The sequence below is a fragment of the Kryptolebias marmoratus genome, linkage group LG15 (genome assembly GCF_001649575.2).
Source record: "Kryptolebias marmoratus isolate JLee-2015 linkage group LG15, ASM164957v2, whole genome shotgun sequence".
Taxonomy (NCBI): domain Eukaryota; kingdom Metazoa; phylum Chordata; class Actinopteri; order Cyprinodontiformes; family Rivulidae; genus Kryptolebias; species Kryptolebias marmoratus.
In genome coordinates this window covers 19550102-19611887 of record NC_051444.1, presented here as the reverse complement: position 1 = coordinate 19611887, position 61786 = coordinate 19550102, and the positions used below count along the sequence as shown (strand labels likewise).

The 61786-nt window shown below is 37.2% G+C and overlaps 1 protein-coding gene across 2 annotated transcripts; it reads left to right on the top strand.

Annotated features, from left to right (window-relative positions):
- The first annotated feature begins 6662 nt into the window (after positions 1–6662).
- On the top strand, positions 6663–35098 carry cdh8 (cadherin 8). Of its 2 annotated transcripts, none has more exons than XM_017425882.3 (8): positions 6663–7336; positions 7591–7778; positions 15464–15711; positions 23839–23975; positions 27236–27357; positions 28089–28206; positions 32489–32740; positions 32935–35098. In XM_017425882.3, exons 1-8 carry the CDS (start codon positions 7141–7143, stop codon positions 33420–33422), a joined length of 1749 nt encoding a protein of 582 aa, XP_017281371.1. In that variant the 5' UTR covers positions 6663–7140; the 3' UTR covers positions 33423–35098. The 2 variants fall into 2 exon arrangements, with proteins under 2 accessions (XP_017281371.1, XP_017281370.1); XM_017425881.3 differs by having other exon boundaries at positions 6868–7336; positions 32929–35098.
- Positions 35099–61786: the final 26688 nt, after the last annotated feature.

Here is a 61786-nt window from a genome sequence, read left to right as displayed (position 1 = left end):
CTATCTATCTATCTATCTATCTATCTATCTATCTATCTATCTATCTATCTATCTATCTATCTATCTATCTATCTATCTATCTATCTATCTATCTATCTATCTATATGTATATATATAATATACATGCCTTTCATGATGGCAGATGTAACTGCCTGTGTCTGCGTGTGTGTATATGTATGTATAGGTTCATTTGTCTGATCTGTCTAGATATCTACTGAACAGACTCTCTCAGAAATCAATAATTCGATGTACATCTACAACTGATTAACTTTTGGAGGCAATCTGATTCAAGATGGCTTGACCTTACAAACACAAAAATGGGTATAACTCTGACACCTTTAGACATATATGGCTAAAATTGGCTGTGGTACTAGCTGAGAAACACCTCCAACACACACCCTGATCATTAATAAATTACACAACACCATTATTTCAAACTTTGCAAAGCAATGTTGCAAGTGATGGGCATTCCTTCAAGGAATGCTCGTTATATTTATTACCCCTCCCGTGGCCTTCAGATCAAGTTAACCCAAACAAGGGCATCTCTTCATCTCTTCAGTTACAAGGGTTTCATGAGGGTTACGACATTACAAACTAATGTCGTATTCAGAATAACTTCAAAATTGTATTTTATTGATCAGTTACAACCTGGATAGAGGTTATGTGCAGGGCAAACTGGATCTCAAAGTGAAAACAAGATTAGGAGAAAATGAAAACAAAGACATGTCTTACAGTACCTATGGCTACTTTTAGACAGATATTTACATTATTATGATTTTTTGTTTTTAGTTCAACTGAAAAAAAAAGAAAATAAATATTACTAGAGACAGATGTTGCAGTATAAAACACCACTGTACAAGTGCTGACCAGATGTTTACAAGCCACCCACCTTTACCAAATTTCAAAATTCTGTGTAATTAATTTGTTTTTCATTGAAAACATGAGTAGGTTTGGCAATAATACTGAAGCATGCAGTTTTATTTGTGTAAACTGAGCTTAAAAGCCAACAGTAGTGATTAAATACTCTTTTTATGGCTGTTAAGTCTCTGCTCTCTGATATTTAAACATCAGATCAAGCACTAAGAAAGCATGTTTGCAATTATTTTTTTATTTAACATGCATTTTGAACAGAAAATTCTAAAGGATTACAGTCTGCTCTTGGTAGCTTTAAAATACAAACAATTTTAAAATAATGAGCTGGCAATTTGAAATGTTCCGTTCTCTTTTTCTACTCGACGTTGCGCAGCATCTGTTTCTGAGCTGCTAATACCAGGACTTTGGGTCTGAGGGGATTAGCAGGGACGGAGCGCCTGCTGAAACTGAAACTACGTGTGTGCTGCCTGCTGGTGCCACAGGTTGCAGAGGTTCCAGCAGGTGGAGATGCAACAGCTCCTTCACCTTCTGGCCCACCTCAGAACGATGTACTCTGTTGCTGCACGTTACCCTCAAAGTGTGTACAGTTCCTGACAGGATGTCTGGGAAAAAAAAGAAGGAAAAAAAAGAAAGAAAGCCACAGTTAAGCATTTACCTGATGTACTGTATGTTGGTTAATACGTTGTTCACCACTGTGTCTACATGATTGTTTAACCTCAGCTGCATTGAGCGAGCACATTGGGGACGACATTATCAAATGCCTGCTAAAGGGGGTGCTGACAGTGTTGGTTTATTGCTTGAAAAGTTGTGTAACAACAACAGTACTGCAGGTAACTCAGCCCATCTGTTTTTTGAAACGCTTATAGATTATCGCTGCGTGAGGCTGCTGCTAACTCAGGCTGCCATGCTCAGGCCCCCTTCCTCCCCCCTTTCCTCTATTGCTTCCCGCTCCAGCTGCTCACTCACTCACACACACACACACACACACACACACACACACACACACACACACACACACACACACACACACACTTCCAAACATAAACTCCTTACACTGGGACAAATATGACCAATACTGGAGCAGAACAGAACAGAGGGGTGCACATGTTTAATTGATACATAAAATATGAATATGATGTGGCAACCTGGTAATACAAAAAACAAATATTTTGATTAAAAAAAAAAAAAAATCCAATTAATTTGCTGGGTGTAGAATTTACTTTTTATGTTTACAGAACATTTTTAGGTAATAATCTTATGCCAACAAGGTTAGATGATCATCTCTTTAGATTAGTAACACTCAGGACAAATCTAACTTAACCTGCATACCCAACACCAGTATTTCATTTTAAAGCATTTATCGGCCAATGTTGTTAGACTATTAATATAAGTTGCTGGGGACTAAATGATTTTTCTCATCAGTGAATACATCAAATCACAATCTCTGTTTGAATTATTTATGTTAGGTTCAAGTAATGATCATCAGTGACATGGAATTGAACAATGAGCTGTGAAAAATGCAGTGATGAAACCCCAAAGTGTAATGTTTGAATCAGTAGCCACTGATCATCTTAAATACTAAATGAGCCAGTCCTCCTATGTGTACTGCAACATCACTGAGTTATGAAAACCAAATAAATAATAATAATTGCTTCTTCCGTTCGCAAACCCAAAGTCGGCAGCATCACGATGCATGAACTTAACTCAAAACAGATTCCAGATTGAATCTTTAATTGCTTTTTCAGTGAACTTTTTAACACGTGTCTGTAAGCAATGTGATTAAATAATGGTGGAATTACATTAATAAGGAATGAGATGGAAATTGACGGCTCATAATTTGGAAAACAGCCCACAACAAACAACTTCCAAGGAAGGAGGCTCCGAGTTGATGTGCATAATTAGAATGAGCACTCGCTTCGACGCATAGAAATGGAGCCCTGGCTTACAGTAGGTGTCACAATCCCAAAGCATCTGCAGCCGGAGCGTGGAGAGGGAACGTGAGCCGAACGGACATTTTTAAGGATTAGCATTCATGTTTTGTGTGATCGTGGAGCACTCGCAGATGGCTCATTCATGTGAGCCAGATGTTTTAATGAATGTTAATGGAAAATAAAAGGTAAGAAGAAAACAACCATTAGAATGCATTTGACACTTGCAGCACCACATTGGAAATGAAAAGCGTTCAATAAATAAATAAACATCATGCCCCAATTCATCACTTGGTTAATGGTCGGTGAAAAAAAAAAAAAAAATGAAAGTTGAGGCAAATATCTATGGAAATGAGTGTTTGTCTATCTTCCCTTTTCAGTGATTAGGAATTAATTTGAATAATTAACGATGATCAACAGAGATGAGAGTGTTGCTGCTTGCAGGAAGTCTGAAGTGTGTGTGCGTGTGGGAGTGCAAGCACCTTGTTTGTGTTGCTCTTTTTACTTACTGATTCATCTGTGTTCATGACTGAAGGGGGAAGAAGGCGCACCTTGTTGTTACGAGTCAGCAAACTCAAATCAGAACTGCACGTTGTTTTGCATATTTCAGTGTGCGATGTACATATGTTTATTTTACATTGTTAGCATAAATCTTTATGTCAAAAAACAAAAACTGTGGAATAAATATATTGTGTGCATACTCCTTTTGTATAAAGCAAACTAATCACACACCACCACGAGAGGCCAGGGATCATGCAATTGTCTTTGCATGTGTGTGTTTGTTTGTCTGTCCGTCGGTCAGATTTAATGAAACTCCCAGTAATTATTAGATATGCTTCTAAAATTGATTAAGTTTTACAGTCAACCTGGTTCAAGATGGCCGCCATAGCTAATCTGTCTAAGTGAACATAAAATTGACAATATCTCAGTCAATTTTACAGATATTGAGTTAAAATGATAGTAGCTGAGAGTCGTCCCCAATACAAGCGTTGAGCACTAATTGATTGTGCATCATCTTTGTTTAGGACTGTAGCATGCAAGGCAGCAGAAGTACTTTTAAATCTATTCATGAGCTCCCTGAAACCTCCAGCCAGTGGACATGAAATAAAATAATAAAGAGAGGAATGACCTTAAAAAAGCCTGGAAAAGGTTGAAATCAACACATGTATAGCATCATCTTCAAAGAAAAACAAACAAAACAAACAAAAAAAAAACAAGTTGGAATAAAATTTAAAAAGACAGCTGTTTGAAACCAGTCTCTGCTTGTCTCTGTTTTTTAGAAATAAAACATTCTGCTTTAGCTGCATTGAGAATCATCTTGATAAAAATAAACAAACAAACAAACAAAAAAACAACAACAAAAGAAAACTAATCACCAAATGTTTTGCAAACCTGGAACAGAAGCTGATTAGACTCATTCCAAAGTTTGTTCCGGTTAACTGTTAAAGATTGAAAACAAATGTAAATTAGTTTATTTCCTTACTGAAGTCATCACTGAAGTGTGAATCATTTCTCTGTGATTTACTCTTGATGAATACTGCCAAGTAATTTAAGAATTCATTACATGCCATAAACTACATCAAATTGTGCCTTTATGTTCACATTACTCCAATCCCATAAATGTTTTAATGACGAAAATTATTGCAGTTTTCATTAAAACTTTTCATTAAACTTTATAGATATCTGATGACAGGAAAGACATTCAAAGCCCCCACACCGAACTGAGTCATTTAGTTGTTTGTGTCTTATTTAGTGTAAAGAGAAATTAAAGCAGCTTTGAAAGTATTCAAAATAATGAAGAGAAAGCTCATTACTTAAAAAAAGATATAAACATTAATTGCCTGATCTATTTGTGCCTTAACAGTTTAGAAGTTGGATTGATTAGCTTAACAAAGAACACATTCACATAGAATACTTTTATGTCAGTTTTTTTTCATCCTTATTTGACTGCAATAGTTGTTTTGCCACTGGTTTTATATATATATATATATATATATATATATATATATATATATATATATATATATATATAATATAATATAAAAATAATAATAAAATATAATAATAATAATATAATAATAATAATAATAAAAATATAATATATTTAAATATATATGTTTTGTCTTTTCATTTTGAGAAAAAAAAAAGTTCTGCTTCAGTGTTATGATTGTGATTACTCATCTTATGCCAACTCCACCCATTTATTATTATGAATGAACTCATATCCAGAATCAGAAAATCTGTGTTGAATTATCAAGTCAATAACTTGCTTTTTAGCAGCGCTCCATTCAGTAATGATTGTGATGGGTTGTTAAACCAAATCACTTAAAGACACCCTGGATACTCTGAACCTTCTTAATGTTATGTGTAGCTGTGGCCCAGAAGATAGATTGGTCATCCAACAATGGTTATTCTCAGTGCATGTTGAAATCTCTGCAGGCATAATGCTGAACTATGTACAGGCCAATTCTTTTACTGGTTTACTCACATAGTGTCATGTTTTGGTAAATAGTATAAAGAATGTTTAAAAAATAGAAAAACCTGGGTAGGAGTAGAGTAGAAATTAAATAAAGTAGTTTTGGGGATCACATCACTGAGTGCTCCTTATTTTTCAACTTTTCTCTTTAGAGCATTTTGATATATATATATATATATATATATATATATATATATATATATATATATATATATATATATATATATATGTGTGACCATTTTCAAAATGCTCTAACGAGAAAAGTTGAAAAATAAGGAATGGCTTTTGGTCCAGAGCACAACTAATCATATTTAAAACACAGTGAAGAAGTGTTAAGTCACAGTCTAAAGTAAGACTGACAATGGAAACTCAGTTTCCATTGACTCTCATGTTTTGTTAAGTGTTGATAGAAATGACAGAGCAGAATCTTAAATAAACAGTTCCTTTTTATTTCATTTAGGTGTTTAGAAAAATGCTGTGTAAGAAAAGAAAAATCCCTACAGATGCTTAAAGAATGACAAATTTACAACAAAAACAACCCAAGTAAAAAAACAAAGTGGAAAGTATGACATTATTTTTCAATAATTTGCTTCACATTAGTTTTTAAAGAAACCCAAGAATAGTGTGAGTGAAAATGTATCCATCTTCTTTACTCGCTTCTCCTTTCTGGGTATGGGGAGCCAGTGCCTGTCTCCAGCAGTCACTGTGCAAGAGACAGGGGACAAGTTAATGGCAGGGCCACAGAGAGACAAACAAGTCAAACAACCATTCACACTCTCACTCATACCTAGAGACAGTTTAGAGTTACCAATTAACCTAACCTAACATTACTTTTATTGGTCTGTGGGAGGAAACCCAGGTGAGCACAGGGAGAACATGCAAACTCCACCCAGAAACGCCCCAGGTCAGGAAGCGATCCTGCAACCTTCGTGCTGGGAGGCGACGGCTCTAACCACTTGCTGCTGTGCTACCATGATTAATTTAAAAATGTTAAATTGCACATGCTGTACTGTATATAGCAGAGACATGGAAACCAAAGGAAACAGATTGTCAAACAGGAACAAAGCAAAAGATTTATTAAGACATCACACTTTTGTAGTCAGTGGCACTAAATGTGACCCAACTGGACCAGATCCTTTGTGGTGCTGTTACTTCCCAAAACAACAAAAAAAATGACCTTGAACTGTGCTACATCTCAGAGGGGCAAAAAAGTATCTCCAAGGGGAAAAGAAGAAAAAAAATGCTGGCACAGACAACAGGCTAACCCCTCTCATGTTTTCCATCATAGCCAAGCATATTATCATTGTCTGAGGGAGCTCAAGACCGAGGCAGGGTGTCATGCCAAAGCCTGGCTTTTATGAGGGGTTTTATATTCATTTGATGATCTTGCGGGCCTCTGTTTCCTGAGTGGATTATCCATATATGCCAGTGCTGAGCCCTTTTTATATTCAGCACTGCGGCAGAGTCAATAAGGTCCGTTCTGCATACAATATTCAAGATTATACAAGACAGACAGCATAATTCACACCCAATCAGAATACAAATGACTGCAGACGGCAGAACAACTCATTGGAAAACAAACAGCTGATTCTCAGGGCTGGTACTGGTTCAGTCAAAACTGCCTCACTGTGCTTTGAGACAAAGCTTTTTTAAAGAGTAAACCTGTGGATTATTTTTTATTTTTTTTATCCCTGGGTAATATGGCTTCCTTGTTTGTTTAGTCCTGATCATGATAATGTGGGGCGTAAGGGGGTGGTGAAGGTCACTGTACAACTTTTTTCCGTGTATTTGCTTTGAGCATACTCACATGAGCTTCATTAATTTGATGTGCGAAGTATAACAGCCGTGTATTTAATCACATTTATGGGTTATGAACTGTTTGCACCTGCAGCAACCATAAAAATCGCCCTTCATGGGATGGATCGGGAGGTGAAAGCGGAGTACCTGTTGGTCATACAGGCTAAAGACATGGGAGGACATATGGGTGGCTTGTCAGGAACGACAACTGTGACCGTCACGCTAACGGACATTAACGACAACCCACCAAAGTTTTCCAAAAGTAAGTAACTTCACAACCTCAAATGTCCCAAACCTTATTAAATGATGAAGAATAAATGACTAGAGGTTCATATGAGAGTGTCTCGTAATTGGGAAAAATAAATGTTAGGTTGTAAATTTCATTTACTCAACTCCTTGGAAGCTAATTTTGCTAAATGCAGTAATACATCACCATGATTCAGGGCTGTATAATTTTGCTAACTAGATTATCATTTCTAGAACCCGAAGAGCTACAGTGTGTTTGTTCCTCCCAAGGTTTGTATGAGTTTGTGATCCCTGAAGACCTACCGGTCGGGAAAATGGGTGGCAAAGTGAAGGCAGATGATCGAGACATTGGTGAGAACGCCAAGTCGACATACAACATCATAGAGGGAGACAACCAAGGCACATTTGAGATTATTACAGACAAACAAACGCAAGAGGGGATACTCAGGCTAAAAAAGGTAAGCCCTAAAATTTAAAAGGTAACCTTATAGGAGGATGAAGGAGTTACTATAATATGGAAGACATTGCCACAGGCTGTGAGACATCTCTGGTTTCATACAGTGTCATCTTTTTTCATGAAGTTAATAGATTTTCTCCACCAGTCATTAGGGTGTCAGTGGCTAAATTAAATCATTCTAATTAGTGTCCTTGTGATCTTTCTGAAAATAATTCCTTATGTAGATAAAAATCAGACCTCACCAACTGGCATTATTTCAAATGAAACATGACTCAACACCCTCTTATCCAACACCGGTCACTTACAGAAAGAATAAGTACAATAAAAATTTCATATATATAGATAGATAGATAGATAGATGACCAAAGAGAGAGAGAGATATGTACATATAAATAAAAGCAATACATGATACAATAATAATAATATTCAAATATTGCTTTCTATGTGTTCTTGCTTGAAGCATAATGTGGTCCTTTAGTGCATGGAAAATATGCAGCAGATATGTGGGAGGTAAAACATCTGATTAGGTTATTATTTCTTTCAGATTCTCCTATTAGGGTATTTAAATCTGTCCTAGTGAGCTGTAACTGTCTTAACACACAGTAAACTGTTGCACATTGTACAGAAGTTCAGCCTACGCTTTTGGTTAGATTTTGTTTGGCTGATGCTCTGTTTACGATGAAGAGCAGATTGATTAAACTGCAAGTTGTAGCTTTAACATATTGACAAGTGAGAGCTAGTTCGAATTCAGAGCAACTTTAAGGGCACAATTGTGTCTTAATTGCCTGTCTGAAGGGTACATTAGCTGCAGTTCAAAGAAGAAAAAAGACAGCGATCGTGGTCTGAAAGAAACCAAGCAGGTGACATTTCTGTTAAAGAACTTTTTTTTCTACCCAGAGGCAAACACACTGGGACATGTCATAGTATATTGCTAATTTTAAAGACTGTTTTGAAGTATGACATATAAAACTTCCTTATTGCTGCATGCTTCGCTGAGTCCAAGTAGTATAACCAGAATCACACTTTTTACACAGTATCATCAATGTGATAAGTCCATATAAAAGCTGTAACAGTATTTCCTCTGGGCCAGAAGATTCTGAGCTTTGAGTCTGGATGTCATTGTTTGCCTGTGGCCATATAGAGTACTCAATCTCACATTGAGCATAGTAGAAAAGATTTAGAAATTTAAATGTGAAAACCACATGTTACTGTGGTAATACCAAAAGTCGCAAACATGTTTGAACACACCTGTACTTCTGTGGAAAGTCCAATCCCAACTAGAACAGAGAGCAACTAATACATGACATGCTGTTTTAATATATGTTAACCAACTAGTATCTTATTGGTTATAGTAGATGTTTGCATATCGAACAAAATAAAATAAAATAAAAAAGTTGATGGATGGGGGATCTTAAGCCTTTAGTCATGGTGGGTTCAGAGTCTGCCAAGAGCAGCAAAACATCACTCAAATCTGCAGTGGCATTGTGCTGTGATGTAAAATGACATTACCCCAAGGACGTGTTGAGTGACTTTGTCAAAGTGTGAACAATGAACTGCGTGGGAGGTGGAATGTACAAGAGGTAAGGCAATCTGCTGGGACTCCAGCACAATGCCACCAAAGAAAACATCAGCGTTGAAAAACAAACTTGACACTAAATCATAAAATCTCTAACTGTTGACAAAGCAAATGTCACACGTGTTAGCCGTTCAGTAAATCTTGTCTTCCATGATCCACATGGGAGACTCACTGTTCCCATGTCTGCTCAGCGATCTCTTTGTAGCCCACGGTTTGCACCCTACATTGCTGAAGGATGCTAGATAATGTGCTGGGGAAGTAGCAAGGCATTCAACACACTTCCGGTTTTTGAATGCTTCAAAATGAGTTTGAGGAGTCAGTTTGATTCCCCTCACTAGGACAGAAGAAAACACCGACTGTAACTCTTTCATCAACTCATCCTGTGCCTGTCAACAGCTGGACGGGTTCATAAACTTTCATCTTATGTGGAATTGAAATTATTTAAGAGCCTTTGTGGTGAGATTAAAACATATTGATCTGCGGCCGGAGAGGTACAAACAGGGGGGAAAAACTCTTTGCTTTTTGACTTTTAAGCTTTTTATCTGTTAGCCCCCAGGCCTGTCGAGGGATGTTAGTGGGATGCTGAGCTTTCACCCCTGCAGCCAGTGGTGAACTTTTAAGTCTCTAAATGGCCTGCGTGTTCATGCTGATTTAATGCTAACGCTTGACTGAGACCACAGAAAGACACAGCAGGATTCGGGGGTTCTGAACATGTGGGGCGTTAACTCAGTAGAATCCAGAATGTGTCTTTTGTCACCGCATGTAAATCTGTCTTCACTTTTGAAGTTAAGACTGAACTAGTTATTTCACGTTGTTTACTGGGAATGTACACTCTGAGGATCTAGTATGAGCCATGCAATTTTTTTTTTTTTTTTTTTTACAGCATTACATTTGATAGCTCTGCAGTGTTCCTTTTGCTCTCACAAATCTCCTAATAATCAGAAGTAGCTGTACAACAGCACCGCTATGCATACTAATCAAAATCTAATCTCCCTGGATTATTCAGTCCAAGCACTGTGTTTGTTTAATGAATTAATAATTTCAAAGGGTCAAAATATGGCTTGGATTCTGATTCTGTGCTCAGGATATTATGCAGTGCAATACAGGGAACAGCTTGCATAGATGCTTTATTTGATTTTGTAATTGATACTAAAAATTATTTTAATTAAATTTAGCCATGGTAATTAAAGTAGCTGTTTACCAGCATGTTTTTCTTAAAGTGAGTATGGTATAATTAAATTTGCCAGCTACAGCTACAGTGAAAGCCCCCACCACCTTTTTTTTTTTTTTTGCTCTCCGTTAGGCCAATGGAAACAAACATAATGAGTTGGTTCTTCACGTCGTCATGTGAGATTATTAGTTAACTGTTTTCATATTAGAGACGCAAAGCACAGTAAGCAAGTTGTACTGAGTGTTTTGCTTTGATGATTAGTAGCTCGCAAAGATGCTCCACTGCTAGAGTCCACAATTCTTAAACATTAAACATATATACCTAAATCCTTAGTAAGATAATTATAAACTATTTGCTTTATTTTTTATTGAATAAAACTGATAGTAGATTAAAGACCTAGCTTTCTTTAAAGGACTGCATATTGCCTGTCACCTTCCATGCCAGAGTTTCAAGCTCAGACCATCTCATGTTTATGCTGGTGTAGATTCTCAGTCATCCAGGCCATGGTAAATCCAAAAAAAGTTAAAAAACAAAAACAACAGAATAGAAATCCAGTTGTTTTTGTTTTTTAACTTTTTTTGAATATCTCATGTTTAGAAATAACATTTGTAGCTGTTCTGGTTCAACTTTCAACATAACATTAAGCACAGTTCTGTGAGATATTGTGAGATCTTGCATAATCTATTTGGTTAAATTTAAAAAGTTAATCAGACGATAAAATTCAGTAAATAAATCCCCTAGGTTTTAAGCGAAGAGCCACATTAAATCAACACTGACATTTTAAAAATATTTTAACACAATGATACCAAACATAGATTAGCACTGTGAATAAACACACTTAGAACATTTAACTAGATGTAGTGGACTCCTCTGTCCAGCTAAGGGTGAGTTGGTTTCACTAACTAACTGCTGTTTCCACACACCTTCACGTTATTGTTGACCGTAAAGCTGCATGTTGCTGTATGGTTGTTGACATCTTGTCAAAGAGTTAAAAACTTGGAATGTGGCTGTACATTGCTGTATCCCTCCAGTCTCTACAGTACGGCACATTTCCTTTACACCAAGTACAACAGCATACATAATGCACAGCAGTGGTGCAAGTTTTAAAAAAAAAAAAAACTTTAAGCCAAATCTTTAAGGCAAAAACACAAAACCTAGGTACAGTGACTTCTCGAAGAGTAACTCTTGATACATTTGGTTATCAACAACATCTACCTTAAGTCCATGTGGACCAGAAAGTGGGAGGCTCATTCAGGCTAGGTTGTAGCAGATGTTTCCTGAAAACAGATTATGTTTCAGCTGTATTTGTGCAGTTTTCTGCGATAATACTTGATATTTGTTTTGGGATAACAACCTCTCTAAGAGCAAATTAAGACTTTGTGTGAATGAGATATAGAAAGTGTGAACACAGATGGTGTCTCCGTTTATAGGTTATCTTATGGTCTTGTGAATATATAATATGTGCATTTTTTTTAAATGAATGCTATTCAACCAACAATACCCTGTGAGATTCGGCATAAGATGTGTGATTTCAGAAATCATAAAAGGCTTGTACATGTCACACTGTGCAAGCTCAATATTATAAAATCTTGGTAATAGCATTTGTCATACTGTAAAATGTTAGATTTGTTAGATGTCAGACTGTACAATTTCTTGCTGCTGTAGTGTCCGAGACATGACAAAATATCCAGCAGAGATACTGTGTAAGTCCAACAATAAATGGATAGTGATAACTGGTGTTAACACTCTTATTAGAGTTGGAGACAAATATTTGCCAAAATATTTCCCACTACACAAAATAATTTAGCTGAAATGAACACAAATGTTTGCTTCATGCTTACAATCTGTAATATCACCACCATTGGTACTTAAAGGACAGATTTTTTTTCTACCAAAAACATTTAACATTTCTTTATTTTCACCTAATGTTCTTGCATTTAGAACCATTAAACAAGTACCTACTCTTTCAAATTGTTTGTTATCCAAAGGCTTCAGTTCAAGCTTCTTGCTCCACTTTCTCAGCACAGACGGCAGGATCTGAGGGAGAGAAAAGGAAGGGCTGAGGAGGGGGCTGGGTGTCAAGTAAAGAGGAAGATGAGGAGCGGAGTAAGGGGAGGTTAATAATGAGACTGTTCCAAAGAGCTTCTCTGACCGTAGAGGAGTGGGGCTTGGAGAGGCTTTGGGGGCTTTGGTCTCTTTACGATAGCCCTGATGTCAGAACTGTAGGAGTGTTGAAGTCAAAGCCCCAGGTTGCCGTCTACATCCCCTCGACTGCTGCTGCGATCTCAGAGCTGGACCCCCAGACACCCATCCACCCACCTGCCCTCTCTGTCGCAGAGCTCTCAGCGCTGGCCTGGTCAGACCAGAGGGACAATTCTTCTTTTTTCTCTAACTGAATACATTTTCCGTTTTGTTCATCTCTCTCCTTTTAGTCCACTTCTCTCTCTCCCCCCCCCCCCAAGCCAGCTACTGTCCCCTCAAGCGGCAAGGCCCACTTTTGATTTCCCTATAAATCCTGGTTATGGAGTGTGGAAGTGACTTGATCCCATTATTCTAGTAGTGTGAGAGTGACCAGAGGTGATTCAGAATGAAATTGTAACAGTCCTCAAATATGACAAGAGTAAAATTCCAACTCTCTTCTCTCTTTTAAATATTAATGATGAGCCATCAGTAAAGAAAATACATCAAATGCAAAAACCGATCAAACACGTCTCAAACACACAAAAGGACATCACTACAACAAAATTATGTTTCTCTCCTTGGTAAATTAGACTCATCTCTTGATAGTCCTAAATAAGCAGATGTCTCATTTCATTTTTATGTGGGTTGGTTGATAGCTGTTTGAAATAATCTGCTATTGCTATAAGCATTAGTAGGGAGTTGTTAAAAAAAATAAAATAAAACATTTCCAGGGTTTGCAGCTCTGAAAACAGCAGTGGCAATGACTGATCAAAGTCAAAATGATGATCAAAACATTCTGTTCCCAACCTGCAAACACTTACAGCATTATCACAACCACTCACAAACTTCATACCTGGATGAATGATAGTAGCAGCATAGTCAGACAATGTTTAATCTAATATTCTGTTGGAAATGTTCAAATTTTGCTCTGCTGTAGGGTCGGCTCTAGCCCCCTCCTGCAGTAAATGCTAATTCCTCACTGTAGCATCTTTGTCAAGACATTTGAATCTTTGTACAACAAGTTGACTACTGGGATTGACACAGTCCTATAAAGTATGTTCAATAAACAGGTGAATAAGGGAAATAAGAGGAAAATATTGATTATCGAAAAAAAATAATAAGGCAAAGCTATTTCATTCAATATGTCTTGCCTTTTGTGCTTACTGACATAGCGCTGCAGAAGCCAAACTGCCTGAAGAAGAGCTGTATTTATCAAAACATTCTGCATTCAAGTTATTTCTGCTGCATTCTCATCAGCTCTCAGAGCTCGTCTGTTTTATTTTCAGGTGATTTAAAATTCACCGGATTGATTGAGGGAAGAAATTGTGGAAATCATTACCCCATTTCTCTCAGCTGCTACTCCACATCTGTGACTTCTTTATTTTGTTCAACTTGTTTGGGATTTGGAAACTTATTCCCAGGTTTGGGAAGCCTAATCAGCTAGTCCCACAAGTAAACAGCTCTCCTCCTGGCATGTTTTAGTTTTAATAAGAAATGTTAAAAAGCTCCTAGCTCTGCCAGAAGAACAACAGACAACATATTATCTGAATATGCAGCATTAAAAAGAAAAAAAAGAAACAAAAAAAGTAGTTTAGTTTTATAGGAAATTTCAGTATGTGGATATCATGAGTTTATGTTGAATCTAGCCATAATGTTTTTCTTGATCTTAAATTATTAAGGATGCTTCAATGCTCAATAATATTTGCCCATTATTTTTTTGTTTCCATCGAGGTTTTTGTCTTGCTACTTCTCCTGAAGCTTTGGAAAAGCCCATACAGAAAATACATCAAAACGTGTGCCTCAATGGGAAATAGTGTGCTATGATTTTTGTCAGGAGTACATCAGATAAAGTTCACAAAAACCACAAACATTTTCCACAACCACAACAATGTGATCTTGGCAAACCAAGTTAGGAAACCCAATCATTTTTGGAGCTCTACAGCTCAGGAGTACTTCTTAGTAGAAACATCAATCAAAGTTTAACCAGATCACAGAAAGTTGGACTTTAAATAACTGAACTGTCATTTTGATGTCATCAACAATTTTTACACAGTTGCAATTCAAGTTTTATGATATTTAGTGTGTCTAAACTTTCAAATTTTTTTGTTCACTCTCAGAAATTTTACACTTTTTACGCAGTTAATATATCTAAACATAGGCATGTTTGTCTTTGTTCACTCAGTGTATTTCTCACAGTTGTTGAACTTGTTTTGTTTTCTCTAAAATCCCCAAAAAGTGTGCACATCTAAAGTGTCATGGTCCTCCCTTTGCATACCAGAATTTTCTTATTAAAACTAGTCTAAAAAAATTTAAAATTAACTTGTCACAACTCCTATATAAAATACAGCAGACGCATATATTCATATTTACATGCTTCAGCCACGTAAAGTTTTTACACAGTGACTGTTTGTATGTGGCTTACTTTCTAGTCTGCATTTGCCTGTTATCTTAGGTTTGCTGTCAGGAAAGAAGGGACACATTTATGGGGTTATCCTGGTGAGCCTAACAAGCCACTAGCAGCAGCTTTAACATTTATTTTGATTGTTGTTCTCTTTTAGCTTTGAATATTACAAAAGTGAATCACAATGTATGATTAGACTATATACAGTTAGGTTAATGTATGTTTGAACTTTTTGGCCAGTCCAACAAGTTCATATATGATAGCATCAACTGAAAATGCTAAGCTCAATGAGTTTGACAGGTTTAAAGTGACAATAAAGAGACTGTTATTAATTCTCTTGGATTTTCTCTCTTTCAGCCTTTAGATTACGAGGGTAAGAGAGCTTACATACTGAAAGTTGAAGCAACCAACGTACGCTCAGAGGCCAGCATCAACGCTCCCTTCAAGGATACGGCCACTGTGAAGATTTCAGTAGAAGACTCAGATGAGCCTCCTGTTTTCTCCAAACCCATGTATTTACTGGAAGTGAATGAGAATGCCCCCATCAACACGGTCATAGGAACGGTCACCGCCAGAGACCCAGACTCCTCCGGGAGCCTTGTCAGGTGAGATGTAGTTAACAGTGAGCTACTGAAAGAGCTTTTAGCCTTTACGGCTCATCCATTTGCTACTGACTCACCACAGGAAAATGGCAAAAGTCGCAAAAGAAAAGTAAAAAAAAAAAAAAGCTCTTTAATTTAACTTCAAGAAAAATTGGGGAAAAGGGTTGACACTGAAGCATGCAATTAAATTTCTTCATGTCCCTGACCTTTGGAGAATGTAGAAAGTGTCTTGGGCAGCGAGGAAGAAACCCAGTGATTGCTCTGATTCCTACAGGTGAACAAAATAAAAGTAGATTATGAGTTGAAGAAAACACAACTTTCTTTTTTTATTGTAAAACCATTCCTGCTGTAGTATAATATAGTCTCCTCTTGTGTGGCTTATTCTTAGAAATACCACAAGGGCACCTTGAGGATAGGTTATACAGGCAATTTCTCTCCCTCCACTTTGGCATTTCATTAATTCTCCAGTGACTTGCTGACCGCATTCCCGGGACAACACTCAACAGGTTGTGTGTAATTGCCTGGCGAGCAGAGAGCAGGCTGGCTTTCAGAGATTGGTTGATGCTATAGAGCAGGACTGGTTCATTCTACTTTTACTTTTTTTTTTTCTTCTTTTTGCATTTCTGGCGGCATTCTCATGTATAGTGATGAGATTGCCAAGAGGAAGAATTGAGCCCTGAGGTTCCAGGATGCCTCTACTCTCATGTGTAATAACAACTTTTGCCTTTTTGTCCTTATTTCATTTCTTAGTGCTCTTATGTTTGTTGATGCAAGTCTCTGTTTCACAGAGGCATTTGAAGGAGACTGAGGGACAATTTAGCTCTAAAACGAGTATACTTTTATTGTTCGTTATACGTATCGAGTGTGTCAGAACACTTTATGATGAAATTCATTCATCTTGTTTTCTCCTAAATGGAATGCCACAGTAATAGTTAGTTCTCTAAATATACTGTTTTGTCCTTAGGATTCATATTGAAAGGAAAACGGACTAAATAATAAATGAGTATGTCTGCAGATGGCATCATCCTGCTGTCATAATCTCTTTGCACATTTGTTGCTATGAACAGGTCCAGATATCAACATCTTGTCTTGGCACTTATTAGGTGTCAGGGATCTTTATGCGCAGAGTTGCTTATTTCTGGCATTTCTGTTTTTTTGTCTTCAAACTTATTTTTGCACTTTTGATTTTCTTCATCATCAGTTGTATACTTTTTTTTTTAAAAAAAAGGTGGTTTTGTTCATGAAAAAAGAGATGGTTGGGACTTTTATTGAACTATCAGGTCAGAAAAGGAATAAAACAAACAAAATCTTATAATGGAGTCTTTTCAGAACAGTCTTAAAGCACTTTTGTAAAAGCTCATTCTCAGCTCACGCTTTCATTTTCAGTTAAAACACAAAAGCAAGCAACTGAAAGAATGTGTCAACTTTTACTCATGCAAGTCCAGTGATTATCAGACGAAGTTTTCACCCCTTTGAATGTTTTCGTGTATCATATCGTAATGAATCATATTATACTAGACTGTATTGTACCATGTTGTATCATAATAGATGTTAACTTTTGAGTGCATAATTTTGCCATGACAAACTGATCCAAATGAATGCAATCCTATTCAAAGTCCAGTTTTTATCATCTTACTTCCACCCACCTTGCAAAACTTCAAGATATGCTGAGTGCTTTTAGTGTTGTAGGTGGGGAGGGGTGGTGATTGTGGTGGGGAGTATGAGATGAAATAAGTATTGTCATGTGGAGGGCTTAAAATGATGCATGGCCCTAACCCTCAAAGACAGTTTGATTGTACTTCCAGTCACGGTTTGCATTAGTCTGTAACTCTGAGCTCTGCGCTGATAAAATGATTACAAGCTGGGAAATTTTAATCCCACAAAATATATACTGGCTGAAAGGGAGCTATACCCACACTGAGGCTTTTTAACAAATCACTAGTGTTTCTAAATAATGAACAGCTTGGGAGAAAAAGCCTCAGTAGATAACGATTCAAATCTTACATTTTGACATTGTCCTTTTTTTGTCTGAAACACCAGTAAAAGGGTGTTGTATCTTTGTTCAAAAAAATGTTTTAGTTATATTGAAATTCACTTTCATCTAGAAAACGTAACTATTCAAAGGACCAGAGATATTAGTGAACATCTTAGGTTCGACTCTTTAGGTATGTTTGCTTTCATACAAGCCAAATTTAACAATAAACCAACAATTTCCTCCCCGTTTCTTTTCCCCTTCTCTAAGACTTTATGTTTGTGTTTTAAAATCTGAGAATCGAACAAGTTTTCTCTACAGTCTGTGTAGGTAGATCTATTGCTGCAGAGTGGCAGCAGTAATTGCGCCATTAAAGTGGACGCTCTCCAGCCACCATTTGCACAAACTCTCAATTTGGCCCTTCTTATTAGAATTACTCACCATCTTAATTCCTCCCATCCCCTCTTACTGGACTAGACCAAGCCAGTCTGGGCCTAAACCACTTGGGGCAAGTGCTCTGGTGGGCTGCCATGTCCCCGCTGCACTCAGGAGACAAACAACCTTGTTTTACTTAATGCATCCAACCAATAACCTTTCAGGTGCACTTGTGAAATGGTCCCTCAGGGCTGCTTCTCTCTATGCGCTTCCCTTTTCTACCTGACTGATAACAGATAAAAAGCTATGCGACATCTGGCAGTCATGCAGGTTGTTTTAGATGACCAGCAGGGTTTCAGAAAATCGCTTTGAGTGTGTATTTCATTTCACAAATAAATACTTTGATCAGAACAACTAAAATCTGTTTTAAAATGTACGAAAGCTTTGTTTCTGTCCTTATGCTTTTTTTAATTTTCTTTTTCTTCTTTTTTTATTGTTTTGTGGAAAGTTCCAGGGACACGGCAAGTAACATGTTTCATTCAGCAGGCTTTGCTACATTGTAAGGCGGTGGGACAGCTGACAGCTGACACGCTACATATGGTAATACAAGCAGTCAAGTACATGAGCTGGTTTTAAAACAAATGGGAATTTATGTCAGTTAGACCAAGGCCACTTTTCCCCCATTGGGATTTTTTTCCCTGTGTCTATATCATTTTGTTTTGTTTTTCATGTTTGATTATTTATAGTATAGATTGGTTGAGACCTTCCCGCTGGCTTGGGAGCCAACCTGAATAAAAAGTGGTGTACAAACACAAATGGTCAGCATTCAGGATACAGCTAAATTAGTCCTACATCTGTGATCCTCCCAGTGGAATTACTGGCCTAATAACAAGCTGGAATGTCAGAGGCATTTTGTTCTCTGTGGACAAAAAAATGTTCTCGATCTTTCCCCCCTCATTTCCTCCAATTCATACAAGAACTCACCGCCACACATTCACATGTGTTATACAGTAGGTGCTTTAACTTTGCTCTTCACAGTATGGAGACAATACAACATTTTTTCCTGACATAAAGTATTTTTAGGTAATGCACTTTATGACACTGGCATGTCAAGTCATAAAAATGAGAAATCACACATGTATTATTGTCAGTGAATAGATTGACCATGAAAGGGAACCAATGATGACATCCCAGCTTTAAATGCCTTTGAAAGTCAGATAAATAGTCTTTAAGCTAAAACTTTGAATAACTCCACACATTCAGCGCAGTATGAATGTGTGGACATTAAGCAGAGTGTCACCATAATTTTACATTAATAGGAAAATCCTATATTTTGCATAATGAACGGAGCTAATGTTATGTTAAAGTATGTTTGACAATATGCTTAAAGTTTACAACTCTATAAAGTTGTAAAGCCAGGAAGAGAAATTAGGAATCCTAGACTACAGATGTTTGCAATCACATCATACATTTTAGCAAAAGCAGAGTTGGCCATTAGCCATTCACTACTGAGTAATAAACACAGAACCAAAGCTAACGCTAACAAATTGGCTATTAGCCGGTAAGATATTTGTAACAAGCATTCAGGCAATCTCACTCTCTCTCTCTCTCCCAAGCTCCCTTTTTTCTTTTTCTTTTTTTATTAATACTGTTTACAGGTTTTTTTGCACTTAGTCAGCACACAATCAAAGATTAATATGGATGGGATCAGGATGAAGTGAAACTGACAAAGAAAGACTTCTTTGTTGCTTTGGTTTCTAGAGTATAAATATTGGGCATGCACAAAGTATTCTGCTATGTTACTGCTTCTGAAAAGCTCTACATCTCAAGTCCACAGATACAAAAGACTAAATCTTTAAAGATCTCCTCTCTGGAAAGTGTTTCTGAAAGTTTCAGGTTTTACGCCAAAGAATTGTTTTGGAATTCTGAAAACATCCAGGGAAGTTTAGAAGAGGCCTAAGTCAAGAAACACATGAAATTGCAAAATGTCTATAGTACATAGAGTTTCTTAAAACTCAACTCTTACAACTTAGCTTTTCACACATTAAATGCATACTTGTGTCCTGGCAGCCTGATGTTGTATCTCCCTCAAATATGTTGACATCTGCATTTTTATTTTTTTTTTACATTTTTGTAATTGCTTTTTAAAGTAATGTTAACTTGTAACTACATTCATGGACTTGTTATAAAGGTACTGAGTAAAACAATTTTAAAAGCCAGCATTGCAGAAGCTACAAGATAGAGAGCAGTGAATGGAGACTGTAAATGAGGGAGATATAAAACATGATTTGAACTTCCTTTCTGCTTAGAGCTTGTCAACTTTAGAACAGTTTGGTAACAGCTATAGAATTGTGAAACAATTTTAAAGTTTTTAACTCTCAAGTGAAAAAAATAAAACAAAAACACTGATGTACACCAGATTATACAGCTGAAACATATCACTGTTTCTTCCATGTTCATATCTGTATTCAGTTTATGTATGCATGTGTGGAAAACCAATGAGTAAAAACAACGGTTGCTTCGTATTTTAAGATGTAACATTGTTAGTTGTACTGCTGCTGGTTTTAATAAATTTAAAAAACAATCCCATCTGAAATGCCATCAAATTTCTAGTTACATATTCCTCAGCTCAAAATTGAGCTCCAAGCAGGAGCTAAGTTAACAGAAACCTTGGTGAAGTCAGTGCCCTTTCTTGCAGTAAGCACATTTTAAGTAAGACGCTAACACTGTTAGCGCTGCTCAGTCAGGAAAAAAAAAACAAACAACTTTTTTTTCACAAGGCAAGAGTATGTGGAACCCAAACTAACTAAAATTTTAAGTGGAAAACGAGAGAGAGTGAGAAAAAAAACCTTCTAACTTTGCTACAACTCAATCTCACTGATAGTGTGAGGAGCAAAGATCACTTCTTAATGTTTGAAAAAAATGACTTGTTGGCAAGAAAAGCAATTGTTAGTGGAAGTTCTGCTTAGTATGGCAGCTGTTTTTCTCTCTTTATGTGGCTCTCTCATAAACAGAAAAAAATGATTGTATATCAGCAACTTTTGGGACATATGTTAGAACCAAATATTGCATAAATACTTTTTTAAAGTAAGAGAAATTGCAAATGACATTTTAATGTCAGCTGCTGTAATGTCAGTGCAATTTTTAAACCACTAAACTCTTCTAAAAAAAGAAACAAAAAATAAAGCTATTTGGATTAGATGTTATTAATTTTCTAGTCCAAATCTAACAATGGAGTTCAGTTAAATATGTTGTTTTATTGACATTAATCACAGAATCCATGTTAAGGTTAATTCCAGAAAAGAAGATTTTAGTGTTTCGCCTTCTGAATGATTCATTCTTTTGTGTTTTCTTGTTTTGGCAGCTTGATTGGAGGTTGAAAAGGGGCAGATGTTTTGGATTGCCAGAATGAGATGGGATTTGATGTATTATCAGTGAAAAGCAGAGGGGAAAAAAAGAATGCTAAGATGTTGCAACGCATATGCAATGAAGGTTTTTTTTTTTTCCAGTGAAAGATACAATAGTATTTATTTATTTATTTTATATATCTATTTGCAAGGGTAGGGCTATGTTTTATGCAGAGAAAACAAGGGTGATGACTGTAACATGAGTCTTGATAGCCGTTGTAGAAAATGAGACTTATTACAAGCCATAAAACTCCAACAGAGACGTCCTGGCAATACAGGAAATAATACTTATTTTTCATGTGATGAACAGTCCCTGTGACACATATGATTGGTGTACTAAATTTCCTTTCACAATAAAGCTGAAGTGTGACATCATTTGTGGGAGATCTAAAAGATTTGGCACGAGCAGCCTCAATGTTGTTTAACTCCAGCGCTGAGGTCATCCTGATGCCTTTTAGAGACTCGAGAGAGACGAGGCAAAGCAAAACGGCAGACGTGCACGCACTCAGGAAAATTGCACATGTACCACGCTGGGTATCATTTTTTATTTGCTTTTAATTCTTTTCACGTCACGTTGTCAGTTTGAGTGACAGGTGGCAGAACATTTCAGGGTCTGTCTCCTTGCTTCCACGTGAGGCTGTCAGAGTTTGACTGGGATCCACTCAGGCTGCTGCAGAGAGGCTGCTCCCAGGTGGTTTGCTGCTGTCTGCCTGTCTTGAAAGTGCTCTGCGTCTGCAGGGCAAAAGAGAAAGAAAAGCGGGGATGGGGCTTGGAGGATGGGGGTTGGAGGGGGGTCCTTGTGGACCTTTCCCAGCCCGCCGTCTAGAGGATTTTACACCATTTCATCTCAAAAATGGAAATGTCACGGCTCAGTACATCTCCCCAACAATTGGAATCTGGGCCAGTGGTTTATTTATTTCATTCCCCACCATTCTTGTATAAGCTGCACCCTCCTTCACACAAACAGTTGTTGCGACTTTGTCTGGCGCGCTTTCTCTGTTTCTTTTTTCTTCCTTTTTGTCCCTTCCTTCCTACATCACCCTTCTCCTTTCTCACATAAATACTGCAGGGTTCCTGCCAACAGGTTTGCACTGATAGGGATGAGCAGTTTCAGTGGTATGAGACCCAGGGTGAGGGAACAAAGGAAGACGGGGTGAACAGGGTGCCTGGTGACAGAGGGACGTCTGTCTGTGGGGGGAGGGGTGGATTGGGGGGGATTGAATTAAAGTAGAGACCCAGCTGGATGGGAACAAAAAAACAAAAAACAAAAAAAGAAAAAGGGTCCCCACTGTCAGAGCGGGACGCAATTGTGATGGAGGATATGAAAGTGAGATGAATGAAGACCGTTTGTCCCAGAGGTATGGAAACACTTGTGCGTCTCACGGTGTAATTAGCTCACGTGAACCACGGCGGCCGTGCGCTTCTTTGGTCAAGTGGGCTGTTTGTGACAGTCACACACTGAGGCAAACAAAATGTGTGAAACTAAAGATGACCCATAAAGACAGATTCCTTTTTAGTCCGTTTTGTGTGGGCTTGTCCCAGGAATTGGCGCTGCGCACGCTGCAACATGAAAGAGCAATTTCACAGCTTCAAACGGCTTCAAAATATTCTCCTTTTCTGTGCATTCCAATTTCATACCCTCTGCTTCATTCTTTTTTCTGAAGAGTCATATGTGCCGCTGCCTTACACTTTTAAGAAAGTCATTGTGATGCAGATGAGAAAGCAATGGAGCTAAATTTGAAACTGTTTGACAAACAAATTGCCTCAGTAAAAAAAAAAAAAAAAAAAAAAAAAAAAAAAAAAAAAAAAAAAAAAGAGCCCACTCTTCTTTTTTATGTATTAATTGAGAAGTGGCTAAAACAACAAAAAAAAACAGTCTACTAAAAACAAAACAAGGACACTTTTAACACACAGGCCTTTGGTTAATGTTCATTACATCCATTATCCCCTCTCCCCCCACTCTGTTGTGTAGTGTGTGACACTTTGCTGTCCTAACTCATTAATACAAACCCTTCGGGGGCCATTGAGTGTTGAGAAATGCCAAACAGGGTTAACAACACCACATCTCTTACCCTGGCATACAGTAACATGTACTAATGGTCTTTCATTTTGTGTGTGTGTTTGTGTGGAGGTTGGGGGTGATTTGGAGGGAGGGCTTCTGAGACTTTATTAGGCTCTTGTGCTGCTTGTGTGAAGGCAGTAATTGTTCCTCAGATGATAATTATTGATTTGTTACCATTTTAAAGTGCATTGATCTACAGGTTTTTTTTTTCTTGATGAATAAGGCTCTGTTAGCCACGACACCCGGAGGATATCAAAAGATGCTGCTGCTCAAGTGATTTGGCTCAGATTTCTGATGTTTGTTTGTCTTTGCAGATACTTTATCGACCGGCACACAGACCTGGAGAGGCAGTTCAACATCAACGTGGATGATGGGAAGATCACGCTGGCCAAACCGCTGGACCGGGAAACCGACATGTGGCACAACATAACAGTAACAGCTACAGAAGTCAGTAAGTAACCTTCCCCTACTCTTATCTTGCTCACTGTGCACATTGTGCCTCATCAATTGCGATGTCCTACAAGTCAGCAAACTGTTAGGCATTAATTGGCACGCAAGGTTTAAAACGAGTAACAGCAGTGGGACACGCACGGTCTCCTTTTTTCCTTTGAGTGACTTCACAAGTCGTTTCAGTCAAAGGAATTACTGACCTGCTACTCAAAATCCTCTGTTCAACAGTTTAAAGCAGCATATTTAAACGCTCAGAGAGCATAGCACAAACAATTAGCGAGTGAATCCACGGAGGCATTAAACACGTTAATTTGCTGAGTTTTGATTGAATTAAATGGCTCAGTGCTCAATTTGTGCAAGTGCAATAACATTAAGACATATCAAATAAACAGTTTTAAAGACATGCTCCAGAGTGGATTGCTCCAACGCCAGCATCCATTACAGATTAAAGAACATCTGCAAACCACAAAACTCACTGACTACGTAGAAAATCTTGCCGGCAGAGCTACAAACAGCTCCAACCATATGTAAGACTTTATTTGCATACAGATTGTTTCAGGGGGGCTGTATGATGTGATAAAGCTTAATGTACCCCTTTAAGCTATTGAAATAGAAATTTACACAGCTTGTAACTTTTCTGTCTGGTTTTGCTGTATCTCTCCTTCCTTCTCTCTGTGTCTCATTCTCAGTCTGTCACATTCTTTCTTTAATCAAAGGAAACACTCGTTAATTGTTGGAATAAATCAAAGTCCAAACGCTGTCACAATGTTTTGGCTACGGAGTAAAGACAAATCCCACCATCGATGCAACCTATTCGAGGGAGTGAATGTGTTTCATTTGATAAGCTGCTTGCCTTGTCATGTTGTACACCCCTACATTCAAGGCATGTTTTCATGGCTCTTGGCAAAGTAACTGTGGCTCGAGATAGTGGCATCTCTAACACCTAATAGGAATTTGCCAAAATAAATACAGCAGTTTTGCTATTCTTCACAGGGAGAGACAGTAAAAGGCAGTGTCTTCTCTGGCGTGAAAAGGAATAGATGTGTTCCCGGTTCTGTCCCAGTGCCATTTGCCACCCAAACGGAGGCTTGTTCTGCTGCCTCGCACCAGTTGACGTCTGACTAATCAGATTTTATTCCCTGTCTGCTGCAGGGGGGAAATCACTCGTGTGAGGGGAGGGGTTGTGTCTCCTCCTCCCTACGCTCTAATCCATCTATCACTGTCTATCTGACTGTCAATTTCCACTCACATCACTGTTTACCTCTTTTTCTAATCACCTTTTAGATAGGCTAGAGGCCTTGGATTTCAAGGGGCATCTATTCCACTGCTTCCTGTCTCAATTTTATTGAATGACCAAAGTTAAAAAAGACACACGCACACACACAAAAACGAAATTCTGTAAAAGCATTTTCCCAGTTCTTGCAACTGAATTCACACTTGTTACTTCCCTGCTGTAAAATTTCAGGTCAGAACACAAAAGAGCAAAAATGTTACACGGTAACTTCAGAAAGATGATGCAATTCCAGTGATTTCAATTTTACAAATAAATATATAAAAGCTCCATTTGCCCATATTTCCATTTCCACAACTTTTTGTACAAATACAAGCCAATCCGTTTATTGATTTTAAGAAAATTCTGCAAGTATGATTGTCTTTATTGGCATCGACTTTTTAAAAAAATGTACAAAAGGGTAAAACAAAAAAACAGTGCACAACTCTTCTTCTGGCTGCATTTCTTGCTATTTAGCTCGTTGTTTCCTCATTAGCGACAATTACTGTTCAGGAGGGAAACTGTAGTAGTGCTTGTAAAAGCTGCAACAAACACTCTTAAAATGTTCTTCACTCTGATCATGTATTTCAACTATAATTCCAGGAACAAAAACGTTAATTTATGTTTTATAATTTCTAATGTAGAACAAGCATTTTTCTGCTCATTGCTGAGTAGTTAAACTAGTGTTAAACTAATATGTCACTGTCAGTTTTTGTTTTTCCACTTGGTCATTGTTTTTTGTATCGTTCATAAACTGTGAGTCAGGTTTTATCTAAGTGTTTTTAAAACAAGATCTGTTTCTGAGCAGACATTTATAAGAAGTGTATATTTAGTCTAAATAACTTACAGGATAATGTATTTGTTTTATTGTAGTGTATTGCATTGAATTATAATGTGTTGACTTAAACTCACCGAATTGCATTGTATTGTGATTAAAGTCTGCATTGTATTGTACTTTATCAGCTTTTGCTGCTCATGGATCCTTAATGATTCAGACTGTTTGCACTGTATCAAAACATGTATCAATCAGCTACAGAGCAGAAATTCACAATCCTAAAAGTAAATTGTTTCTCGTATTTTTTTTTCAAACTACAACAAAGTTTTTTTTTTTGTTATTCAAACAAAACATTCAAAACTAAAATAGTAATTAGCATTTCAGTTTCCTTTTTTTTTTGAGCATGTCACACATTTTATTTTTACATATATTAAAGGCATATAATGCTATATTGAATTTAACTTTAGTCATAAATCAGTTTCTGTTCAGTGAATGCTGTTGAGGAAGTAGCTTTATTTTCAACATGTCAGACCAATGTTCATACTTTCCTAAAAATAATAATGATAAAAGGAAATACAAAAAAATAAAATACCAGTGTCATTGGCTACTGTGGAAAAGCCCTCTCGGGACTAAATGGATGATTAACTGCTTGGAAAGTTGGCGGTTGCTCCACTGATTAATAAATACACCAATTCACAGGGTCTCTCGAAAGGGACTGTCAGTTATCAGTGATGAATATTTCCACTTAAAATCCCATCTAATTAAATAGCCTTTTATTGTCTTTTTAGACTTGAGTTACCGATGACTTATTAATATGCGTGTTTTAACCCTCATGTTTTAAACATTACATTCTACGTGATTTTCAAAATCATTTTGAATGGAATTATTTTTTTTTATTCCTTTTTTGTTCCCTAGATTCCTGTTTGTAATGTTGATACCCACTGAAATAGAGATTAATGTGGCTTATCGTCTGTCCTCATATCAGCCGAGGAAATGAAGGAACAAAATAAAGATGGGGAATGAAGGAAATTCAAACTAGGTCACAGAAATTACCTGGGATTTCATGTATAACCTTTTTTTTTCTTTGTATCTTTCTTTCTTTTTTTAGTTTATTTCTAATCATGCATTAGTAATTTTATTTTGCTCTAATTTGTTTGAATTCTCGATCAATCTGTCTGTCTTTCTGCCTATCTATCTACCTTTTTATATAAATTAGGAAACCACAGCCAAATATCAAGGGCAATTGTGGCCATCAGAGTAATGGACATTAACGACAATGCCCCTGAATTTGCCGATGAATACCAGGCCGTTCTGTGTGAAAATGGAAAACCTGGACAGGTAAGGAGAGAAATGACTCATTCATCAAAGCAGTGATCTATCACTTTCTTACTCTCTGTCCTTTTCTTTTTCTCGCTCTCCTCCCCTGTAATGATTGGCCACAATGAATTATAGCCTATTTATTTCCCTGGGAAACCACAGAGGTGGGAGCACAGACCTTTTTTTCTCTTAAACAGTCTTCCCTCGACGCAGTGAGCACAGAGCGAATGGGGGAAAACGAGTGTAGTCAGGATTGATCAGAGAGGATCATAATTCAAGACTGTCTTTCATGTCTTCCTCCAGATGGCAAAATGCTTTCCACAGCCAAAATCCCTGGACATGTACTTAGTATTCTCCTTCTCATCAATCGACCTCATTCAGGGACCTGTGTATGTACAATAGGGAGCTTTATTGTAACGGGGGGAAAAAAAAATATAGTAATAATAATACGAGAAACTGTCCAGCAATTCTAATTTCTAATCAATCAAAAAGATTTGCAGCATGATAGGAGCTGTGATAGCAGATTACCAGATAGATCCAGACCCTGAAAGTGTGTCAGATTTTAGACAGAACCTGATAAAAACCTAAAACTCCAGGAATAGAAAAAGGCTTATGTTTCATCAGGTATGATCCAGCCACTCTTACACTGAAGCAATCTGTGATGGCAATAACATAGTAATGAATAGGCTGCCTCCTCTAATGGCTCTCAGCCCTCCTCTGTATATCTGCTTGTCTTTCTGTTTTCAATACAGGTGATTCAGACTGTCAGTGCTGTGGACAAAGACGACCCAATACAGGGCCACTACTTTGACTATCGCCTAGTCCCAGAGATGCTCAACAACCCCAATTTTACCATCAAAAACAACCAAGGTGAGAACTAAAATAAATCTCCTAAAAAAAGAGCAGTGTGAGTGAAGTTTCAGGGAATTTCTTCAATGCCTACCAAGTCTTGTCTTTAACCCACGGCATATTAACCAAAGTGGAGACGAAATCTGCTGCACCAGTGTAGCTCACAATTAGCAGATGTGAAATTGTTTGGACACCATCTTCTTTTTTTACTCCCCAGTGCATTTTGAGGCAAACTAAATGAATGGGATCCAAATGGCTTTCTGTGGTAGTCTTGCAGCTCAATGCAGAGTGACTTCCTAGAAGCTGTTTCATGGCAGATGGCACTACATTTATTTTCTAAATATTCTGATTGGCTTATTTGCCATTTTCTCTAGTATTTATTCCATTCCTCTTTTTTTGCCTCCTTTTCACTACTGGGCTCAGAACAGGCTGTGTTCCAAATGACGTTGTGTAATGTTTCAGCTTGGGGGGAAAAAAAATCTTCCTTATGGTACTAGCCTTCTGTTTCATGGCTGAGGCTGCAGGCTAACTTACTGCAACCTTTCTCTGATGGGGGAAAGTACAGAAAAATCAGGTCATAAAGTGGACTTGCTGTGTTTGGACAAAAAATAAAATAAAAAAATAAAAAAACTTTGAAACAGGTACATTAGAAGGCAGAAACATGAGTTGCTGGTGTAAAAATAGCCTCAGCAAATACATCAATGTTCTTCTGACACACCCACAGTGAGACTTCCAGTAGTATAAAATAAAAATAAAAATATTTATTTTTTATTAAACACACAAAAACTATTTCAGAAAACCAAGAAGAATGAGCTTTTTATTAGGGGCAAACAAGATGCAAAGTAATTAGTCCTAATTGTAGATTGTGTTTATCGTTAAAGTGTGTAGGCCAGACCTTTTAAAAATATAATCATTTCTAAAGATCTAGCACATATTACCCCTCTCCACAAAATAAATTAATAAATACATTCTACTACTAAACAAACACCTCTGCAGCAGCCAAAGCAACAAAAAATCCTTCACTTTGTTCTGACTTGCCTAAAGCCACTGCCTCAGCTTCATAAAACGTAACAACATACCACACTACACCTGCCACTTGTCTATAATATTAATTCCACACAGAGAAAAGGAGCCTGGCGTACCACATCCTCCAACACTACACTGACTGTTTCTATCTGAATCAGCAGCTGTGGGAGACACTTCACTGATGAGTATCAGGGCCTCTGTATGTGGCTTTTGTTTGGGATGATGAGTCTAATTGTAAGTATTGCACAATGAAGAGGTTAAAGGTTGCCAGCCACAGGGAAAGTAGCTAAGGTCCTGACCAGATCCATACAAAGATACTGAGCCCTCTGGCAACCCAGTGTTCAGTAAGGTTACAACAAACCAGAGCTTTCATTTATCAGTAACAGACAACAAGCTCACAATAAAGTCAGCAAAGAAGGACAAACTATATTCTAACTATATATTCAGTAAAGCTCACACATTACTGAAGGAATTAGCTTCATCCATGCTCAATACAGTACAAAGTGTGGAGTTCTGTATCCACACGTACAGTATGAGGAGTAGCTCAGCTTTTGGTAGATATTGCTTTGTTACTGATAATTACAAGAAGTTAATTGACAAAGTAGCATCTGTGATTGTTTATCTAGTTATGATGAATACAGCAACAGGACTTTAAGCTTCCAAAGCTTCACTGAGTTGAAGATTGTAGTTACATCTACAATAAGCCCCTTTCAAAAAATACTTCAAGTCGGGTCTGAGACGCCTCCTTGCTGTCTTTGTGTGACTTACGAAAGGACCAAGCCGGAATGGGGGCTTGAAGTCAAACTGCTGCTGTTACAACTCTGAGCCACCAAGAGAGGTAGAGACAGAGCTGTAATGGTCAATATGTGAAAGGGTAAGCCAGCACGCAGCTTGACTGTGTGATGAATTATTGACCTAATGTCTGTGCGACTAGCCAGCAGTAAGATATAGAATAGGAGATATCAGACGCACAAGTTATGCATAGTCCTCCATGAAAATTCTGTGCCTGCTTACTCATCAAAGGCAGCTTAATTTACATTTATTTAAATTGTCATGGAATGTGATCAACTGTTGATTGGCTTGATGGCTAGAAACAGCAAAAGGAGGGGCTATTTGTGAAATGCACTCATTCTATAGTTAGCTGTAGTTGGTCTCAGCTTTCTCCTGTTTCTAATCCCAGGCAACCCCCTTTTTGGTTGTCAAGCTAAAAAAAATTGAGCATATGGTTTCCAAGTGCCATTCATTTAATGTTTTATTTTCTTTGCCATGCTAGCATGGTTGTTATTTTAATCCTGTCATGGGATTTTATGCACATCAAGATTTGTTGCATCTATTAGATGATAGCTGTGTCACATTATGTGCATTTGTCTAAGAGTAAGCAGTTTAATATAAATACTGATGTATGGGCTTCAGTTTCAGTAGCTGAGTAATTTTAACATGAACAAAGTGGTTTGCAACAAAATCAGAAAAGAACAGAAAAAAAATCAGGTAAATATTTTCTTGCATGCATTAAAAATAGTTCTTGTTTTGTGCTTTCCCTTTCAGAGAAACAACATTAACTTCACATGTGAAAATCGTGTTTCCACATACAGTATGTGAAACACTTTTGAAACTTTTTCACATTTCTTGTGTTAATCTGGAAGAAAGGCACATAAATTAAGATGGAAATCACGTTTTCCATGTTAAAGTAACATGAAAAACATACATTTATCTTGTTTACTGTGTGATTTTGGAACATTTTCAACATGTTTAATTTACGTGGATTGTCTGTGATCTTCGTTTGATGAATCAGCTGGACAACCTTCAGGAATGATTTTATTCCCTTTTTCATTATTTTTATATACATGCATTGATCTAACACAAATGAATCCAAACAAAGCACCTCATAAACTCACATTTTAGCAAAAAACAAAAAGGTGTTAAGGGTGAGAAAGAATCTATGGAAGGAAATAGACTAAAAGTTATTAGAAGTTTTTTTTTTGTTTTTTTGATTATTTGCTTTTACAAAATAATTAGGCTCGCCAATGTAATTGCTTACATAATCCCAAATTTTAAGACAAAAATCTTCTAGTTTGAATGCAATAATAATTGAGTGTGTAGTTGTTTTTAGAGACCCAGATGTCTATAAATATAATCACTTTCACTGTTATTACTGTCATTCGTAGTCTCCCACATAGTGAGTTATTTAAAGTTTATATATATATATATATATATATATATAAAGCCTAGAAGCTTCTTAATAAAACCACTTTAAAAGTTTATAAGAAAGTCTACTCACTAAAAGCATTAAAAAACAAATAGGAGGTTTAAAACTTTCACACAATATTCTAAAGTGGCATTAAAATATGCACTTTTATACCTGCCGTGACTTCAGTCTGTTTAATATTTTTTTTTTAAAACAATATTAGCAGGATAATAAGAATGGCATGCATACAAAAAATGTGCCCTCATAGTTTACAACAATGTATTTAATACTTTCCTACCCAGCATGCACTGCCGAATGATCCAAATGAAGTAGGACATGTTGGTGCTCACAAAGCAGAGAGTACCACTTAGTGGCAGCTTTTGTAAGAAAATAAAATCTGAGCATATGTTCACATCAGTTACAGATTTGTGCAAAGCAAGTGATTCTAACATAAAGCATTTCAGCTTTTAATGAAGTTTGCTCTGCCAGTGCAGAAGTTTCAACATGGCCCTTTTCTCTATTATGTGTCACTCAGAATTTCCCTGAGTGAGTGTATCCTCAAGCAATGAGGCAAAGGTTAGACTATCAGACATCTTGTACGATTTCAATAAGATCACCAGGAGTAGATTCTTATGGGGATGCAAGTGTTTGATAATGCGAACTGGGTAAGGAGTGCCAGCTAATGAGCAGACAGCTTCACAGAAGTGTCATCAAAGAGCAGCTGGCACCTTTCTGGGTCGACATGTGCCATCTTCTTAGCCAGTGTTGCTTGCTGCCATCCCTTCATTTTCACCGATTTTAAAGGGGAATGGCAAAACTTGGGATCACGGTCTTTTGGTATTCCTACATTTCAGTGCTGAGGAAAGATAAAGAAAAAAAAAAACAGAAGGTGACTGAAATTATCCACAGCAATGAAAGGTGAGAATGCTAAACAGCCTGGTGACGATTGATATGAAATCAGTTTACTTTCATGCTGCACTGATCTTCACACAATTTGATAACAGGATTTCAGTCTAACAACTCTGTAAATAATAATGGGTTTTTCCACACACCATGCAAGAATTTACCTCTGAATTTACCTCTCTCTGACAGACAATACAATCAGTGTTCTTGCCAAGCACGATACCTTCAGACGACAGAAACAGGAGACATATTTTCTGCCTATTATCGTGACGGACAACGGAAATCCACCAATGAGCAGCACCAACACCTTGACCATCCGAGTCTGTGGATGTAGCAAAGATGGAATAGTCCAGTCCTGCAATGTTGAAGCCTACGTCTTACCCATTGGTCTTAGTATGGGAGCTCTCATTGCCATCCTGGCTTGCATCATACTTCTTCTAGGTGAACTATTTTCTTTTTCTTAAGTGACATTATTATTGTGTTGTGTTTTAATATATGTAGATAAAACTTGCATCATCAGACCTTGATGAATGATCTTGTTGAACTAACAGAAAATCCATTTGGCAAAGCTTGACCTAGACTTTCTTTTTCCTATTCTTTTTTCCCCTTCCACATTTTTTTTCTGACAGTAATAGTAGTACTATTTGTGACCCTGAGGAGACACAAGAACGAACCTTTGATTATCAAGGACGATGAAGATGTGAGGGAAAATATTATCCGATATGATGATGAAGGAGGCGGTGAGGAAGACACCGAGGCGTTTGACATTGCCACGCTACAAAACCCGGACGGTATCAATGGATACCTGCCACGCAAGGACATCAAGCCGGACTTGCAGTTTATGCCCCGGGCAGGCCAGCATTCAGGCCCAAATGGTGTGGATGTTGACGAATTTATCAACGTACGACTCCACGAGGCAGACAATGATCCAACAGCACCGCCTTACGACTCTATCCAGATCTATGGATACGAGGGCCGGGGATCAATTGCGGGCTCCCTCAGCTCATTGGAAACAGCATCATCAGACTCAGACCAGAATTATGACTATCTCAGAGAATGGGGCCCTCGCTTCAGAAGACTTGGGGAGCTGTACTCTGTGGGTGAAAGCGACCGTGAGACCTGACCTTTGTTTTATTAGAGAAAATGAAAAAAAAAAAAGACCTTTGAATTTTTTCTTTCTTTTTTTTTTTCTGTCCACATATTTGTGTAATAAACACTAGGGGTTGCTGGCTTATAGAAACATGTGTTTTAAAAAACTGTTATTGAAAAACAGGGCCACCTTTTTGTATTCTTTTTAGAGTGAGGTATAGCAGTTGTCATCCACTACGTCAAGCGCATTGTACTTGTTGAGCCAAACAACGTCTTTCTTAGAAGAACTATGATTCTTGTGGAGTGTACCTTAGATTCCGTCGTGGAGTGTCTAGCAGTACTTTGGGTGTTTGTCATTTGCTGTGACTGCCAGTAGCAGAAAAACCCTGGCATTTCTGGTAGTTGCCCAATGAACAGATATTGTTGGGTTCTCTGAAGCTTGAATGGACACCATACTCCATGCTCCATGGACACCAAGCTGGACTACAGAAGCTGCAAAGGGATATTCTTGTCTCCCTAAGACACCCAGCTGAAAGATAAAAGGGAGACAAAATGAAAACAAAAAAGCAATATATGGTCTACATTACAATGATGAATGTAAGTATGGTTTGGAAGGAAAAATAGCAAAAAGACAAACCAATATTGGCTTTAGGGTGAATTTGTCATAATTTGATATGCTCTCTGGTGGCAACATTTATAAACTATCTAAAGCCCAGAAAGGCTTGCTTTATACAACTCTTTGTATTTACGTGCTACAGGTGTGGGTTCCAAGTGTTACTAGCCTATAAAAGACTGACGTAAAGACAAAAAAGAGAAATGTAGAAACTCTGAGGCCTTCTTTTTACAGAAGCAACATTAAATACAATTGTAATCTACTGTTTTTTGACAAGATGTGTTGATTCTTCATTACTGTTCTATCAATTTTTTTGTATATCTGTTCTTAAGTCATTTTTTTGTGTGCCAACTATTTGAAATAAGTGTTTAGATTATTTCACATTCAGCTTTTTTCACCTCTTGAACGCTATTTCATAACAGCCACACAGTATCATAAATTTATTGCAGTTGTTGATATAGACTAGATGTAAGCAGACACACAAACGTTCCAAGTTACTCCAACAATAAAGATGAATTAATCAATTGGAAACAGGGAGCTAATACCTTTCTGACACATGCTGATTAGGAGTAAAATAAAACAATATTCAAGGGTACAGCAAGTGAGCTTTTGAGCACAATAGTCCAATTGATACCCAATTAAGTGACTTCCTTCAAACATCAAACCCCATTTAGGAAACACAGATCACATTAGCCCAAGAAAAATGGGAACAGATCATGTGCATATTGTGCTTACACTGTAAGATACCAATAAAAAAAATACTTCTTCTGTACATAAAGTTACTGCTAACGCCATTAGCTTTTAATGAGGTGGTAGGTTTCGTCTCTGCACGTTAGCTCTTGCACATAATGAGAATTTCAATGGCACTACAGCTGCGTGCATACTTGGTTTATACTGATACGGTATTCTGGCAGTTCTCAGTAGACTAAACAATATACAGTATATGGAATAGTCCAACATGCAGATCATATTTTCTACTGTGCTTTAATGCTTATAAATGTGTATGTTCAATTATTTACTCCCTGTACTGTAATCTAAGATACCCTGTATTGTTTCCTACTTTGTGAAATATATTTTTATAAATATTGCTGAATGTGTGTGATTCTTTACCCTTTTTTCAGTGAGATGTCACAACAAGGAAAAGTCATTGGTGGTTGATAAGTGAAAAATCACAATAGAAAGCTTTAATTAGTAACATTGGATCAAATTTCAACCGTGGGAATAAAATATTACTATGACCTAGCTGCTTATATTTTGATTGTTCTGCTTAAATTTGTTTTTGTACACGCATTTTTGCATTCAATGTTCACTGTAAATTGTGAATCCATATATGTCAAATTTTCATCACAAAAGTGTCCTGAAAATGGGGCAATCCAATGTCCAGAGTTTAAAAAACAAGGGTCCATGTTTAGAACAAGATGAATGCGTCCAATCTGTAAATATGCCTCTGGCATGCTAAAGCATCATTACACTGATTGATAAAGACAAAAGCAGTCCTAATACACTTCTGGCCTGTTCTTCATTTTGTCAACTAATGCATTATATCTCTGGACTGCTTAAAAAGGTCAATTTATCAGGCTCAGATTCCAAACCACTTTAAGATTTTACAATTACAGCTGTAAAACAAATATGAATCATAAAAAAACATCCAAGATTTAAAAAAGGTAAGTTTTTTTTTTTTTTTTTTTTGGTTTGAAACTGTCTCCTATAGTAATTACAATAAACTACTGTATTCTTAAAAAAGTCTTCTTTGATTGTTCTGGCCTAAAAGTATGCTTTATTTGTTGGACATTATGAAACTACAACGAAATTTTAAAATGAACCAGCTAATAACATGATGTGATTTGATGTCATTTGGCTCTGTTACCCTCACTAAAACAGCAGTTCTTTTAAAAATAAAATGGTTACAGAGACCAACAAGGACATGATATGTGGTGTCTATTATCATTGACAGCATTTCAGATCTAACATATGCTAACGATACAAAGGCCTTGCTACAGAATTCCTGTCTATTAAGTCAGTAACTGATAGTAGTACTTAGTGTGAATGTACCATATTGTAACACGAAGATATTATGTTACAGCACTTTTGTAGTATCCCTCTGTTTGCAATCTTTTTTTCTGTTGAGAACAGAAAAATAATAATTATGCTTATTTTTTCTTTTAAATTCTGTTGTCTTTTTTTTCCCCCCAATATAATTCTTTATTAAGCATCATTCTTTGGGTGTCATTTTTGTTAATCTTGTTGACAGATGTAAGTATTGTAGGGCTTTTTCTGATATTAAAGTTTCTTTTAAACAAGAACAAATTTTGATTGTATCTGTTATTGACAGCTCCATACTGCATAAAACATATAAGCTGGGCATTTACTTTTAAAAAGAGCTTTTGCAATAGTAAACTTATGCATGGTACAGTTCAAACAAAGCTATTGTTGCTCATTATAAAACCAGTCATGTAGATTAGACGCATTTGATGTCAAAATGAGAAATATTATTGCAGCTGGTGTTTACTACTTTCTCCAAACCTGCAAAATAACTTCCCAAAGTGATGTTTAAGACTTTGCCCTTTGGGATTGGAAGCGGCGTTTCACCCAGAGACTATTATCTTTATGCATGTGATCCATTAGTCAAAAATCAGCCATGGAACACATTTTACCAACTAATATCTCCCGCTAAATGATAGCACAAATTGTTTTTGGAAATGTGCGACCCTGCCAGGTCAGTCCTCTCATTTGTAGTCAATCTTCATGCACTCACACTGCTGTGTATGGCTGAGGGTCTGACAGGGGTTGTGAAACTAAACAGTAAATCAAATTACCTACACACTTTTGTCACGAAATGGAAGTGTCCCTCGGGTGACAACCTTGTGCTCATTGTTCCCTGCTGATATGTGCCAGATTTTTTATGGCAGGCCTGTGGCTCCAGCTCGTGCGGCGTAGAAACTATAATTACTGCTGCCTGCCAGAGATGCCCTCAATTACAAACAAACTTTAGTGAATACAAATTAAGAAAGCTGTTTTCTGTTCTGAATTTTGAGATATGACTAGCACGTGTTGCTCTGCATGCAATGTGTTTTATAGCACCACCATACTGATTTGTTTTAAAGGTGGAATTAGCCCATTCAGGTGGCAAGAAAGCGAAATTCAGCTGCTGACTTCTACTGACCACTGTTTCTTTCCTTTCTTTTGTTTTTACTACTTATCTACTGTGTTTCTTTTAAGTGGCAATCAGTTCTATTACACATTGTAAATTAATTAGATTTTGCCCAAAGCTCCCCAACTAGTCCTGCTGAGCTGGAATTATATCTGGGCCTCACATTTACTTTGCACCAATTAGTCTGTGGTGATTTTTATCCCAAATTAATATGCACAATTTAAGTGTATTATCTATAAAGGAACTCAACTCAGTAATACTTTTTTTTGTACTTCTCAGGACTTCGAGTTTTGAGTATGAATGTTCTTATCCAGCAATTATTGTCTAAGATGTTATTCTATTTCTCATCCTAAGTAAAATGTGCCATTTTTGTGGTAGAAATTAATAGAAGTTGTATTAAGAGATGGATATAATGGTACCACACAGCATTTATAGCAGGTCTGATTCTCACTGATTAAACTGATAGTCATATACTAAAATAACTATGAGCTATTAATGAATTAATATGTCAAATTTGTTATGTCAATAGTTAATAGCACACACACACAAAAAGAAAGAAATAAAGAAAAAAGACTTACTGCTCACTCTTTTTTTATACCTGTTTAATCTTAATCAGGTTTGCAGGGGCAGCTGGTGTCCATCTTCAACAGTCAACAAGAGAGTGGGACAGACCACCAATCCACCACAGGACCACATAGAAAATCAGTTATTTTATAAAATGATGGGGGAAGACAAAGCATGTGATATGACTCTAAAAGTGCAAATGCTTAATTCTAAATTAATCTTATCAATTACCCCCCCCCCAGTTTTTATTGTGTGTGGCAGGATCAGCATATGGGGAAACATTCAACACGTGAATGGTTTCCTGCTTTCTTTGTCTCTATGAAGAACTGTGATAGGCTTGCGACTTGTCCAGGATGGCACAACGACTGCTGGAAATAAGCACCAGATCCCTATGACCCGGCATAGAAAAGTGGGTAAAAAAAAATTAAAAAGGACAAAATTGATGCTTTAAAGAAAAGCCCCATCTTAGGCTAATTAACAAAAGTTAATTCTTTAGTTAGTTCTTTAGTTGTCTTTTTTACACTCTGAAGACAAGCAAAAGTCACCAAAGAATCACCAAATAACCAAATCTGTAAATATAGTGTTTGAGGTTGGACTAGCAACACCAAATCTGGAGAAAACAAGTACAGCAATCAGGTGTAAACTCAACACTGTGTCAAAGTACATGCCTTGACGGGATTTATATCACATTCTACTTTACATGTCAAAGTAATATACATATATATGTTGTGCAATCTGTGAGCACTCAGGGTATCTGTTGGAGATGGCTCTCAGCAAGCAATGCTCAATTTTAGCCCAATATTTATAGAATTGACTGATTTATAGCCATTTCAGGGATTGATAAAATTCAGACAGCCACCCTAAATCAAGTTGACATCAATAAATAATCAATTGTTAATTTTCCAATTACTTTTTAAGATGTTTATTATAGTATGCCTATTGGTTCACAAGATATTTTGCTAACGGTCAAACAGATGAACAAATAAACACAATAACACATGCAGACACAGTTAATTAGATGAATGCCTGCCTTTTATGGTGGCAATCGATGAAAAGACCTTCACTTGTGTATGAACTAGGAAGCTCATTTCAGTAGCCCAGAGTATCTAAGACCCTTTGTAAGAGTTTACAGTATATCACGTTGTTTTAGAATTTGGTAAGGCCTATGAATAAACACATACATGTAATCTAATTCACAGAGATGCTTTGTACTACTTCATTAGCCCAAAATACTCACATATACCATAGTAATGTTCGAAAAAAAAGAGGTTGTGTGCAGTTTCTCTTAAACTAATAGTTTCCTCGCCTCTCCTGCAATAACAATGCCCCAAAAGAATTAACAAATAAACCTATTTCTTTATTATCTGAATTTATTCGCTCATTATGATTGAACTTATTCAGGTAAGATAACCTTAACTGCAACTTTTTAATTATATTCCATCAAGCATTGTTTACATGCCTAATTTAGTCTGCTTTGATCTTTTGAGGTTGCTGCAAAAAATGTTTCACAGCAGCACTACAAAAGAAAATCAAAGTAAACAGTGTGAAGGTGTAGCTATATATGGTGGAACGTGTGGACATATCTAAACAAAGGAAAATGAAAATCATCCAAGATTAAAGGCAGGCCACCTTAAACTTTGTTTCAAGAGAGAGAGAGAGAGATTTGGGGGCCCATTAAATGTTCTGGAGAAAAAAACAACACTAATGGTCTATCCAATGTAATGTTTTCACCATTGGTTGCTGAACCATCAAACCGCATAAACACCATGTGGTCTCAGCTGCTGGTCTAATTCATACTGTTAGTTGTTTTTAAAAGTTGTGTTGACATGAAGAACTACATGGCCAAAGCTATTTCAGCAAACTTTGACATCCAGCTAAACTAAACTAAGAACTTTCTGTCCTTCTGCTTTTCTTGATTTGTGGTAGTTTATAAATAACACCACAAAAAAGTATCACTTTTAGCTAAACTAAGAGCAAAGTAAGTCAACAATACCAAAGATCCATCCTAATGCCATATCTGTTCGTGTGCCATCCGTCCTCATCCTCAAGTGCAGAGCAGGTGAAAATGTAGGGTGGAGGAGGAAAGTAAAAACCTAAATGTCCTGCTTGTGCAATGTTTTCAACTAAATGCAACACTATCTTTATCCTTGTTAAAATATGGTCATTTTCTGCTGTGGAAAAACAGAAAATATTTCATAACACATCGATGATTCACTACGTACATGTGTTGTGGTTTCTGGAAATAAGACGGTGGCTGCAGTTTTGATTCATTGGTTGCTAACACTTCAATTATAATCGATCACCGTTGGCATGTTTAATTGACCCCCTTTTGCAATTACCATTAATTAGCACCTCTGTTGGTGGATGGTGTAGCGAACAGACCTGCACCACAAAAGTCTCTTTGGAGTGCATCGCTGTCACAGTTTAAGCCAGAAAAAAAAATTCTTGGCTCCAAATAGGTTTCTGAGCCGGCCAGCCCCCCTCACAGCTGCTTGTGGTGTAAAGGAAACTTGGTCCTGCTGGGCACAGAGCTAGTCTCATGAGCAGATGCACAGGACTGTTTGGATTATCTTTGTTTGACACTGCCCAGTTGGAAGTGAATGAAGCTGGTTACTTCACTGCTACATCATGCCATAATGAGGTTTCTTTCTCTCTATTTTTCTCTCAAAATCAAGTAAAGCACAATAACTGCTAAAACTGTAAAACATAGAAATTTTGAAGCCAGCCTTCATAAAAATATAAATGAAACAATCAAAGGGCAGTGTATAAAAGTGCTATTCATAGTAATCAACATTTGTCAGAAGATTTGTGTTTATGTGTATTAGCATCTCCCAAAGACTATCAGTGAATCAGTTTTGTTGCTGCAACGTATCTTTGGCATTCATCAGCATCTTCTGAACACAAATTTCAGACAGCCAAATTGGAAGCTTTTGTCAGTATCTAGCCATGGTCTCACTCACCATCTTATGAATGTTCTCCTTAATGAACTGTTTATCCACTCTGACATATCTGAGTCTGGCTATTTTGTCTTGTGTTTCACCTGTCTTCAAATAAAGTCCAAAATAAACCTACAAAAGCAACAACAAGCAAAAAGAAGCATGTTGCCCTGTAGGATTTTCCATTGTACTCCTTTGTACAATGCCTTTATCACTCTTAACCAACATTTGTTCTCATAAAAAAATAATTTAAAAAAACAAACTTTTTTTTACTGTTCATCTAAGAATATAGAAACAAACACCCCACTATATAGTTATGAAAAAAAATGTATTTCATTTCTAATTTTTAGCAGTAATAAACAGTAAGAGCCTGATGGGCTCCAACATTCATGTTACTGCTTCTACAGAAAACAAGAAGACAAGTAGCAGCCAGGTTATGCTATTTAAATTGATCTATTTAAAGAGTCAAAAATGAGACTATTTGTCTGAAAACTGAAATTTGACTAAAACTATTCATGTAACAGGACAACATTTTTAAGCACAGGAGAAAATTAGCAAAGAATGGATTAGTCGCTCATTTTATACCTCACTCCAACCTGTTGCAAGCTTGTGCTGGGTGTCCTCTGCTATACCTGATTGTGACAGAAACCTGATAAAAAGAAAGTCTGTTTAACAAATGTCTTTGGCACAGATGTGCAGCCATTTCAAATTAAAATGATATCAAGGACAAGTACTAGAAGCTCCTGAAAAAAAATCAACCATTAAGGATCCAACAGTATATTGCTAACCTATAGGTTAATTTTTCTTTTTTTTTTTTTTGTATTTACAGTTTGCTATTGACTGTCAGTGCTAAATGCACTCAGTCACAGAAATGGTTAGTTTTAGCCTTGTGTTTCTGAAGTCAATGCCAAGTATGCAACTTGGCATTGACTTCAGAAACAACATACATACTCTCAAGCACAGAAAAAAATATATAATTGTAGAATTTATTATATTTAAAACATTGTGAAGATTTGTCTTTTTTTTATTAAATTCAGATATATTAAAACCTTAGCACAACATGAATGTAAATTTACTTTTTACTATGACTTCATGTTTTGTGGGTAATAAATTACAATAAAGTGTAAGACTTAACAGGGGATAATTTTGTTTAACACCTTACTTAAAGGGAAGAGAATCAGGAAGGGATTGTAAGGTAATCATGAAGCAATGTTTTCCCAGTACTGATGATGTATGAGACCACTACTTAACTTGACGAAACACACAAAAAAAAACTAATTGATTTCTAACTGGTTATAGGCCATTTAGCAGCTGATTTAGAGGTGTTTACGAGCAATACATCAGGGTCTTGGTCAGTGTGTAGGATTTAAACATTAGGCACTAGTTCATCAACATAGTATGTTGCAATACTTAATTTATTTCAGCCTGCGGAGTTTTTTAGTTACTGCAGTAATGTAATTATTTGCCCAGCATAATGTCTAAACAATACAAAACTAAAATACTCGAAGAGAAAAACTTTGTATTTTTGAAGACACTATGGTCCAGGCAAATTGACTTTTACACATATTGTCACTTGAAAGAGATAGATACTCTGTTTGTAGTGTCTGCTTGTCTAACGATCTTTGGCAGAGATGCATTTAGAACTGCTTTTGTTTTCAGTTTAACTTACTTATGTGACAGATGGGTGCAGTTTACTATGCGTACAAACTCTTCTGGCGAATGAAAGTTTAGACATATCAAAATCAAGTCAATCATAAAGGCCTCCTCTTTGTGGTAGCTTATACGCCACTACTGAATTTAAACCAAAGTAGCTAAACAATAAAATACTACTACAGACAGGCAAAATGGATCTAAGTGTTCAAGAAAGAATCACAATGGCGCTCCACTGGAAGACATTTTTTTTTCTCAATTCATTCACGAGATGGCAATGTCAGTTTGTTCTGAGGATCACTTAAACTCTTCAATAGATAATTCAAATGCATCTTGTTCAGGGTCACAGAAGAATAAAGGCTCACTCTGCTTGGTGAGAGGCAGGGTACATTCAAAACAGGAGTCTAGTTCATCACATGACTGACACATGAAACAACTTTCTTTTTTTTACCCTAACTTAAGCTCAAATTAAAATCACCATTTAATTTACATTCATGCAATTAGACCAAAGTACTAACCCTCATCTGCTAATCACACAGGAAAATCTATGCAATCACAGGGAAAAAATGTGTTTTTGCCAAGTAGTCATTTTTGATTATATTCAAAGAGTTGGTAGCATTACAAATTACAGCCCAGTACTTACTGGGTATATGCCAGGTACACACCAAGTAAGTAATAGATATGTAGATAGTAATTACATTACAATTATAGTAATTACAGGGTAACGAGTCACCTCCTAATATATCCCCCTACCCATAGGTACGCTGTACATACCAGGTACATACCCCATATGTACCCCTTAAAAGTAAGTAGTATGTACCCTGTGAAAACCAAATATGTACCAGAATGAATTATGTATTGCTACCAAACAATAATTCTTTTTTTTTTTTCCCGCAATACCACATCAAATAAAATTTGGTACAAAGATTTATGTCCCCTTCAAGGACTTTGATATAATTTATGAGATGTCTGACAATGCTAGTTTACATGTTCTCCCTGTGCATGTGTAGGTTTACTCTGGGTACTCTGGTTTCTTCCCACAGACCAAAAACCTGCATTTTAGGGTAATTGGTAACTCTAAATTGCCCCTAGCTGTGAGTGTGTATGTGTGAATAGTTGTTTGTCTCTTTTGTCTCTATGTGTCCCTGTGATGGATTTGCAACTCGTCCAGGCTGTACCCCGCCTCTCGCACAGTGACTAGCAGAGATAGGCACCAGCTCCCCCCAACCTGGAAAGAAAAAGCAGGTAAATAAAAAAATGGATTAATCTTCAGTCTTTGTTTCCTCTGAATACTGTCATTTTTTAGAAGCCTACAAATTTACCGAAGGATTTTTTTTTTGTTTGCCACTAATGTTTATTGGCACTAAGTTCACAACCCCATTTGGATTTTGATAAATAATTTAGTTTTTCTTTGGTCAGTAAAAGTTTTGACCTTAAATTTTCTTTAAGACTTGATAGTGAAAATGAACAGCTTTCCCCACTGTTTTTATTGACTCATTTATCCATCCCAGACTCCACTTTATGAACTTGTAGCAATGTCAGTTCACCCTTTTCTTTGTTCCTCTCACAATTACTATGTCCTATGAAAGTCTTTGTCACAGCCAAAGAAATAAGGACAATTTGGAGTTTGTTCCAACGAATAATGGCACTTTTCCACAATACTTCTCTGATGGCTTTATACTCTAGTCCTGCTCTATTAAACTTGGTTGAACAATCTCCTGTCATTATTTTTTAAAGTTTCTTTAACTACAGGATTCAACGTACTGAACACAGACACTATACACAAAGAAGATTTGTTAAAAAAGCTTTATCTTACAATTAAGAAAATAATACAAAACCATTTGTTCACCAAGCATCTGCTGGGAGAAGGGACACTCATTAATAAAAGGTCTAGAGAATTTTGATGATTAAAAGTTTTTCTATTGATTTGGTTTCTTACTTGTTTCTTTTTGTTTTAGCAGTTAGGAGGGGAGGAAACTAATCCAGGAGTCCAAGGTGGCAAAAAGATAAGGACAGTGAGAGGACAAAAACGAAGACAGTGGAGAATGAACAGGCAGGAGATCACTGTGGAGAATACCAGGTGAGTTATGAGATAAGTAGTTTGAGCTGTATGATTCTTGAGATTGAGGAGAACGGCGGGGAATTCATCTGAGGAGGTGGAAATGAATCGTTGAGGAACAAGATCAACAACGATGTGCTCATAGCAGAGGAGTCTGTGAAGGAGAACACAGGTAAGTTTTACACTAGAAAGCTTGGAGGAGCAGGAACACTAGAAACAATACTGCGGTCAAAGATCACTGTGTTGACTTTAACAGTCAGGCATCCAGTATGTCACACCACAGGTTAAGAAGCAGATGCTTGATGATGAATATTGATTGGAGGTGTGGGCATTAATTGTCGAGAGAGACGACAGCCCCGCCTGCAGGGATCACACAGACCTGCAGGGCCTGCTCACTCCACCTTAGAAACAAAATATAGGAGGTTCCTTGGTGCTGCCTAGAATCCTGACATATACATAAAAAGTTTGACAATGATTTTTTCTTCCATGTGATCATTTATTAATATATATATAAACTATTTTCACAGGCTTTATGTATAGATGGCTGCACTTTGATTCTAATCCTACTGGTTTAAATGTAATACCACACCCTACTCACCCCCCAAATGTATTATTCATCCTGTTAGATGTTTTGATGTGGGAAATAAAAGAGCTGGCAAGCATCTCGATCTAAAGCCTCAGGTAAGAAAAGATGACTGCAACTTATCTCCAGCTGTGGTCTGTTATAAACAATCAATACCATTAAAATCAAATCCAAATCAAAGTGTTCTATGCATGCATTTTGGAAACAGATGAAATGACTGCCTCTCTTGCAGTCACCTTCTCCTTCGCATTCACACACACATACACACGCACTCACACACACAAATGCCCACATCCACAAATCACATTCAAATAGTGTTGTATATGAGTAATTTATTTTTAATGCTGAAGCTTTGCACAATGTGATTCACAGGCACTTAGTTTGAAGGAGCACATCAAGTCCAGCTCGTGAGCTCCTGTAGAAATGCCGCCTCTCTTGTCATCACCTTTGATCGTGATATACATATTTTATGGCCAATGTAATGTCAATGAGTCCTGGACTAATCCACCTCAGAGCCACTGGGAGCAAACCCAATGATAAGGGTGAGTGAACTCAAACAGACTGAGATAAATATTGTATTTTACGAGAAGAGATGCGATGGAGCCAAGGGACGCAGAGTCAGCAGGGGGTGAGATAGCAGGAGGGATCGTCGGAAAGAGGGGTATTTGAAGAACGAGACAAAGAGGGAAACATGGACATGTAGCGATAGCAGGGGGAAAAAGGAAGGAGGGCTAAGGTTATTGCAGGACAAATGTTGCAGTCAAGAGACACAGAACACTGGTTGAGCTGAATTTCCATCAAGTTTACACATTCCCTGCTGCGCTGACCCTAAAAACATACAGTATTCAGGTCAGCAGCAGCTTGATTCAAATAGTGTATTGACTCATCTCAAATCCATGCATCATTAAAATCAATTGATCTCCTCAAACAACCAGAAACGGATTAAACAATTTCAAAGTTGAAAAATCTGAATTTTTTATGACTAGTGCATGTTTTAATCATTACAAATATGTTCTCACTCTAAGATCATGCATTTTCCAATATGGCCATAAAAAAGAGATCCAAAAACACCCCGGTGGGCTGGCACATGGCTCAAACCTACCACACTACTGAACAGCGGGGGAGCACAGGAACCAAGTCGGCAGCCAGATTTAAAACTCATTCATAGGGCAACGGGATGTTTGAGGCTTTTGGATTTCCTTTTTTCCTTTTGTTTCTATCTCGTAATTTTGCCACCTCTCTTGTTTCTCAGTCTCTCTGGAGGCTTAGCTTGAAATGAAGGTGCACCTGAATAAGACAATGCCACAAAAATGTGTTTGGTAGTTTTTTGATGCAGGTGAGTTTTACCTCTCGAAAGTCTTATCCTACCCTTCTGTGCTGGCTTTTTGGAAGGGATGTCACACCACATAAATGATGATGGGGTCCTCCATCCTCCCAGCAGTGAAGGGAGAAGGTTATGTGTTAATTCACAAAGAGAGGCTGTATTTAATGTCCAATGATTAGCCTTCTTAGGCCTAATTATGTCCCTGGGGGACACAGCACATCTCTCCTCCTCCTTGTGCAAAACTGTTCCCTTTTTTTCCCCCCATTTTATACTTTCACATTCCAATGCCCCACCCATAGATCCGTTATTTTCCTTTCATCATTAATAGACACTCTGGATTATTTTGTTTTTTCAACACACTTTCCCTAACTAACCCAAATCATCCTGAAACATAAGCATTTGTGTGGACAGGAGAGTGAATGAGCGATAAGGACACACCGACAATCAGGAGAAAGCTACTGTACATGAACATAACTGTTTCTTTCGGAAACAGAGAAAAAAAAATCCAAGGAGAGGAAGGTATAGAAAGAGAAATAATTTCCACTACACTGAAAACCTCCTCCCTTGATTGTGCATCAATCCCTGGCTATCTCTCAGCTGCAGATGGACGTGAAGAAGACCCGATTCCAAGTCAGTCTGAAAGCTGAATAAAACATGCTCTCTGCTTTACAGTTCAAGGCCGCTATAAAGGCATACAGGCCCCTCTAAACTTGTAGAAGTGGGGCTCCCACTCAACAGATGCCAGTCTGGCACGCTGTTATGAGTAATGGAAGTGTGATGGTGATCAGGGAGAGAGCAAACATGATATCTCTGGGGATACAAACTGTGTTCTACTTTCATGAAAACACTCTGATTCAGGTTTGATGAATGAGGTTTGGAGTTTATAAGAGAAAACTTTGTTCCAGTTTTTTTAAGAAAAAATAAGAACTATGATTGTATACAAAACATGAGTAATATATTGATCTGGTCTATGTGTTACTTTTGCATTTGCAGAGGAAAGAATTAAAACAGTATAAAAAGATGACTGTCTAATGTTTTGTCTAATATTCTAGCACATTTAGTATCATCTCTAGCAATTCCAGGTTACACCAGAACTACTGATCACATCAGCAGATTAATACTAATTGTAAAATTGGCCTCACACACTTTCTACAGGTGTGCATTACCTATTTAAGATTTCTGTTTCTGATCTACAGATGTAGCATTTGTCAGAATATGTTTTCCTATTTAGGTTTCTGTAACTTAGAAATATACTGTAAGCCATGTATTTGGTTCCTATTTAATGTTTTTAAAACAGATTTTTTTCTGTAACCCTGAAATTTTACCAGGTATATTTTTTGAACAAATATTCCTGTTCCACTTTTCATTTTTGCCTCATGCTTCTAAAGCATTTTAAGACACTTGGTAGTAATAAAAAAAATCATGTAAATCATCAGAACTACTGATCACATCAAAAAAATCTGTGGCACATGCATAAATAGCAACTTTGAAAGATTACATATACACCAAAATAGCAAAGGTTATGTTTGCATTGGCATTGTTATCTAACAATGACAATGCATAATTGCATAGTAGACTATGTATATTTTTTTTTTTGTGAAAGTAAAAACAGAAATAAAAACTAGTACTACATATCTGTAGAAAGTGTGTGCATGTGTAAATGAAATACAAAACATAAAAGCTGCATGTAAACAGACAAAAAATATACATCAAACATAAACATGGGCATTCTTTTAGCACTCATAATGGAACACAGCTTTGTTCACTATTACACAAAAAATGTGTTGTAAATTTTAGTAAATACTAGAAAGTTCCTGAAGAAACTTTGAAGGGGCCTGCCATTTTGCACATTTATATTGAATGAAGAAGGCTCCAACATCTGATCAGCTGTAGAAAGGCATCATAAAAGGTTGATGCTGGACACATGAGGAGTCCAGCTGTGAACTTCCTACTGTATATGGTTTTAGAGCTGGAGCACACAAGTTTATTACTAGTAAATGTATTGATTTTCTTCAAAGGTAGAAAAAAATAAAGCTGCAAAAATCTTTTTTTAGACTGGATGACAACATTCACCGCTGTGGTCTTTACACAAGGTAAGTGACATAGAAGAAAACTTTAAGTTCAGTATGCCTCTTAAATTTTAATTATGGTCTTCAAGGTTTAAGAAAGCACCATTTTCTAAATGTAGCTCTTTGAAAGTGGAAGGCGCAAGTACAAACTGATTGCTTCAATGAATGCAGAATGTGCTGTGAATTGGGGCGACAGGGAACAGAGTAGACTTGAAGAGAACATCCACTGATTGGCTAAGTGTGCAAAGTGCTTATGTCTTTAGTGTTCTGGGATTCATGAACCCTACTTTTCACAACCAGTTTGGATTTGTGTCAGATGCATTTATGTGTGTGTATTTCACTGGTCTAGTGTTATTTCTTGTCAACAAAGCCCATTTCAAAAAAATAAAAAAATACACCACTTTTTTTTATTTACAATCATGTTACTGCCAGGTTTTCATATTTCACATGCACATTTTATGTTTAGAAAAAAAAGGGACAAATAGAACATTTATGTATTTGTTGATTTATATCCTTTTAAAGTTTGTGTCTTTTACAGGTAGAGTAGAACTCATCAGTTGTTTGGTCGAAAATTAATATTTCAAACATATGGTAGATGCTGTATGCTGTGCTCTTTGTTCCCTTTTAGTCTATTTACTCAGTACAACACATTCAAAGTATGGGATATTACGCCCTTGTGTGTCCTGGCTGAAGACACCTCTAATCACGCCTTCAGGCAAATGGCATGATGACGACAAGTGACAGGCCCTGCCTGCACTATATTAGTCGGACATCACTGTCATTCATCAGTTCTTACTCTTTACACCTTGCTAAGAACTGCTGCTAGTTAGCTCTGTGTCTTGCAAGGCTGCTTGGAGTAAGTTTAACAGCTTTTGTTGGAGTAAGTCAACTCTAAATGTATGTTTTGTCGCCAGTGTCATCGTTTGACCCTGGAGAGGCAGTTTAAGCTCTTCGAGGAGATGCTGCTGTCTCACGGCAAGACCAACTATTTGTCAGGGAATCCGGTTTCATTTGAGTCCAACAAGGAAACAAGATGGCTTTTCAAACTGAATCCTCGCTTCCAGCTGGGCAGACGACATAGATTATGTTGATGGGTTAGCTGAAAATGAAGAGGATGCTGCACAGTCTAATGCCTTGACATTCAAGTTCTGTTGGAGGACAAGGATGAGTTTTTGTCAGGTCAGGGTGTCGGGGTGACTACATGTCATTCTTCTCCCTGTACCAGCATGTAGCTGAAAAACTGGAGGATGTGAAGTGTGCAGCACCCCCCCCCCCTACACACACTCACACACACACACACACACCCTCCTGCTCAGAAACTACCCCTGTTTGTCAGGTTTTACCTCCTCACTGAGTCGGACGTGGTCAAAAACTGTCTGCCTATGTTCCCAGACTTTGTCTCAGACTGACTTCCTTATGAAATCTGGCTATGGAAAGTATTTGGAGCTGGAAGGTACTCAAAAAAATCAAACTGGTAAACATTCTGCCCATAGAGCTATCTTTGGCAGCGTATTTAGCCCTGTCCACAACCTTGGTTTGAATGATTCCACAGCCCTTCCACCTAAGCACTGTGGATTTTCTGCTGCTTAGCTGGTATAAAATCTACAGAGCAAAAGCGACCACCACTCATCTCTGAGCTCCATCTCCATGAAGTGGTTGATATCAACAAATCCTACCTGTGTCTAGAAAGGGCTGGACTGAAGGACAGCACAAAGGCGCTAATCATGGCAGCAAAAGAGTAGGCCCTCAGCACAAGAGCAATAGAGCCCAGTGTCTATCATACCAGGCAGGACCCATGATGCAGGCTGTGCAAAGCATACATGGAATGCCATAACCAAGTGCCCAAAATAGTGTACAGGAATATCTGTAACAAGTATGGACCCAAAGTCCCACAGTCTCCACCAAGGGTAGTGGAGAATGACAGGGCTAAGATACTATGGGACTTCCAGATCCAGACTGACAAACAGGCAACGGCTAACCAACTGGACATGATGGTGGTCGACAAGATATAGAAGAAAGCAGCTGTGATAGATGTTGCAATCCCAAGCGACTGTAACATCAGAAAGAAGGAGCACAAAAAACTGGAGAAATACCAAGGGCTGAAAGAGGAAATAGAGTAGCTGTGCAGAGTCAAAGCCTTAGTGGTGCTAGTGATCATCAGAACACTCAGCACTGAGATTCCCAAAATGGAAGAGTGGCTCCAACAGTTCCCAGAAACAACCTCAGAGATCTCTGTCAGTCCTAGGAACAGCTAAAATACTGCACAGAACCCTCAAGCTCCCAAGCTTCTGATAGAGGACCCAAGGTTGAAGTGAAAGTGGAACTGCCCACGTTTTCTATCTTTCTATCTATCTATCTATCTATCTATCTATCTATCTATCTATCTATCTATCTATCTATCTATCTATCTATCTATCTATCTATCTATCTATCTATCTATCTATCTATCTATCTATCTATCTATCTATCTATCTATCTATCTATCTATCTATCTATCTATCTATCTATAGTTGTATATATTCTTTTTTATTATGCTGGTTAAGTAATTAAATAAATAAATGTCTCATAGATATAGAATGAATATACACCTTGTATGAACATATGAATTGGAACAACATTGGGAAATATTTTCCTAGCTGCTCAGTTTTATTTAATCAGTAAAAACTCACTTCTCTCAGCAAGGAACACAAGACGACTGTTATTATACATTTATTTTATTTTTTTTTTGGCCTAATGCCTACCCAGCTGTTGTTGCTGAATTTTAAAGACCAATTGTCAGTCAAATGCTAAAATCTAATATCTTTTTATGATATTCTGTTTTAGTTGCAGGCAGTGCAGTGTTGCATTGGTTAGCATTGTGTGGGTTTTCTCTGGCTTCTCCAATTCCCTCCCACAATCCAAAAACATGCATGATAGGTAGGCTGGCAAATTTAATTGACTTTAGGTGTGAGTTAGTTATGAATGGTTGTGTGTCTTTTGTGGACTGGCGACCTGTCCAGGGTGTACCCCACCTCTTGCCCATTGACTGCTGGAGATAGGTACCAGCTCTCCATGAAACTGAAAAAAAGATTAAGTAGGTATTGAAAATTGATGGGTATTTCAATTGCACTGCTTTCACTTGTTATCTTTCTGTCATTTTAGCTAGCATTTTCTTGTTTTGACTGTTTCAAATGTGTTTTATTTTCTGTTTATTTCTCTGACAGAGCTGAGTTTGACTAAATCAATTTTTTATCAATATAATTCCTGTGGTAATAAAAATAAAGTAAATGTCAGACCTGAACAGCTGGAAGAAAACAAACACTTCACTTCTTGAGACTCGGGCATATAAGCACAAGTGTTGCATATGGTTTACATGTATATGTGAGAGCTGTGAGATGAATGAGAGTAAGACATAAGGCTGAGCCTTCCGTTTGGCAGCTGAATGTTTAGGGGCTGGGCTGGAATAAATGGCTCTCAGTGGGAACAGTAAGTTGGTCCCTTTGCCACAGGCTGGCTTTCAGTTAAAGAGACAACTCTGTCAGAGTGTGGCCGGTAATGAGGGGCACACAGTGACACCGCTCACACTTACACTGTAAAGTCTTAAGGTTAAATGATATGACGGTCTCTAACTAAGTCTTTTTTTTGCCTTAAAGGTCAGCTGAATATTTTATTGCCAGCCAGGCTTGGCAGTGTATTGAAATGGTAATGTTAATACCACTACAGGACTGCTTCTGTGAGGGAGGTCTGCTGAAAGGTCAGCCCAGTCTCCCAACAATCCTCTCCCATGCACACATACACACAAACACACACTCATAACAAGTAAATGCTGATTCTTATTCAGGCACGTACAGTATGAGCATAAAAACACATTAAATCAAGCTTGTGTAAGTGTCCATGATTTTATCAGTCCCCCCCCTCGTCTTTTCTAATGCAGTCTGTGTTAAACTTCAATGCACAGTTTCATTTTGTGGCATCATTAGAGCACAGGACAATTTCCTGCCCAGAGTCCACTCATGGACATGGAATGAAAATGACTGCGTGTGGCTGCTGGAAAAGGAGTGATCTTAAAGGTAATATCTGAGGTTGTGACAAGTTAAAACACATTTCTTCTTTAACGCAGGAGGCTGGTAGAAAGAAAGCAATTTGAAAAACCACATATTGTAGCTGGAAGTTTTCAGTGGAAGACAGCAAATGTAGCACAAATATATATTGCTCTCACTTAGTTATAGGCATTCCTGTTATGTCTCCTCTAATGGGTTGTGCGTAGTGATATAATTAGATTCACACAGATGGAAGCCAGATAAAGGTGATTACAATATTATTATTACAGGAAAACAATGGTTACCAACTCATTGTTACAAGTGTATATGTCAGGTTTTCTTTTATTTTTGCTCCTATTTGTAGTGAATATAAAGGAGCCGTTCTTAACACCGCAGTCCTTGTTCTGTTTACTACATCAACAGTTATGAGCAAATCATAGCTGTTTTTCCTGTCATAATCACCTAAATATGTGAATAAAACTAAAAGGGAAATCAGGGCACACATACCTGAATGGTGTGTGTGTGTGCCATTCACGTGTGCCTTTAAAAAGTAGTGAAATCTTACTGGCCTAATGATTTGATTTTATTAAGCCCCTGTCACACTGTCTTGTTTTGCAAAAAGCTGCATTCATATCCAGAAACACCTTTTAGGTGGGTTAAAACTTGAAAAATAAAAATGATGTGTATTTTGTGAAATGTCAAGTCCTGCAGTCTATATGATGATAATAATATAGATTATAAAAACATTTACATGTATTCTCTGATGTGCATCACATTTTTAGTGAGCTCCATCTAAGCTACTGGTCCAGCAGTTTTCTCTGCTAATCAGTTAGTTTGTTATTAACAGTTGGACGTAGCTTACAATGCTAACTGTGGTACTTTATTCTTTTTTCTACTGCTGAAAAAAAAATCTGTTAATTTACACTATACTGCAATTTTTCAACTCTCGCTATGCCATTTTCTTACTTTAAAGCTCACCAATTTTATATAGAGCTCATTTGTTCTTCTGGTAAGCTCATTAGCTAAAAAAATTTAAATACAGAAGTATATAGAGTGTATATAGCCAGGTAATGTTTTTCTACAATTGCATGATAAAACACAGGGCCATCCTGCTAAATTTATGTCAGCTATTTGTGAAAGTAATATCAGGTCAAAAGCCTTTGTACTATTATATTTCACAATTTTAAAAGTGTGAATGAATGAGGGCCTTCATGCTGTTCTTTTGCTTGTCATCTGCTTCTTCCACTGTTTTCTTGACCCAGTTTACTCAATCTTTTGTCGTTTGGTGTCTACTGGGTCTCTATTATCTAACTTGAGTCTGTTCAACACATTACTTTAGGCCATGGTTGACAAAATTGTCAACCAACTATTTCTCTGTTGCTTGGTTGTGACCTTCAAGGTTGATTTATTGTAACTTGTATCTAGATTTAAATGTGCCTGGTTGTGCAAATTCCTGCTAGGATATTTAAGAACAAGCATCAATTATCATACACAGCAATGTTCTGCTGGAAAACATTAACTCTTGATGGTCATGTGTATTTTACATTCACATGATGCAAACATAGCACAACACTGACCTCCTCCAACAGAACAATAAACCCTAGTATTCCATAAATCAGCCTTTCATTTACTTATCTTATAAAGCCCCACAATCCCAAATTGATGGAACATTTGAAGGACGCTCTACAGCATGCACCAATCAAAAAGAGTCAAAGAATTTGATACCAATGTTCTGGTTCCACATTCAATGGGACACTCTTAGAAATTCTCTGGCCACAACTCAATGGATCAACACTGTTTTACTTGGAAAAGGTAATCATTTAAACTATTAGGCAGGTGGGTTTTCTATGTTGTAGCTGATCAATGTTTTTTTTATATTGTCTCAACTGACAAAACGTTGATTTAGAATTTTGTCTTAAAATCATTAGCAACTTCTGATGTTTTCTTTTTTAATAAGAGCTGTATGGAAATCAAAAAGTGGAGAGTCTTTGCTTTGTCAATAAGGAGGAAATCACTAAAGCTTTATGTCTCATTCCCTTGAAAATTGAGGAATTCACCCACTCCACATGCAACACACACATACACATCTATAAACAGAAGCACACACTCTTCATCCCTCACCTCCCACCATTTGATTTTGTCTGGGGTCAGCAAAGCTTCCTTTGCTCTCTTCCTCATGGATGCTTTCCAGGCTGAGTTTTCACATATGCTAGGTGGTGGGGAAAGTTGCTGACGCTGGTGTAACAATGTGGAGCCCCGTAGAGCACATCTGTGATTTCAGCCCTCAATGAGACCATGCTGTGCAGCAGAAATTAACCTACTCTTGTACACACTGGTGGAAGGCTAGAATTAGAAGTCCATTTTTCACAAACCTCCACAGTTTTTTTTCTTTCTTTCTTCTTCTACTGATTACTTAAACCCTCCATTAAAGATGCATTCAAGTAAAACTCTACAATTGCAGGGGCTAAGGAGAAAAGCTACTCCCTCCTCGACTAAGGATGTTAGATTTACACTATTAATCCTCATTTAACTGGAGTTTTAGTTCATTTTACATACAGAATTCAGTTTATTGAAATAATACCTAATGTGGTTAACTTTTTTTTTATTTAGATTTTTTTTGTATCTGAAAAACAAACAAAAATCAAAACAAAACAATAAACAAAAAAAGAAAAACAAGTGTCCATCCTAAATTTGTAGGCATGGGTTATAAACACATTTTAAGCATGGACAAGGAATTTTCTAAAAAGTCGTTAGTGAAGGGGAGCCTTAGCCATTTTGAATTTGATTGAGTTTGAGGTACATCCAAGGATTGTTTTCTGAGAGTTTCATTAAAATCCATCCAGTGATTCAAAACATTTTACAAATAAACGCACACATGCAAACCCACAAACACACCATCAGAAAAACAAACAAACAAACAAAAAACAACTGTATCTTCTCCCTATGAGGCCTAATCTGGCACTCTTTCCTTTCTATTTGCAATGCAGATCCTTGTTCAAATCTCAACTTTTTGGATCACTAACATCTGGCTTTTAGTCACAAGGGGAAAGTGTTTAATCCACATTTAGTTCAGCGTCAAACAGCTCTCTAAGAGTATTTACTGATTCTGTCTCCAACTTAAATGACTGGGATCACACCACACAGGTTCACATACTAATTATCAAAGATGGTGCCACACACAAGGCAACATGAATGGGCAAATCTCACGTAACACTCACAAAAGCACATGTTTTCTTACTGTATTGTGTCACAAGTACTTTCTTGCAGCAACAAAGATGAGACAAAATTCTCATATTTTACCAGTCGGCACACCAGCTGGCAGCTCACTCCTTAGTCCTGCTGTGTGGGCTGACATCTGCTGTCCAGTCAAAAATAATGAACTAGTCAAATTGTTTCATTAAGTTGTGATTGTCAGACTTTTTTGTCCAATCCAACCTGCAGAAAATAGTGTAATGCTGCTGTTTGATGTTGCTGCTTCAAACCTTATACACGCACGTCTCCAGGAAAGTGTCTCTAGTAATTAAAAACATAACTCAAGTTCTAGGTAATGATAGTAGCAAAACATAATTATAGTTCCACAATCATCCATTCACAAAAGGAGTTTTTGACCACTACCATTGCAAAGACAAAATATGTTATAGTTTGTAAGCACAAAAAAAAATCTTTCTGACCTGGAATGTAACCACCATTTTAAATAATGAACCAAACTACACAAGAGTATAATTCAGGACAAAGGCAAATTCAATTATATGATCTTTAGCTTTAAGCTTCATTGGTCAATAAATGAATTATTAGATAAAAATAAGGTAATCAATAATGCAAAATGTGTTTTCAAATCAAGTGAAAACAACACCTAAATATCCCTCCACAGCAGCACTGTGGCCACACATATTCAGATCAATAAGACAAATAGGGCCAGCCTGAAAACAATGAGTGTGCCGCCCAAGAACTCCATGAACCTATTTATAACTGAGGCTTTGTCCATCGGAATAATGATCCCACAGCAAGGCTGAGACATCTCCCCAGGCTGGGATCCATATTCGTGTTAAGGCTGCCACTGCTGCAGCCAAACACATGCCAGGACCATGAAAATAACCCCCGGCAGCGGCCTTTGTCATGTCTTACACATTATTCAAACATGCCCGGTGGGTTTCATCAATCTTCTAAGTGCTGCAGAGGTAGGCTGTCTCTTTAAAACTCACAAGACTTGACTTCATCAAATCTGATAAGCTTTTAACTTTGAGTATATAGAAGATGGGATTCAGTGGAGATGGGGATTTGGTTATTATAAAAATAAATTCCAAATATTTAATTCATGCAAGCTAAGTAGAAAAAAAAAGAAAAGAAAATTGACTTTAGAGGAATGGTTCAATGGAAATGTTTCATTTATGCAGAGAGTAATGTGGTTTTCAGGGAAGATGAGGCACTTAAATATTAGTAAATTCGATGGATGGTCTCATCCACTGTGGTCCCTATGAGAAACCAAACACAGAAAATTGAATTATATACTGTTGGTTTTTGTCTTTATTTCCATAATGTGGACCTTTAATGGAATTACTTCACTAAGAGCAGAATTTTCATTTATCATTTGAAATTCAGATGGACACATTGTGGGGAACTTGCTGACAAAATTGAAACACTTAAAAGTGAAACAGAGGGCTGTTTCACCCCATTTAATTAGAGACAGCAGAGGAGGACAGAAAAATAGAGGAGTCATAAAGACACTGAGTGTTCACACAGAAGAATATTAATTGCTGTTGTTTTAAATAGTGCTGTGGAAAATTAAGACTTAATGCTCTGCTTGATCTCTATTATGTCTCTAATTTTTCTTATTGAGACGAATCCACAATGTTGGACACAGCTATTGGATTTATAATGCATCAAGCTAATAAACTCATACAGCCCAATCATTGATGCCAAGGCCAAAGTTTTAACATATTGATCAGGCAATTATAACTCAGGGTTAATGTGTCTGTTTTTTTTTTGTTTGTTTGTTTTTTCATTGTGTTTTCTGTATGGAGAAAATATATGACATTTAAGTTGCTGTGAATGAGTTTTTCACTTGCTAAGGAGGTTTACCACAAAATGTATTTACTTTGCTGGAGAGACCGTATTGTCCTTGCTGCAGTTAGATTAAAACAACAACAAAAAAAATCATTTGGTCCTCACTAGTTTTTAAAATTTGGTAAATGCAACCTTAGATGAACAAAACACACTGAATATTACACTACTATTCATTTAAGAAAAACTATACCATAATGTTGAAACAGAGTCTGAAAATTCAAGGTCCACCATTGTGAAGTAATTTTTGGTACAACATTATTACTCACTCACATTGTGGAAGAGGGATGCTGGCCTCTACTTTTTCCCTAAATTGTTTTGCTTCTTTGAGGTTTCTTTTTTTTGTCATGCACATCTCACCTAAAATCTCTGTTAGTCAGGTTTAGGAAAGTCATTTTGTTGTGGATTTGTTGCTGTACTTGGGATGATTTTTCATGTTACATGTTTATGGTGTTTATGGCTTAGTGACTGCAAGGGTCCAATGTCTTAGAGCAAAGATGAATCGAGTGCTAATTATCAAATCTCCACTACAATGCATGATGGTTTTATGATGTGTACAACAAACTGTAGTTTCTTTTCTCTTTCTTCCTTAGAATAAGTTTCAAAGTTTCTTAATTTTCAGGGACGTGATAATTAATGTTCTGTGTGTACAAAATTCAGATACATAAACCCACCAAAATTATTTTCTTATAATCTCAAAGTCGTAAACCTTTCACAAAAAAGAGAAGATGGTGAATGATGCATCTATTTTTGGTTATCAGCTCCAAACACTACTGTGACCACAGATGAGACAAGCTGATGAGAATGTACAATCCAAACAGATTTCAGGTCTTCCATTTGTTACAAAATACAAAGTACTTAATTTGTGTGCCAACCTTCACTTTTTATTATATGTGGACTAAATAACTAAATAGAAGAGTAAAGAATATTTCTTTAAAAAAAAAAAAAAAAACTGTCAGAAAAATAGTGTTTACACGTTCTGACAGGTGGAAAAGTCTATTTTTGAAGTTAGCAGGATGCAGTTTCACACATGTCAGTCACTGGGAGATGTGAGTTTGTCTTCCTTCCTCACTTTTATTTGCTGTTTTCACTCAATGTTTGGTTAGGTTTAGGTGCTTTTATTTGCTGCAGTAAAAGAACACAACATGCAGCACTTAGAGAACCTTCAAGTGTCCTACAAACCATCACCGTCTATCACTGTACCAATGTCAAATGGCCACATATTCTCAGGAGACCATCTTTATTAAATAATACAGTTATTGACAGAATCATTTTTTTGTTTGGATGCAGTGGAGATGTTTTTTTTTTTGTTTGTTTTTTTCTAATTTAGCCACATGTGATAAACCTAGAAAAAAAAAGAAACAGAGGGAAAAGGCTACTTACAGAATAATTTACAAATACAATGAAGCGTTTATATGTTAAAAAAATACTCTAAAGCATTCTTACATTTTTTCTCATCTTTTAGCAAGTATGAGGGATCCAAATATTTATATAGGAGGGGAAATACACTCAGTAATTTATCATTGTAAAGTGTCTTATCATTGCATGTTTATGAGAAAAAAAAATGTGTCTAAAACTCTAAAACAGAAAAGAAGATCACTTAGAAAATTAGGAAAACTTATTTTAATCATGTCATTGTTGATAAGTCCACCATAAGTGAAACACTGCATTTTTGTAATCATGGCAGAAATCCAAGGACAACATCTTTTCTAAGATGACAAAAACAAGGCTTCAGAAACGTGAAAAAAAAAAAGCTGACAGAAGAAAGAAAAAAAGACTACATTTGAGGACAAGAACCTGTTTCTGAAAGCAAAGTTTTATTACTCTCAATGTCTTTTTTTTGCCATTATTGGTAGAACAATGAATTCAGAATTTTTCCACCAAATTCAGTGGGAAAGTATAAAAATTATCTGTCAAGAAGTGAAATTCAAAGAACAGTCGGATATTAAGTATGAGCACTAAAACACACAAAAATCCATTCTAACAGACAAAGAGGGGATAATAAAATATAAAGCTGATGTGCTGGATCAAATAAAGTTTAGATGTGGACAGATCTAAAGAATTCAGGTGACCTGGTCACTTTTCAAAGCAATAGGCAAAGGGCTAAATTTAGGGGGTAGGGATCTGCAGAAAAAACAAACAAAAAAAAACTGAACAACTATCTTACCTTATGTAAGTTTGATGCAGTGTGGAGAAAAATTCTTCACATCTAATAGGATTGACGAGTTAAGTCTGAACACAGAAAACACCAATGTGCTGCTTTCTTAAAACAACTTTAAATTTCAGAAGCACATATAGCAGCAGCAGCCAGCTGTAGTACTTCCAGTGCAGCCTGGAGCACTTTAGAAAATAAATATTTTTAAAGTAATGCTCACATGAACCAATTTATTTATTTCCTTGTGACTGAAGTTGTTTTAAGGTGACAGCAATCAACATTGATCGTAGCTGCATTTGGAAAATCTGTTAGCTCATCAATTCTGTTGGACTTCATTTTTCTAAACTGAGGCCTGTCTCTAACTTCAAAATGGCTTAACTATCCCTTTAAGCTTAGAAGGTACTACATATGAGTAGTTGAACAAATACACAAGGTGGGTTTTACTATACTCATACATGTATGGCTTAACTTTGGCACGCAGAGTTAAAAGTGAATCTATTTTTTAAAATAAATCTATAACAACAACATTTCAACCTGGAGAGACTCACGACAAAGAGAAGCTGCAATTAAATGGTTTTATTTGACATGAATGACATAAGATATTTGGCGCTCGGACCTTGGCGGAAGACGCGAGTGTCGACAATAGCAATGCGCTTCGACAAGAAGCTTAGGTTGAGCATTAGAGGCGTCTTCCCCGGGCTGGACACTGGTGGTGGAGGTTGAAGAGGGGAAGGAAGCTCGAGGGAGCTGGGAAACTAGGGGTGGAGAAGGGGTGGAGGTGGGCTGAAGTTTGTCCGGCGAACGGATGGGGCCATGATGGAAGTCCTTTTAAACGTAGGCTTGCTCACTGATTGGATACGCTGAAGGCGCAGTCGGATGCTGATGGGCTGAGATGGAGGCGCGGTCTGATGCTGATGGGCTGGAGTGGAGGTGCTCGACGTAGCGATTAGATGCAGGTGAGGCTGAAACAGGTCTTCCAGTCTGAATTTACACCTAGGCTTCATTATATGTCTGCCTCCTTTATTTAGTTGTGTTCAGATTCTCATCAATTAGTTTTGTAGAAAAAAAAACAACAAAAAAACGTATTTTTATTTTAAAATTTTGAAGATTCAAAAGCATTCACTCGCACAACTGTGTTCCCAGAAAGTAAAAACAGTTCCACACACAAAACTGTACAGCAAATGAACCCATCTGCTTGGAACAAACAAAATGGATGCATGCCCTTTGGGAGTCCTGGCAAATGAATATTGTTGACAGAACAATTAGCATCTTCGAGACAGGATAACCTTTACTCAATACATCATCTTTATTGTTCCCGACCTTCATTCTCGCCCCATTTTTACAGTAGCCCTGCGTACGTCTGGGAGTGTTTTTGAAAGCGAGCTTTTTTCACGGCCGTCCGTGTGTGTGAGCGCATCTCTGAGGCCGCGTGTATAAGTGTACAGACGAGTGCGGAGCTAAGACCCTGAGGAACATGTGAAGTGTTTAATGTGGTGAAACAGGTGCATTGAGACAGAAAGGGCAGCCCAGCCAGAGCTAGTAGGTTAGTCACACTCTGACCCTCACATCACAGAGCTGGCAGCGCTGTGGGCGGAGAAGTACAAATTGCTCTTTCTTTCTACCTTTTTCCCAACCATCTTGTCCATCCGTCTCTCTGCAAAATCTCATGTACGCAAAGACATGCAGGTGTTAACCATCTCCTACAATCATTTCTTACTTTTCTACTACTATTTTAGTTGTCCCAAAATGCTTTTATATTGTATGGGTCAATAATTGGATCTATCTTATTGTCACTAGAGCCACTGCAGGGTTTTAGGTCCTAATGTACAGAACTTTGAGTTTGTTGTCGTTACTCCACAGAGTGAATTTTCTCTTCACTAAGTATTCTCCAACAGTCACAGCCCCATGAGATACTAACTAGAGTCTCTAAACAATCTAGATAATCTCTTGTAGAAATTTCATGAGTTTTTTTCAACAGTGGCTTGCTCTTTTACACTCTCCAATAAAGTCTAGACTGGTGAGGAACCTGGGCAACAGTGGTAGTGACAGTCTCTCCCATCTCACCTGCTGCAGCTTTAACTCATTCAGGGTGTTCACAGGTGTCTTGGTGGTCTCTCTCACTATTCTCCTTCCTGCTCAGTCACTCGGTTTGCGAGGACGCCTGCTCTTGGTAGATTTACATATGCCCCATATTCCCTCCATTTCTTGATGCTT

Bases quoted from the DNA above. Each gene is read 5' to 3' on its own strand.
- cdh8 (XM_017425881.3), top strand. From the start codon at position 7,141: ATGGGTTATGAACTGTTTGCACCTGCAGCAACCATAAAAATCGCCCTT. The intron at 7,337-7,590 runs GTAAGTAACTTC...GTTCCTCCCAAG, and splicing joins CCCACCAAAGTTTTCCAAAA to GTTTGTATGAGTTTGTGATC. The intron at 32,741-32,928 runs GTGAACTATTTT...TTTTTCTGACAG, and splicing joins TTGCATCATACTTCTTCTAG to TAATAGTAGTACTATTTGTG.